General features: G+C 45.1%; 4 protein-coding genes across 10 annotated transcripts; 3 read left to right on the top strand and 1 right to left on the bottom strand.

Annotated features, from left to right (window-relative positions):
• The first annotated feature begins 28968 nt into the window (after positions 1–28968).
• On the top strand, positions 28969–34653 carry LOC130130666 (zinc finger protein ZFP2-like). Of its 7 annotated transcripts, none has more exons than XM_056300431.1 (5): positions 29052–30405; positions 30508–30590; positions 31033–31137; positions 31807–32565; positions 32898–34653. In XM_056300431.1, the coding sequence occupies exons 3-5, from the start codon at positions 31086–31088 to the stop codon at positions 34370–34372; spliced, it is 2286 nt and encodes a 761-aa protein (XP_056156406.1). In that variant the 5' UTR covers positions 29052–30405; positions 30508–30590; positions 31033–31085; the 3' UTR covers positions 34373–34653. The 7 variants fall into 7 exon arrangements, with proteins under 7 accessions (XP_056156404.1, XP_056156402.1, XP_056156406.1 ...); XM_056300430.1 differs by having other exon boundaries at positions 31029–31137; XM_056300429.1 differs by lacking the exon at positions 30508–30590 and having other exon boundaries at positions 28969–29139; positions 31029–31137.
• A 4063-nt stretch (positions 34654–38716) lies between these two features.
• Positions 38717–48109, top strand: fga (fibrinogen alpha chain). Its single transcript, XM_056300316.1, is given in 8 exon segments — positions 38717–38832; positions 40198–40302; positions 41962–42145; positions 43057–43202; positions 44361–44459; positions 44856–45020; positions 45445–46153; positions 46781–48109. Coding segments are annotated over 8 exon segments (2217 nt in total). The 5' UTR covers positions 38717–38775; the 3' UTR covers positions 47533–48109.
• A 2323-nt stretch (positions 48110–50432) lies between these two features.
• Positions 50433–59336, top strand: LOC130130887 (fibrinogen alpha chain). Its single transcript, XM_056300747.1, has 3 exons — positions 50433–50631; positions 56923–57068; positions 58164–59336. The coding sequence occupies exons 1-3, from the start codon at positions 50487–50489 to the stop codon at positions 58506–58508; spliced, it is 636 nt and encodes a 211-aa protein (XP_056156722.1). The 5' UTR covers positions 50433–50486; the 3' UTR covers positions 58509–59336.
• A 1590-nt stretch (positions 59337–60926) lies between these two features.
• Positions 60927–69790, bottom strand: fgb (fibrinogen beta chain). Its single transcript, XM_056300299.1, has 12 exons — positions 69582–69790; positions 68696–68808; positions 67713–67815; positions 66936–67004; positions 65947–66061; positions 65429–65535; positions 65108–65222; positions 64635–64754; positions 64021–64143; positions 63704–63798; positions 63117–63307; positions 60927–62836 (listed from the first exon to the last, which is right to left on the bottom strand). The coding sequence occupies exons 1-12, from the start codon at positions 69669–69671 to the stop codon at positions 62605–62607; spliced, it is 1473 nt and encodes a 490-aa protein (XP_056156274.1). The 5' UTR covers positions 69672–69790; the 3' UTR covers positions 60927–62604.
• Positions 69791–71274: the final 1484 nt, after the last annotated feature.

Below are 71274 nucleotides of genomic sequence, written 5' to 3'. Positions count from 1 at the left end.
TCGTTATTTTTGGTATTAAAGTGTCCATCGGGAACATGGATTGAGACAAGACGAGTACTCAAATTGAATTTCTATTACTGAAGACATGCGTACACACACACGCTCCAGTGCACGCACACTCACAGACGTGCGCACGTACACATTACACACGCACACGCTCGCAAACAAAGTGACACATGCACACGCACTTGCACAACCACTCGGCAGTTTGGGTGAGCGAGCGTTAAAGATGCATCAGCGGCCAATTAGCGCTCCGTTCTCGGCCTTGTGAAGGACGGAGAGAAGAACGGGGGAGTGGTGGAGAGGAAACGAGCCAGGGAAGAAGATGGTAGAAAACAAAAGGATGACTTGGAAGTGTTGACGGACAGCCCGGTTGAGTGACTGCACGACAACGGAAAAGAAAGAAAGAAAGAAACAAAGAGTTAGCCCAGTATAATAATAATAACTTTAACAGTAAACACCATCAATCTTGCTTGTGAAGGATGGTGGATGACATCAAATAGGAAACAATAACAGACACGGGAACAGGAAGTAATAACCCAAACTATTAATCTGATGGAAACGAAACAAAGCAAAACAAAACAAAGCAAAACAAAACAAAGCAAAGGAGGTATGGTTCTTTTTTCAGTGTGGTTGCCGCGTGTTGTGATGGCGAGAAAAATGGGTCAAATTAAAGTTGAGAAAACAGAGCTGTGATTGGAGGAGGCAGGAAAGAAAGATTGACTGTAGAGAGAAAGACAGGCGGGGGGAGAGAGAGAGAGAGAGAGAGAGAGAGAGAGAGAGAGAGAGAGAGAGAGAGAGAGAGAGAGAGAGAGAGAGGTTGGGGTTGAGTATTTTATGTTCAATCACTTGGTGCTCGCCTGCTCTTTTTACGTGACACGCACACACACGCGAGCACACACACACACACACACACACACACACACACACACACACACACACCTAGACATACTAAATGGAGCGGAGACTGCAACACGGTGCTTTGAGCATGCATATGGGGCGTATTCCTGCAGAGGAAAACACTCTGAACACCTGCAGATAAAGGAACTGAAACCTCACAAAGAACATAATGAATCTTGAGCTTAAATAGATCTCAATTGCCTTAATTAGTACCTCCGAGCAACAGACATACACAACCGACGTAAGCCACCTCTGTCTCTCACACGTGTTAAAGGGAAAAAAAGAGACTTGAAGATTCAAAGCATATTCGTGCAGAAATCCTCAGATGTAATTGGCACTATCTGAGCAATCGATTTCAGCTTTTCAGGATGCACCGATACCCCCCTTTTTTTCAGACCAGGTACAAGTACTTACATTTGGGTACTTGCCGATAGCGAGTACTACTGATATAAGTACTTAACAATACCGTTACAGTTCTAACAATGAATTTGAAAATATGTTTTATTTTCATCAGATGCTCCTCACTTTCTGACTGTAACAAATTAAACGTACAACATGATGCGGGCATTTTAACATTCAGCTTTGCGTTTTGCGGGCATTTTAACATTCAGCTTTGCGTTTCCCTGAACAAACATGGCACCGCCACACATTTCACTCAAATGTAGCCTATACCAGATTCAGAGGGTTTCACTACAACATACGGCTGTAGCGGGACAACTGGACTGAGCGCAAGGGATTCTGGGACTCAACGTTAGCGTTGAAATTGTCGTTTTTAGTGTTCATGTTTTGGTTATTGCGGTTGTTTGTTTGCAGTTGTTTGTTTGAATTGGTTCGACTCGGACTGGGTAGACGACCATTTTACTGACTGACTGACTTGAGGACCGTAAGACTGATGTTTTTAATAGTGACCTTTTGGGGGGGGGGGGGATTGTTTGGCAGCAATTTTGGGGGGCAAATAAAAGAAGACTTCCGGGAGATTCCATTAAAACGCGACCCCTTGCCTCCTTCCTTCATGCGAGCTGACCACAATATGTTTATATGTTAGTGCCGGGCGCGTCACGTGGGCGGGGCGGAGCTGGGGTCGTTTCACCTGCCACACCAACCGCGTCTGTGTTGCGTGTGGCCGCAACCCAGCCATGTTTTCTGCTTCACTGCGTGCATATTGAGTTTTGCCAAGTGATCATGCAGTTGATCTCGCAGGGTTTGGAAGCGTGGGCTATATCAGTTGGTACTGAATTAATTAACTCGATCGATTTAACTACAGGATCACTGATACACATTGACATGATTGATTTCTTTTAATGTGCGTCGCATTGCCTCTGGTAAAATGGAGCGTTTATTTTAATCATTTTTAAAAGATTGGGTTTTTTAGACAGTTCTATATAGTTTTTACCTATATAGTTTTTACAAAGCAAGAGAGGCAAGATTGAGGTGGTTTGGACATGTGTGGAGGAGAGATGCTGGGTATACTGGGAGAAGGATGCTGAATATGGAGCTGCCAGGGAAGAGGAGAAGAGGAAGGCCAAAGAGGAGGTTCATGGATGTGGTGAGGGAGGACATGCAGGTGGCTGGTGTGACAGAGGAAGTTGCGGAGGACAGGAAGAGATGGAAACGGGTGATCCGCTGTGGCGACCCCTAACGGGAGCAGCCGAAAGTAGTATTAGTAGTAGTAGTTTTACCTGTTGGCTCGGAACATAGCAGGTAAAAAAAAACACCCTGCTCCGCCCCGCCCACGTGACACGTCGCGTCCGTGCCTGGGCCGTGCCCACTCATCCAAGTTACACACGCGTGTAACTGTCATTTCTCGCCCCGTCTGAAGCACTGACACATCGACGTGTTCGTCTGCTTCTCGGCCGTCGCTCCACGTCATGTATATGTGGCTCCAAGATAGGATGTAAGTGACTGTAAGAGGGGAGGAGGAGTGTGAAGTGGGTTGTTGAAGTAAAGAAGCGCATGCTAACAGACGTGTGTCTTCGAGTGGTCCCTTAGCAACACAATACGGGTGCAGTTGTATCGGAGTAGTTTTACGGGTATGAGTACATGAGGACAGTAGCTGACCGATACCCGATACCCGATACTGGTATCGGCATCGGTGCACCCCTATATCCCCTCTTCTAATATTTTGAAAAGATATCAGACTGAAAGCGCGAATCGAGAGAATTCCTTCCATCAAGATCTAAACGATCTTCATTTACATTTCCAGCATGGGCTCATCTTCTTAAACCTGAGACCACTAGCATACAAGGAGTTCTGTGAGTGTGTTTGCACGTTGTTACTATTACAGAGTGTAATTTCCAAACAGGCACTGTGTATACAGTACAAGCTAATGATATGCACAAAGACATTGCTTATGATAAAACTTCCAATGCTTCCCCACCTTTCAGATCGCCAACACTGGAGGACAGCATCGCTCGGGAAATAGAGGAAATCCTTGAGCCTTTCTAGTTAGGGAATGGTGTACATGTAGGGTTTACCCTCGATGGGACTCTCAGTGATGTCAGGCAATAACGGTAGGACTCAGGCCACCTTAAGTATATCATATCCTCGTGTCATTTACATTCACTGCCATTCTCACAGACTAAACTTAATCTTATCAGCAGTTGTCCAATCCTCACCCGAGGCAGCAACGTTTTTTGATACGATAAACGGCTTCGTTTATTTATGGGTGACTTTGGCAGACGTCCCCTTTTTCTGCAGGCACAACAAGAGGCTTTACGCTGACATTTGAGACTTTATGGTGATATTTTGGAAGTGCTGCCGGAGTTTTGAGAGACTGTGAGGCAAACATGCATGCCGGTTTTGCTTGATGAGCTTTTCGGCTTTTCTTACTTTGCCACAAAGCTTTGAAGGTAGCCATCATGGACAGGGACGCTGTGCACTGGTTTGATTAAAGGCCTAAAGACCACCATTGCTGATACGAGCTTGAATGATAAAGGGATACTAAGGGATTCTGTTAGCTAATGATATGGAGGGGACAAAAACATCATTAGCGATGACACTCTGATGACCTCGAATATGAAAACGCCCAGAGAGATCAGAATATACTGCCGGTACCGTGACACCGGGTAAATCTGTCAAAGTAAAGCTTGATTTATTCTTCTGGGTAGAATCTAGGCAGAGCCTATGCCGTAGCGTACGCAGGTGTCCTACGCTGTTGTGATACCTGTGCGCTGCTGTGTCTGCGTCGCTCTACAATTTTACCGCCAAAAGGCTAGTTAGGTAGTGTAGCGGTCTATTCCGTTGCCTATCAATACGGGGATCGCCGGTTCGAATCCTCATGTTGCCTCCAGCTTGGTCAGCTTCGACGAAACGCCACCGTGATGCTGTGACCGAGCAGGTGAACATTTATGTTCCCAGCCCAAAGCCATCCGTGTTTATGCAACACACAGCTTGCAAATGCGACCGAAGAGAGCCGTTTCCGCCCCTGGTTGGCTCATTTGACCGTGATGTCTTGTTAACACGCGCCAGATTGAGCGAGCGCTCTGCTGATGCTCGCGACAGCTTGTACAATAGAGAAGGCGGTCTGCATTAACAGCTCTCTTCGGAGCACTGCGCTCACCACACGGCTGAATTGGCTCAGTTTATTGAGCTATGAATGTACCTTGGCAGTCACTAGACTATGATTAAGTTCTATCTAATATATAACCCAATGGGATTCTGTTGCGAGTCTGTGTCATCGGCTGGTAGCGGCGTAAGGTTTGAGATTGACTTTGGAGATTCGCTTGTTAGAAATCATATCACTGATTTAATATGACAGTGACATTATCTGACTGGCTCCTGGCGTTGCACATGATAGTCATGTAAATGCATATTCTGACTGCAGATACATATCTTGATGTCTTTCTACTATTATTTTATCATCTATCTATCATCTATCTTGCCTCACCGACATTTAATCCTAGATGTCCATAAATGTTCTTAAATTTAATGATGATAAGTCTGACGTCATTCTGTTCGGTCCTGAAAATTCCATCAGTCCGTTTGCTGCTAATCTTGGTGGTCTGTCAGGTAGTCTTAAACAGGCTGCTAGGGAATCTTTGCGTATTATTTGATGCTAACCTCAGTTCTGACAATCAAATTAAACATGTTTTTCAGTCATGCTTTCTCCAGCTCAAGCTACTCTCCAAAATTAGGTCATTTTTATCAATTGCCGATTTGCAAAAAGTTGTACACGCTTTTATCTTTTCTCGACTCGACTACTGTAATGCGCTTTATTCTGGTATCAGCAAGGGCTCCCTCTACCGTCTGCAGTTGGTACGAAACGCCGCTGCTCGACTTATTACAGGGACAAGGAGGCATGACCATATCACTCCTGTGCTTGCCTCCCTACACTGGCTCCCTGTTATACTATTTCGAATTGATTCTAAAATTGTACTGCTCACTTTTAAGGCTTTAAGTCAGTGTATCTCAACCTAGTCCTCAAGGAACCCCTATCCTGCATATTTTCTTTGCAACCCTGAATAGGTACCTGTCTGTAGTTATTCAACCAATCAGCAATGAATTTTGTCAGATGTTGCACACCTTGCACAATTAAGTGCTGCAAGATGATTGGTCGAGTAAGTACAAGCAGGGCTACCTATGCAGGGTTACAATGAAAATCTGCAGGATAGGGGTTCCTTGAGGACTAGGTTGAGAAACACTGCTTTAAATGGTATTGCTCCTTTATACATTTGTGATTTATTGACTTTGTATGTCCCCCCCCCCCCTCGACCATTAAGGTCTGCATATGGCGCCCTGCTGGTTATTCCCAGGTCTCGGTTGGTTACAAAGGGTGATGGGGCTTTTGCTGTTAGCGCCCCCTACACTGTGGACCCCTCTTCCTGCTGAGCTAAGACGAACCAAGTCTCTAGCTTCTTTTAAATCTGGTCTTAAAACTTTTCTTTTTATGAAAGCTTTTACAAATGTTTGATATTTGTTTTTACTTTTACTGTTTTTAATTTTACTCTTATTTGATCTTACTCTTATTCCTGCCTTGTCTGGTTTTATCTGTTTTTTTTGTGAAGCACTTTGTAACATTGTTTTAGAAAGGTGCTATATAAATAAAATTATTATTATTATTATGATCCCTATTGTGGATGCAACAGGGTTACCGATTCAGTTTCATAAATTTATTACCCATTAATTTTGGTGTTTACTATTTTATAAACTACTAAAATTGATAGAATAATCAATGTTGCACCGACTGGAGTGCTTGATTGGCAGGGGGAGGATTCAATAAATATTAATAATAATAATAATAATACATTTTGTTTGTATAGCACTTCTTTTTTGTGGATTTTTCTCTTTTTCTCCCCAATCGGACTTGGCCAACCACCCCACTCTTCCGAGCCGTCCCGGTCGCTGCTCCACCCCCTCTGCCAATCCGGGGAGGGCTGCAGACTACCACATGCCTCCTCCGACACATGTGGAGTCAGTCGCCAGCCGCTTCTTTTCACCTGACAGTGAGGAGTTTTACCAGGGAGATGTAGCTCATGGGAGGATCATGCTATTCCCCCCAGTTCCCCCTCCCCCCTGAACAGGCAGGAGAGGTGAGTTTTGATTAATGATGTAAACGTGATCAGATCGGTGCAGTCTCTGATGTGTTTGGGGAGAGTGCAACAATGGAGAAGGCTCTGTCGCCCCAGGTTCTGGTGCATGGTCCTGTGTGGTGGAGACAGGCAGTTGGCGTCGGAGAGGTGAAGGCTGCAGGGAGGAGTATGGTAGTGGAGCAGGTCGGTGAGGTAGGAGGGGACTTGGCTGTGAAGAGCTTTGTGAGTGAGGAGAAGGACTTTGAATTGGATCTGTTGTGGGACAGGGAGCCAGCGGAGGTTCAGGAGGACAGGGGTGATGTGGTCATGGGAGCAGAAGTGGGTGAGCAGGCAGGCTGCAGAGTTCTGGATGTACTGGAGTTTGTTTAGGATTTTGGATGACGGGCCATAAAGAATGCGGTTGCAGTAGTCAATTGTGGATGTGATGAAGGATGGCTCAAAGTTTCGGCAGCATAGCAGGAGAGTGATGGGCGGAGACGAGCTATGTTTATTGTCACAATATTGTCATAAAACAGGCAGGACAATGACTTCAATTAAAACTTTTTTTCCGAGCCGTCCCGGTCGCTGCTCCACCCCGTCTGCCGATCCGGGGAGGGCTGCAGACTACCACATGCCTCCTCCTCCGATACATGTGGAGTCGCCAGCCGCTTCTTTTCACCTGACAGTGAGGAGTTTCGCCAGGGGTACGTAGCATGTGAGAGGATCACACCATTCCCCCCAACCCCGAACAGGCACCTCGACCGGCCAGAGGCACTAGTGCAGCGACCAGGACAGATACCCACATCTGGCTTCCTACCCGCAGACACAGCCAATTGTGTCTGTAGGGATGACCAAGCCGGAGGCAACATGGGGATTCGAACCGGCGATCCCCGTGTTGGTAGGCAACGGAATAGACCACTACGCTTCCCGGACATCCCAAAGCAATTTATTGTAGCGAATTTGGGGGTCAGCCCGGGAGACTGCCGCCACAGCCGGGACCCGAATCCCTATCTCCTGCACCACAAGCGACAACGTTAACCAGTCGACTAAAGGGTCCGACCCGTTAGTCAAGGAACAACGTGTCTACTTATCCATGCATGTTACATTATTTAAACAAAGAAAATCGACTCAGTCACAATCAATAATTGAGCAACAGTGATCACAGCTCAAAGGGTGATATGAGGTAGCGAGGCTATGCAGATATGGAAAATATGTGTAGGAATGAATATTTGAAGAACGGGGTGTATGTTAAGGCGAGAGAGAAAGTGTGTGTGTGTGTGTGTGTGTGTACTAAAAAGGGGGGTGCACGTGAGAGTATGCATGTGTGCACACGCGTTTGCACATGGCGAGGAAATGGAACCAAGAGGACCAAGGGGGGTTGTGTGTGTGTGTGTGGGGGGGGGGGGTACATGTGTGTGGCGTGTGTGCGCTGTAAGTAGGAAGTGTTTGTGAGAGACGCTGCGCGAAATCGCTTGAGACAATAATAATAACTGTATTTATATATTATTTATATAATATATAAATATTATATATTATATAAATAATATATAAAATGGTGCTATTTATATTGCACTTTTCTATAACAATGTTACAAAGTGCTTTACAAAGATATAAAACCATCCATCCATCCATCCATTATCTGAACTGCTTATCCTGCTCTCAGGGTCGTGGGGATGCTGGAGCCTATCCCAGCAGTCATTGGGCGGCAGGCAGGAAGATAAGCTGGACAGGCCGCCAGGCCATCTCAAAGGGCCGACATACACACACATTCACACCTAGGGACAATTTAGTACGGCCGATTCACCTGACCTTCATGTCTTTGGACTGTGGGAGGAAACCAGAGCCCCCGGAGGAAACCCACACAGATACGGGGAGAACATGCAAACTCCACACAGAGGACGAACCGGGATGACCCCCAAGGTTGGACTACCCCGGGGCTCGAACCCAGGACCTTCTTGCTGTGAGGCGACCGTGCTAACCACTGCGCCACCGTGCCGCGAAATAAAACCAGACAAGGCAAGATAAGACCAAATAAGTAAGAGTAAAAATAAAAACAGTATAAATGAATAAATGGAATATCGAACATTTGTCAAAGCTTTCATAAAAAGAAGTTTAAAGACGAGATTTAAAAGAAGCTAGAGACAAGAGCTAGCGAGAGAAAGAGAGGGAAAAAGAGAGAATGAAAGGTGCGTGTGTGCAATCTATCTACCGAAGTGATTTCGCAAACAAATAAACAAAAATGAAAGTAGCGAATGAACACAAGAATAAAATAGAACAAAGTTGACGTCTGTCAACAAACTCTATGCGGATCACTTCTCTGTGGATTGTCACCTTGTCGTGGTGCAGAAGCTACTGCGTGGTCCTGAGATCCTGAGAGCAGTGCCGTTTGGAGATGTGCTCCTGGTAGGGTCACCCATTGGGGTAGGGTCAAGGAGGAGGTCCCTGACAAAGAGCAAGGCAACCAAGACCTCAACGTTCAAATGGGCAGAGGATGATGGCTGACTTCAGGGAAGCATCACAACGGCAGGAAGGTGGACGAAGGCCTGCAGCAGAAATCAGAATCATGTTTTTTGGCCAAGTAGGTTTTTGCACATACATGGAATTTGACTCCAGTTTCATGGCTGTCTGTGTACTTAATATAGAATAACAACACTACAACACAACACTCTTCAGATATATACACACAAGGATTGACTATATACAGACGAAATAAAAGGTGATGAGGTGCAATGGTGCAGAGAATATATCAGAGATGCTGAAATAGATGTTAGCAGGTTGCTAACATACATGCACGAGGTAGCTTGACATGACAAAGCATACCAGTATACGTACAATGTACAGTACAATATATACAAAATGGCTGGATTTATTGACAGTGTTAAGCTGCCACCATAAAAGTGGACAACAAAATTATTGAGAACGTTGATCACTTCCCCTACCTCGGCAGCATTCTCTCCGCAAAAGCTGACATCGATTCTGAGATCACCCATCATCGAGTTGTGCCAGTGGCGCTTGCGCCAGACTCAGGAAAAGAGTCTTTGAAGACCGAGACCTAAAGGCCCAAACAAAAGCCCTGGTCTACAGAGCTGTTGCTCTCTCCACCCTGCTGTATGGAGCAGAGTCATGGACCACCTACAGCAGGCACCTGAGAGCCCTGGAACAATGCTACCAAAGATCCTTACAGAAGATTCCGAGGATCAGCTGGATGGGCAGACACACCAACATCAGCGTTCTGGAAGAAGCCGATATTACTAGCATCACCACCACAATAATGCAGCACCACCTCCAACGGACAGGCCATGCCATCTGCATGTCCAACACACCTCTCCCCAAACAGATCCTGTACTCCCAGCTGAAGGAAGGTCAGTGGGCTCCCAGCGGGCAAAAGAAACGTTTCAAGGACAATATCAAGACCGGTCTGAAGAAATTCAACATCACATCGAGCAACTGGGAACACATTGCACTGGATAGGCGCTCCTGGAAGAAATCCATGCCGGAAGGAGCTGCACGTCCTGAAATGGAACTCCACTGTGCCGCCGAAGCAACGCAAGGAGAGAGAGAACAAGGCCCAACCACCACCGCCAATCACCACCATTTTCCCCTCTGTGCTGCACCAAAGTATGCCTCTACAGCCATCTGAAGACCCACAAGTAGACAACCCACCAGAGAGGACAGGCATACTCGCGTCGAGTGACTGCCCATGGTGTGTGTGTGTGTGTGTGTGTGTGTGTGAGTGGGTGAAGGGGGGGGGGCGAGAGAGAGAGAGCGCACACGTTGGGTTGAGGCTCACTGAAGAGCCACAGTAGACCCACCTGTTGAACCACGAACATCTCTGATCCACACTTTTCCACGTTAACCCATACATGCACAGACACAAGCACACAATCATAACACATACACACCACAAACACAAATGCCCATATATGCACCTGCACATACGCATGCACAGACACACACAGAAACATAGTACACAGACATACACACAAACATGCTAAAACATGCGCACGCACGCGCACACACACACACACACACACACACTTTTATTGCAAAACCACATGTGCATATAAGCAACATCTACTCACATCTTCTATTTACTGTTGAAATTTCAAACGCATAGAACTTTTGTTTTTCCTAAAGAAGCTGTATTGTGGTTTTTGAAGGCTTCCCGATGGACTCTGCCGAAGGCCAGCGAAACAATCCAGCAAGTTGTTGAGAATCTCGCTGCTGAGGTGAGACCGGGCTCGAGGCTCATTCAAGTTTTTATGTGAACGATTCCAGATCATGTCCAACGTTTAGATGACGGCTGGCTTCAAAAAATAGTGAATCCATCCTTTGCTGCCCAACGCTTTTCCGACATGCACGGCAGAATACCAATAAGGAGCGTTACAGCCCGCAGACAAGGACACTCACACACTCACCTCACTTTCTCCTGAATGTACAAAGGTTGAAAGAAACCAAAGCACTGCAAAATTGTGTTGTTAGCTCTTGATCCCCCCCCCCTTTTCTCCCCAATTGTATCCAGCCAATTACCCCACTCTTCCGAGCCGTCCCGGTCGCTGCACCACCCCCTCTGCCGATCCGGGGAGGGCTGCCGACTACCACATGCCTCCTCCGATACATGTGGAGTCGCCAGCCGCTTCTTTTCACCTGACAGTGAGGAGTTTTGCCAGGGGGACATAGCGCGTGGGAGGATCACACTATTCTCTCCAGTACCCCCCCCCCGAACAGGCGCCCCGACCGACCAGAGGAGGCGCTAGTGCAGTGACCAGCAGGACACATACCCACATCCGGCTTCCTACCTGCAGACACGGACAATTGTGTCTGTAGGGACGCCTGACCAAGCCGGTGGTAACACGGGGATTCGAACCGGCGATCCCCGTGTTGGTAGACAACGGAATAGACCACTATGCTACCCGGATGCTCAGTTAGTCCTTGATTCTATGCGGTCATACTGTATTCAAGAAGGAAATGCAGGTAAGGTACAAATGAAGAAGGAAGAAGGGATGGAAGAAGGGGAGAGGGAATAAACAGCGGACCACTGGCTACTGACCTGTCACTTAACACTGAGTCAGGGAGACGGGCGAAAGGCGAGTTCTTCGAGACTCATCCTTCTGGAACCACAGTAGCATCTCTGCTGAACTAACCACTGACCCGAACGCGTGTGTGTGTTTGTGTGTATCAGCGTACCTGAGGTATAAGACTGTAAATTGGCTCTGACTGGACTACAAATAAGTACACATCTGTAATTATTCTAGGCACTAGGGGACTCTGTACATTTGTGTGTGTGTGTGTATGTGTGTGTGTGTGGCTATATGTAGCTGTGCAGTTCAGCTCTTAGCTGAAATGAGGCAATAGCGGAGGTCGATGGCCCATAACATCAATAACATTAATGATAATAAAACCCATTGGAACAGCAAAGTTACTGGGAGTTCTTTACTTAAAGCTGCTGCATATAAAGGCAAGCAAGCTGCCAAAAATATCCTCATAATCCCAGAAAGCACAACGAGGGACTGCCACAACGGGCTGCTCCCGTTGTACTCAGTTATGCTAACTTTATAGTCACCATTGTGTTACAGCTTGTGTGCATAGCAGACTAGTTGTTTGCATGTTTGTTGTCTGTGCCTCATGTAGTTTGCATGTCTGTGATCCTACATGTCTTTAAGGCCAGTTGTGTGTGTTTGTTGTTGCTGCTGCTGCTGATGGTGTGCGTCTATGTGTGTGTATGTGTGCGTGCATGTTTGCATCTGCATTGGGAAGAAACGAGACGGAGGGAGCGATTGCATTGGCTAAATGCAAGCAGAGAACGAAAGAATCAAAGAAAAGGGATAAGAGGATGCCAGAAACTTGGGGGGTGGTGGTGAGGGTGGGGGGTTAAAGAAGGAGGAGCAGAAAGGGGGAAAGATCAGAGTGGAGTTAATTAATGATGGAGGGATCGGAGGGGGATTTGGTGGAAAGGAGGGGAGGCGGCCACGCGAGACACAGTAAGGAGGGGGGTCAGTGAGCTATGAAGGGATGAGGAGGAGAAGAGAGCAGCAAAAGAGAGGCAGATAAAAGGGGTCCAGTATGAGCGGAAGAGAGGAGGAGGAGGTAGATGGGAAAGAATATGAGGGGACAAACTGAAAGAAGATGGAGAGGCAAGGCAGAGGATGGGTGGAGGTACAGCAAAAGGGAGAAATAATGGCAGAGTGTGGGGGGGAGTAGTGGAGTGAAGAAGGAAAGCGTGAACAGAGGGAGAAAGACAGAATGGAGAAAAACAGGGGTGTGGGTGGGGGAGAGGTGGTGGAGGCAAGCTGGGAGAAAGAGAATGACAACGTGTTGACTGACTCCAACAGGTGGGGTGTGGGCACCTGCTGCAGCTGTGGGTGGATCTGGGTGGAGCAGCATGGACCTCAGTACGAGATATGGTCTCCATAACAACACACACACACACACACACACAGCAGGCTGGAGAAGAAAAAAAAACAAGTGGTCGGTTTGGTTGTTGATGCCGAGTCCCTCTCCAACCACAGTAGGGGGTCTCCCCCCAGGAGACCGGGAATGGGGCATGATGGAATGGGATGTGAAGGAAAGGGAGAAAATCCGTAAAAAAAAAAATATGAAGAAAGATGAGCACTTAAGATGGGAATAAGGAGGTTAAAGAAAATAAAGATTTGCAATGGAAGGCATGAGGGAGGAGAGAGTGAATGTGGACAAAGTAGAGAAAGGATAAAAAGAGTGAGAGAGAGAGAGCGAGGGAGAGAGAGAATAGCCTGCTGAGGCGGAATAAGCAGAGCATGGAAGAGAGGGAAGGATCTGAACACGATGGAGGAATCAAAGAGGAATGCAGGAATGGAGGAAGACAGTGGGCGTAATTAGGGGGGCAGTTGGAGGGGAGATGAAAGAAAGGGAGAAGATGAAAAGAGATGTCCAATAGAATGCAGGCGAGAGCAGGAAGCGAGGAAGATGAGAAAAGTCGATGATGAGGTTGGCACGTGGAAAAGAAGCAGAAAGCAGCAGATGAATGAAGAGGAAACTGGACGAAGGAGAGTGAGATGAGGTCTGTCACCTCACTGTTTACTCTGTGTGTGTGTGTGTGTGTGTGTGTTTGAATGTGGAGTAAATTCATTGATTAATCTCACATACATTTAAATAGCCCTCTGTGTGTGTGCATGTGCGTATGTATGCATGTGTGTGCATGCATACTTTTGTTTGTGTGTGTGTGTGTGTGTGTGCATTTGTGCTTGCTTGTGTATGTGTTTCATTCGTGCTTGCTTGTGTATGTGTTTCATTCGTGCTTGCTTGTGTATGTGCATGCATGCTTGTGTGTGTGTGTGTGTACATGTGCCTGTGTGTATGTACATGCGTACTTGTGTGTGTGTGTGTGTGTGTGTATTTGGTGAAGGCTTAGTGATTACATTTTCTTTTTTCCAAGTTCACCAACAGAAATAGTGCGGGCGACATATCATCAGCCCAGCAACGCGGAGGCAGAGCCGACAGACTTTGTTGACTGGTGGGACTTTCTTCCAGGGGATTAAACACCGGGTGGTGACCACGAGCACAGAGAGACCTGCAACGCCTGCTGTTCAGAGGAGGCAGTGCAGGGATTTGGGAAAGCCCAATAAGAGAACAAGAGAACTGTTCAATTAGAGAGAATGAGCGGAGATGAAGAGAGGGAAGTAGAGAGAGAGAGACATAGGATAGAGAACGATAGAGGGAAGGGCATGAAAGAGAGAGAGAGAGAGAGAGAGAGAGAGAGAGAGAGAGAGAGAGAGAGAGAGAGAGAGAGAGAGAGAGAGAGAGAGAGAGAGAAATAGGACAGCACTACCACCATTATCCTGGTAGGGTAATATCTGCGAATACGGCTGCAAGGCCCTGCAGGGAGTGGTACGAGAGGTTAAATGTGCTATCCGGGGCACGGGGCAACCTCCACAAGCCTCGGGATGGTTATGGAAGGCGATACCAAACGCGATAGCAGAGTAAAGTCAACCATCAAACATCACCTCCATCTCAGCAGCAGGCTGTTCCAACAGCTGCAGCCAGGCAAACGCCTCCCGCAACCATAGGGGAGGCTTAGGAGGGCTTTTATCCTGAGGCCGATAGGATTCTTGAAGATGCTACGAGGAGCTTTTCCACTTACTCACAGTCTCAGCCAAGTTTGACGCCTCTGTATGACTGACATGAGCAAAGGAGACTGTGGAGGGGCATCCAGGTAGTGTGGTGGTCTATTCCGTTACCTACCAACATGGGGATCGCTGGGTCGAATCCCCATGTTTCCTCCCGCTCGTTTGGGCGTCCCTACAGACACAATTGGCCATGTCTGCAGGTGGGAAGGCGGATGTGGGTATGTGTCCTGGTCGCTGCACTAGCGCCTCCTCTGGTCAGGTCAGGGCACCTGTTCGAGGGGGGGGGGGACTGGGGGATATAGTGTGATCCTCCCACGTGCTACATCCCCCTGGCGAAACTCCTCACTGTCATGTGAAAAGAAGCGGCTGGCGACTCCACATGTATCGGTAGTCTGCAGCCCTCCCCGGATCGGCAGAATGGGGTAGAGCAGTGACCGGGATGGCTCGGAAGAGTGGGGGTAATTAGCCAAGTACAACTGGGGGAGAAAAAAATCCACAAAACAAAAAGGAGACTGTGGAGGAGCTTGGACTATCTACCCTGAGTCAGTCTGGTTAAGCTGGGGCAGATGAAATAACCCCACACCTCAGACGGGGTCACACCACACGGGTCCACGGCACAGCTGCCTCCCCAACAAAAGACTTCAGTAGACATCGTGTGTCCAGTCTTTCAGAGTTTCACACCGGCGTTTACTAATCTTTGTGTCTCAGTGCCAGACATCTCCAGCTGTGGCGCCACAGAGAACATCAGACAGATACAGATATACAATCATTCCTGTGAAATCTGACATAGCCCCAACTAGAGGCGCCACATCACTGTGTACTTTACAAACAGCAAGGTACAGGGCTCTTCTCTTCAAAACCAACGCACAAGCTACCGGAGGCTGCAACAAGGAGCACTGCTCATGCGGAAATTAAGAGTTTCTTCTGTAAAACACTACGGCTTTTGTCCACAAGGGTGCACAAAGTCAGCGGGAAAAAAAATCCAAAACTTCTCATCGCAGCTTTGTGGCCTTCTCAAAACACCCTTGGACTTTTTTTTTTTACACTTGACCTGCACTACTACACCTACTTCAGCTCCTGACTGTATTGTATTGTATTGAGGTTTTGTCCTCCGTATTTCCCTGCACAGGCACTGGAGCATGCTACCACCTATTTCACTATGCGCTGCACGATGTACAAGGCTCAGCGTTTTGGGTTTTTATTTTTTAAAAGCCATCCAGCATGCCGAATTTCGCCACAAGAGGACACTGTTGCATAACCTCACACGAACAGGAACAACTTTTGGATCCGCGGAAACGTAAAATCCGGGTGAAAATCACATTACAAATCTGGGTATGTTTCGGTGGGAATCGGTAAAAACCGAAAAAGCTGAGTCTTGACGATGTACTACGATTATGTATGTGATGGATAAAACTCGAAACCTTACTTGAGAGAGAAGGAGAATTGAGGTGTGAAGAAAACCTACGTGCAACATGAAGAGGTATCCTTCAGCCACTGTGTATTTGTTTCTTTGTGCCTGTGTTGCTGTGTGGGTGGTGAACTGCATCTTAACGGAGCTTGCGTCATGAGACACATCGTGTGCCAGGAGGTGGACGTGTGCGGTCATACGACATATGCAGAGATCTTCGAGAGGCCCTGAGTCTTGTGTGTCCGTTTGCCTGTGTTTCTGAAGGACGCAGCACTTGTGGTGAACTAGTGTCGACTCTTGCTGGAATTAGTTCTCCCCACTGCATAAAGGAGTGTTTCTATTGGCTGACTTGTCTTTAAACATCGAGAGGCTAAACGTGTCAGACTTCTGTGTGGGCGTCCCGGTAGTGTAGCGGTCTATTCCGTGGCCTACCAACACAGGGATCGCCGGTTTGAATCCCTGTTTTACCTTCGGCTTGGTCGGGCGTCCCTAGAGACACTGCGGGTGGGAAGCCGGATGTGGGTATGTGTCTGGGTCACTGCACTAGCGCCTCCTCTGGTCAGTCGGGGCGCCTGTTCGGGGGGGGAGGGGAAACTAGGGGTAATAGTGTAATCCTCCCATACGGTACGTCCCCCTGGTGAAACTCCTCACTGTGAAAAGAAGCGGCTGGCGACTCCACGTGTGGAAGGAGACATGCGGTAGTCTGCAGCCCTCCCCGGATCAGCAGAGGGGGTGGAGCAGCGACCGGGAACGCTTGGAAGACTGGGGTAATTGGCCAAGTACAATTAGGGGGGGTAAAAAAGGGGGGGTAAAAAAAAAAGTTTTGCTGAACTATAGAGATGCTGAGTTCCTCTCTCTACTGTGTCGTTACCTATACGATATGTTTTCATCCTCAACCTGTCAATGTTTCGCGTCTTATTTCTTGAGTCTTGAGTGTTTGCAGGCAATTTCCATGATGGAGGTTATCATTTTCAATCAGTCGTTCAACACAAATGAATTTCTTGTAAAAAAAACTTTTTTTAAAAAACTTTCTTCAACGCTACGTACCTTCAGGGTCTTGTCTTGAGGTGCACCTTGTCATACTTTGTAACATAGTTTGTAGTTTGTTTGCTTGTTAGATAGTGGGTGACTTGTTGCCATGGGAACAACTCAACGCCTCATCGGTCCATCACTGCTCAATGTCTTCTCAACACTTTAATTCCAGCTGAGCGATGACGGGGCAAAACTAAACCTTTAGAGGAGAGACGAGAAGGAGAGACAAGTTGAGAGAGAGTGAGCAGGAGACAAAAGGAGGGAAAAGGAGGAGAAAGAGATGGATGGCGAAAGGAGGGGCGTTTAAGGAAAGAGAAGCCATTATGAACGTAGAGAGAGGGACAATAAGTGACAAAGGGAGGCTACATGGAAGCAACAAGAGAGGAAGGAGAGATGGAGGGAGCGATAAATGAGGAGAATAGGGGGAGAAGGTAGAGGAGGAAAAAGAGAGGAGGAGCAATGGTGGAAGAGAGAGGGAGATGAGGAGAAAAAAGAGGAGGAAAAATGATGGAAGAGAGGTGAGGAGGAAAAAGAGGATACAATGGTAGAAGAGAGACAGAGATGAGGAGGAAAAAGAAAGGAGGAACAATAGTAGAAGAGAAGGAGAGAGGAGGAAGAAAAAAGAGGAGGAGGAACAATGGTGGAAGAGAGAGGGATGAGTGGGAACGGGGAAAGTCGGTTCATTAAAAAACCCTTTCAACAGACAAGTTTGTCACTTAGTGCTTTGCTGAAAAGAAAGAAAATGATTAGGATTTAAAGAAAAGTAAAACGGGGTAAGTAAATGGACGTGAAGAGTTTTCCTGCCCAAGAAACACAAAGAAAAAGGGAAAAACAATAACACAGAACCACATGAAAGCAGGAGATGGAGAGGTGGCGTGCAAGAAAATAGCGGCTGAAAGAGAAGCTGGACTTAGCCCCATCACCAAATGGAGGTAATTAGATCAGTATGCCTGGCTATGTGGTGTGTGTGTGGGAGAGAGAGAGAGAGAGAGAGAGAGAGAGAGAGAGAGAGAGAGAGAGAGAGAGAGAGAGAGACTACTGCCTCCTCCCTCTGGGCACATTACATAATGAGGAGAACTAATGAGCATTGGCAGAGGGCTTCTGGGAGACACACATGCACACACAACCATAATAAATCCTACATCTACTGTACTTGAGCCTTGTTTTCACAGATGAGCCATCTTTTATTCATACTGTTACCACTGGCTATTCTCTTGCCTCAGCCTCTTATCTTCCATAACTCACAGACTGCAATGATATAAAGACCATTCGGTTGACACTTAGATTTTCAATCATTGCACGAACGTCACCATCGAAACCATTTCAAATGACCAGAGAATTCCCCTGGATAATCAATATGTATGTATGTAAATGCATATGTAAATGTCACGTCTGCTCAGCACTCAGTGAATAAGACTTGAAGATCGGGGACGGGGGCGGCATGGTGGTGCAGCGGTTAGCGTGGCCACCTCACAGCAAGAAGGTCCTGGGTTTGAGCCCCGGGGTACTCCAACCTTGGGGGTCGTCCCGAGTCTTCCTCTGTGTGGAGTTTGCATGTTCTCCCTGTGTCTGCATGAGTTTTCTCTGGATGCTCCGGTTTCCTCCCCCAGTCCAAAGACATGTAGGTCATGTGAATTGGCCATACTAAACTGTCCCTAGGTGTACACCATTTTCCTGCACTAATGGAAACTGTTATCCAAATTTGTACCTGCTGTTATCCGAGTCTCTCATCTTGTCACAAAGCTTGCTCATTTTGCCCATCCTCTATTTAATGCTGATACGGGCGGAGTTTCTCAGCAGTGAGCCTGGTGATGGTACGCATCACCCTGCCAGCAGATGGCACAGCGCCTCCTAGTGGCATCTGAGCAGTGATTTAAAAACACAAACAACGCTCAAAAATGGCCAAACATGCCAATATTACAAGCTACCAACCCATGCAGGTATTTACATTACGTTGAAGCCCAAAGCAGAAAACTGATTACAACTATGAATGACCGTATTATCAAATTTGGGAGTGTAGTGACAAACACCCCAGGGCCCTGCAATGTGTCAGTGCTAGCTAGCTAGCTAGCCATGGTGTTGTCATCAAATTTGAACTTGAGCCTTGGGTGGGATGTGAGTGAACTAAGCACAATGGCCGCTGAATTCACAGCTACTGATGATCTTGTTGCCGATCTACTTCGTGTTTTGTTTTTTGTTTTTTGCAAATCTGGTAGGATTGTCTGCATTTCTTACACGTTCTCTCAAACGGACTAAACTACTGAATGAATTTTGCGGGAGAAGGCTTCCATGAGTCTCTCAAGTAAGGTGGAACTTCAACTCTGGGTTGGTGTGCACAATTTTTTGTCATTTGCCTCATTGTGTGATGGAAATGCGACGGTTAAATACATCTGAAGGGGTGGTTTGTCGCCAAGCCTGAGCACCGAAGGGGATATAGGCTACACCTGGTGGAGATACTGCGTGCACTCTTCTAGTTGTTGTTGTTCCATGTGATGTGTGTGTGCAATCTGGTTGCTCAGTGACATAAACGAAGATCTGATGGTTATGCTGCAATTGTTGCTATAGTGCTTTATTCCTTCTTTTTCTTCTTCTTCTTCTTTTGATTTTATTGGCGGTTGGTAGACAGCTTTTAGATGCATTACTGCTACCCACTGATCTTAAGTGTGGACTAAAGCTCTACTCTCTCTCTAATACTTATTAATGTGATTACTCCCACTATTCAAAGCCCCTTTTTGCTGCTTTATCCACCTCCCACCTCCTCCTCCATGCTCAATCACCCTCTTCGTCCTCTTCTTTTTTCATTAAAATAATAAGTCCTTCACACACATTTCCGACTCTACTATAACTTCTCTATTTCTTAGGTTTCTGAGAGGGACTAAAAGCCTCTCTCAGCAGCTGCTTCACACTTTCTCCAAAAAACTCCCACAACACCCTGAAATGTCCTTGCTGCATCTACAATTATGTCAATTCTCCCAGATTTTCTTTCTACTCCAGCAGTACAGTTAATTACCATTGCCAAAAAGGACAAAAACATCCTCTGATCCTTATAAAAGCAAAACTCAGCATGCGTCGTGACTGACTTGTCCCCTTTCTTCTTGCTCACATTCTCGTTTCTCTCCATTCTCTTAGAAGCTTCAGGATACAACAGTCCCCTTTGTGCTCACATCTTATTCACTTTCTCTTCCTTAATTATTTTCGGACACTGTGCTGACACCGTATCATTATTGCCTTTGCAGTGTAACCACTTTATTTGCTCTTTATCGACTTTACAATCTTCCACACTGCAGTTGTCCTCCCCACATCTCCTACAGCTTCTGATTCCAATACATAGACATGTTCCCTTGTTTACATGCGCCAAATGTGCGTGCGCAGATTGTGAGGCAAAAAGGGGCCACGAGTCTTGTGTTAGTAAGCATGACTACGGATCATTTCGAACAGACCATCACGGAGAAATTGGTTCAAAACGAAACGGAATGACTGACACTTGTTGCGCTGTCGTTGTACAAATCGTGAAGATGGTAAAAACAAGCATCTGCATTTGTATCACATGCCGAAAGGGAAAAGTCCAATCGAAAAAGACAGACGTGGATTCAAGCGATCCGTCGGGAGGACTGGAAGACGTGGCCAGAAGAGCAAAAATGAAACGCGAAGATTTGCGGGGAACATTTCATATCTGATGCGCATCCGTTTCTTACACAAATAAGTATCGTGATTGAACATACGTAAGTAACCGCTCTAAATGTGATACTGTCCTAATAGAGCAACTGCCAAACCATAGTGTGAGTTGTTAATGCCCAGCCTGCCTCAAGTTTGACAACGATTCCATCAGCTTTCTTGTGTCATGAAGTTTGAGATCCTAGTTTGACTCCAGCCTCGATCTCATAACTGTACAAACAATTCAACTTTTGTTGATTACAAACAATTTAACCATAGAAACAATTAAACTACGAGGGCTTACCTTCGATTTGATAAAGCAAAACTTTTTTCCTTCGGTAACGGATGGTAAAAGCGGTCTTGGACATGTGCACCAACAAAGTAATCGTATGCTTCTCAAGACTTGCATGCCTTCATTGATTCTTTGGTAAATATACGTGGTGTGTCTATGAGGTGTCCAGTCACATCCCTCCAGCCGGTGTTTGGCAACTTCGTGATGTCACTTGTCCACTGAGTTTCAGCAAATGGGTCGGGAAGTTTTTCTCTAGTGCTTAGCGTAAGTTTCGACTCGTAATACTTTGTCTTCCTTGCTCAGACCTTCAACATATTCTGAGATTTCCATTTTCTCAAATTTCTAACTTTTTTCCGTTTAATTCTAAGTTTTATATGCTTTCGTCTGTGAGGTTTTTTTTTTAATATTGTAGCGAATTCGGGGGGCAGTCCGGAAGACCGACGCCACAGCCGGGACGCGAACCTATGTCTCCCACTCCGCAAGCGACAACGTTAACCAGTCGACTAAAGGGTCCAGCCCGTTAGCCAAGGGCTAACGTGTCTACTTATCCATGCACGTTACAATGAATATAAATTCATTTTTTTATTTTTCTCTTTTTCTCCAAATTCAGTGGCCAATCGATCCCTATTTTAATTAAAACACCCACCCTCGTACTGCATGCGTTCGCCAACTGCGTCTCTCCGGCCGGCAGTCTCGAAGGAGACTGCCTCGCCGCGACCAGGCGAATCCAGGCCGAACCACTGCTTCCCACACCACACACACGCGCACACACGCACACGCACACAGAGAGACACACATTTATGTGACGAACACAAGCCGACTCCGCCCCCCTCCCGAAGACAGCGTTGCCAATTATTGCCGCTTAATCGGGTCCGGCCATAGTCGGATCTGACGAGACCGGGGCGCGAACCCCGGTCCCCAGTGGACAACTGCATCGACACAAAGCCGATGCTTAGACCGCTACACCACCGTGGACCGTCAATGAGTTTTTTAGGTACGCACGTTGTTTCTCGGCCATGTTTTGTCATACGTTCTGCGCGCACATCTTGTTTACAACGCAGCTTTTACGTCACGCGATAAGGGGTCTACAGCAACATGTCTCATACACTTGACAACAACATCAATCTAATCTGAGAGGAGCTCTCTCATATGGCCTCACCCTGCACATAATCAAGGTACACTATCTTTCCAGCACATCCCCTTCAAAAGTCAAAACACAAACTTTACTGTCCTCCTTCTCCCCTTCTAGGAAATCTAGTCATTCTTCTTGCCTCACACACACCTGCAACATCCTGAAACGATTCTGCCCTTACCGACAGTGGCGCGCCACTTACCACTCCCCTCTCCCTTATTTTTGATCCGAGCGGGAAGCAAGTCACCCAGTGACTTCTAACTGTATCGATCTCAAGGGCTCTATCTCTCTGACGCTTTGAGATACAATCAATGATAACCATTCCACTTCTAATTATCCTGATCGACCGTACATCTAAGTTTTTTCCCCTACAAATTTGCCGACCTCACGTGAGTCATTGAACATCCTATCTTCTCTTGTCACGGCTTTCCTCCCTGCGAGATACGTCTCCTCTCTTCTCGATGACTGACTGGAATCGCTTTAGCAATTTCATGTATTCTTCTTCCTTTTCTCATTTTCAAACCCTCTTGGGGCCTCATTCTTATTTCCAGTTTCACTCTCCGACGCCAACGCCATTTCTGCCATCTTCCTCCCACTCCCGCAAGTTCTCCTTCTTAACCCCACCCCCCTTTTCCTCCGCAATTGTATCTGGCCAATTACCCCGAGCCGTCCCGGTCGCTGCTCCACCCCCTCTCTGCCGATCCGGGGAGCGCCCCGACCAACCAGAGGAGGCGCTAGTGCGGCCACCAGGACAAATACCCACGTCCGACTTCCCAGCCGCAGACACGGACAATTGTGTCTGTAGAGACGACCGACCAAGCCGGAGGTAACACGGGGATTCAACCCGGCGATTCCGTGTTGGTAGGCAACAGAATAGACCGCTACGCTACCCGGACGTCCAAGTTCTTCTTCTGCTTTTCCTCTTTTGGCAAACTTGACGCATTTCCTGCGCATGCGCCATTATACTCAGTTTCATTTACCTCCGAAGTCGAAGTTCATAGAGGAGCAATTCTGAACGCTTATACCTTGAATGGCTGTTGCTACGAAAAGGTTTCAAATATAGATTTTTGATCTATAAAAAGTAATAGATTACTTCTATAAAGTATGAGTGGCCCCAGTGAGATACAAGTACATAACCCTGGCAGTGTCACGCCTTACCAATTAAAGTACAGTTAGCAAGCCTCCACCTCTCCAGCTACTCTGGGAAGACTTTCTTGTATAGTAGGCCCCAGCAGAGCCACTAGTTGGCTCTGCGAATGTGTAATTTTGCTCTAAGTAATTAGAGTCAGCTATAATTTAAAAGGGAAGGGAATGGGGCCTTTTTTGTGCTGGAGACGCAACTTACTATTATGGACTTAAATGAGGTACATGAGACCTTGTCTCAGGGTTTCTTGTCAGCCCCAAGATAATTCTACTGAAAAGGGGGCTTTTCAATTTAAATTATTCATCAACCTGTTTATCCAAAAAATGTTGAGTGGGCATGAAGGCTGTTTTATAGTAGTCTACCCGCAGTTACTGAGCAGTTCTAGCGAAGAAGTTTGCAAGTGGCATGCCTTACTCAAGGCCACTTCAAGGGTAGTTAATGAGAGTGTACGCCGATTTTCCCTGGCCAGATTTTCCCAGCTGGTCCAAGCAATATACATGTACAGGAAACATCACCCAGGCTACACCCCCCCCCCACCCAACCAACCACCCCCGCATGCTCTGCATCTGGTCAGTAGCAATGCTTCACAATTGGTATTAATGGGCCTAATGTGTGCCAAGAAAAGATTTCCCACTCATTCCTCTGCATTGTATAGACCATCCCCTCAAAGCTGCATTCAGAGATACCAAGATACCATTCTGCACACCACTGTTATATGGACCTGTTATTTGTTGATCTGTGACCCTCTTGTTAGCATGGACAAGGCTTGCCCTCCACTGACCTTTATCACTGATTAACATTTATTTTACTTTATTTATTTATTTATTGTTCATTGCACCTTTCTCAGTAGACTTATTGTTCATTGCACCTTTCTCAGCCACCCTCCGGGGATCTTCCTTCACCTTGTAATTAAATAAAATAAAATAAATGATGTTTTGTGTCACCGTGTTGTTCTGTCTGAAGACCTTTTGTTCCTGTAAGGTACATGTGTCACTTTGAACTCCACTGAATTATCATCAATATTATCAGTAAGAGTTTGAAATGAAGTGGCCTCATGTCTATAGTGCTTCTCTGGTCTGAGAACACAAAGCACTTGACAATGAAACAACTGCATTACAATATGGGTTTGGTCAACCAACTCTGGGATCTGTTTCTAAAGGAGGAGGAGGTGAGGGATATGGAAGCGTGCTGTGCCGACAACAACCTATCCATCAACACCAGCAAAACGAAAGAGTTAATTGTTGTCCTCAGAAAACAGAGGAGAGAGCGTCCCACATCCATCATGGAGAGAAGGAACAGCTTCGATATTCCTGGTACATCACCGAGAGCCTAAACTGGCCCCACGACATCTCTGCTTTGATCAAAACAGCACTTCAACATCTGTATTTCCTGAGAAGACAGAGCAAGTTTAGCATACCCCCTCCCCCAGATTCTCTCTAATTTGGACAGGTATACAATTGAGACTGACAGGCTGCATCGCCACCTGGTACGGCAGCTGCACGGCCCAGGACCACAAAGCACTACAGCAGGAGGTAAAGACAGCACAATCCATCACCAGCCTCGCTCTCCCACCCAACAAGGACATTTGTTACAAACAGCGACTGAAAAAGGTCTGTAAAATCATCAGTTGACTGCCGCTGTAAATATAAGAGCCTGTAGGATCAGAGCCCGAGCAACGAGACATAAAGATGGTTTCTACCCATCTATGGTTCCATTGAACTCGCACTATTTAAATGTGAAGTTATGCAGTAACTGCATATCTGCACATCTGTGTAGACGTATTATTATTATCATTATTACTATTATCATCATTGTTGAATGTACATTTAGACAGCTTCTCTTCTGTTCGTCTATATTCTCTCTCTCACACATACACACAAACCTTCCTTCTTCTCGTTAAGTACATGAGGAAATTAATTATGTAATTAGTAAGTACCATGGATTACTGTTGTATAAAAGATAAATAAGCTGGGAAACTCCAAGACAAAGTTTCCTATTTCTTTTATAGCTGGTATTTAAAGCGTTTGATTCTAAATTTCCCAAGCAGCTCATTTCCCTTATACTCTTTCTGATGTGTCCATTCCACCTTATAGAAAATGTTCTATTTGCTTTTCAATTTTTCATGACAATTTGGTTGTAAATGTTAGGCTGTAGGAGTCCCCAAAGAGTGGTCAGATCCTGTCCTCTAGTGGTTGCATATGAAACAACCACATGGTCAATGTCATGTATGCAACCTTAAGAGGTTGTACTGAACAGCTTGAAAATAATGGAAGTCCAAGTCCTGCTATGTAAGGACATTGATCTTTTATCTAGATTTTCTACATGGCTGAATGAATGACTACGAGTTGGCGGAAACATGCATAAATATAATGACACACGTGATGCCAAAGGATATTTTTTTTAAAAAAAGTATTATGATGGAGCATCTCTGTAGTGCCCAAAATGAAACTGACTCTACGAATCGTGACCTTTAAGAGACATTTGTGCATTGATACTGGACAAAAACATAACTGTTGCAATGAGCATAGCAGTAATCCTGGTTAGTTGATGAATCGGTGAGAAAGTCTTCAACTGTAGCCAATGAAAGGAAAGGTTTAGTTTGTAGGGAAACTTTAAAGTCACGGCCGTGCATGCACAGGTGTGCTGAGATATATATGGGAAGAACTTCGGCCATTTTCGAGGTCAACAGGTGATTGGCAATGGACGTCTCGTCTTTGATGCTAGCAAAAATATTAGCTTTTTCAGCTGTGCACTGTTGTATTTACGTGATATTTCTCTATAGTTTCTCTCTGGCTTTCTGTTTCTTCTCCGGCATCATTGAATTATTTCAGGATGACGGGAATATCTGTTTTAGCCATCTTTGGTCCTAGCATTGTGGATCTGACCGACCCCCTTAATCTCGGTTGCTTTCAAGTTTTGATATTCGCTATGGTTAAGAGTAACACACAATATGACTTCAATTTCTGTAAGAACTGGAATATATTTCAGTTGGCCATGATGGTTAATAGTTATTCTTTTTTTTTCGATGCTGGAAACCTTTTCAGGGTGTTTCACTGCTCTCTTCCCAAAGCACCTTCTGAAAACGCCCGGCTGAGAGTGACGAGATGAGGAGGAGCCGCGTTTTTTCAGTTTAGATGCTCTGGTTGCTATGATATGGAATATCCGCGGAAGAAACGGATTTCGCAGACATGTTATCAACTAATAGGGCTGAATGTAAAAACGTCGACATATGGTAGAGTGTCTGATAGGCCCATGGCGAACGAAATGTTCCTCCAAGCATGATTTTTCACCCTGATACTGTGGTAGTCCGGGGACAGCAGTGTTACGTTGTTGTTCAGCGCTGTACAAGTAGCAAGTAGCAAGAATGTGCCGGTTGGTTTTTGTGGTATTTGTCCCGCCCCTCCTCCGCTGTGATTGGACGGCTGTGTAAAAAAAAGAAAGAAGTGACAGTGACGAGCGCAGCGTTCGAACCAAGGTTGAACGTGCACATACTAGATGCTCGAAACGCTGCTGGCCTTTGTAGCATAGTGTAAATACACGGCGGTCCCATTGCAAACAATTAAGAAGAATATATGCTGGCCTCAGGAAAAAAAAAACCCTTTGGTTGGACGCAGTAGGGCCTAAAGGAGTAAGAGGGTGAAAAAATTATAATTTTGAGCTGTTTAAGATAGAAGTTTATGCAACCTTAACTGAGATGAGCAAACTTGCCTGGACCTCCGTGACCTGATTATTTTCTGATATGCAAGTAATGTTTCCAGGTTCTCCGGCAAACTGTCTACACAGCAGCATCAAAAGCAGCCCAGGAGGATGATTAGGGGTGTGCACGTTTTCACTCTAACTACCCGTTTGAACAGCTTATATGTTTTGCCACCTTCACTAATAAATTTAATCTTGAAATTCAAAAGCGTGTCAAATTTATTGTTCCTCAATAAATAACAAAGGTGGTTTGCTGTCTTTTGTTCTGCCTGTCCTCTGCATCTTCCTCTGTCACACCAGCCACCTGCATGTCCTCCCACAAAACAGCCATAAACCTCCTCTTTGGCCTTCCTCTTTCCCTCTTCCCTGGCAGCTCCATATTCAGCATCCTTCTCCCAATATACCCAGCATCTCTCCTCCACACATGTCCAAACCATCTCAACCTTGCATCGCTTTGTCTCCAAACTGTGTAGCTTGAGCTGTCCCTCTAATATAATCATTCCTAATCCTGTTCTTCTTCATCACTCCTAATGAAAATCTTAACATCTTCAACTCTGCCACCTCCAGCTCCTCCTCCTGTCTTTTCATCAGTGCCACTGTCTCCAAACCATATAACATAGCTGGTCTCACAACCATCTTGTAAACCTTCCCTTTAACTCTTGCTGGTACCCTTCTGTCGCAAATCACTCCTGACACTCTTCTCCACCCACTCCACCCTGCCTGCACTCTCTTCTTCACCTCTCTCCTGCACTCCCCGTTACTTTGGACAGTTGACCCCAAGTATTTAAACTAATACGCCTTCTTCACCTCCACTCCTTGCATCCTCACCATTCCACTGTCCTCCCTCTCATTCACGCATAGGTATTCCGTCTTGCTCCTACTGACTTTCATTCCTCTTCTCGCCAGTGCATACCGCCACCTCTCCAGGCTCTCCTCCACCTGCACCCTACTCTCGCTACAGATCACAATGTCATCTGCGAACATCATCGTCCGTGGAGACTCCTGCCTGATCTCGTCCATCAACCTGACCATCACCACTGCAAACAAGAAAGGGCTCAGAGCCGATCCTTGATGTAATCCCACCTCCACCTGGAACCCATCTGTCATTCCAACCGCACACCTCACCACTGTCACAATTCCCTCATACATATCTGCACCACTCCTACATACTTCTCTGCAACTCCTGACTTCCTCATACAATACCACACCTCTCTCGGCACCCTGTCGTATGCTTTCTCTAAATCTACAAAGACACAATGCAACTCTTTCTGGCCTTCTCTATACTTCTCAATCAACATTCTCAAAGCAAACATCGCATCTGTGGTGCTCTTTCGTGGCATGAAACCATACTGCTGCTTGCTGATCGTCACCTCTCCTCTTAACCTAGCTTCTATTACTCTTTCCCACATCTTCATGCTGTGGCTGATCAACTTTATACCTCTGTAGTTGCTACAGTTCTGCACATCGCCCTTGTTCTTGAAAATCGGTACCAGTATGCTTCTTCTCCACTCCTCAGGTATCCTCTCACTTTCCAAGATTGTGTTAAACAATCTAGTTAAAAACCCCACTGCCATATCTCCTAAACATCTCCATGCCTCCACAGGTATATGTCATCAGGACCAACTGCCTTTCCACTCTTCATCCTCTTCATAGCTGCCCTCCTCACTTCCTCCTTGATAATCCACCGCACTTCCTGGTTCCCTATCCCCACATCATCCAACCTTCTCTCTCTCTCATTTTAAGAGTGGGCTCAGCCGTCCAGATCGGATGTATTGTAAATACACATAAGATGGCACCAAGAACGCTACCCGCATCTTCAAATATGTCAAGTTTTTATAATCTTTTTTTTTTTTTTTACTTTTGACTTTTCATATCAAATTTGTAAATTTATTTATCTGGACGCTGTCTCCACCCCAACCCCCCCCCCCAATATTCTCTCTCTCTCTCTCGCGCATACACACGCACGCCCCACCATACAAGAAAAATGGGATTGGTGCAAATTTGGTAAAAATTACCCTCTTAGAGCTCATTGGGCGAAATGAATTGTCAATCAACTCACCCGGAAGACAACAATTCGAGCTTGTTTACGTACGGGCGGGACTTGATTGTTTGCGTAGCGTCCGTCGGAAATGTCCCCTTTAAATGTAAAACGCCACGGCTCGTCTACCCAGTCCGGCTGCGATGTTGTGAAAGCTGCGTGCGTGTATGTATGGGCGTTTTCTGTCGGCAAAACGTAAAAAAAGTGGAGTTGCGTCGAGCGGTCCCCGCCGTGGTGAGGGCCTGTCAGACAACCTGCGTTCTTCCTTTGTTATTAAGCCATGTGAGGATTTGTAAGGTTTGTTTTTGTGCTACGCTTTTCGGCGACCAGATAGCGCTGGTGGCAGCTGTGTGTATTGCCTGGTCGACCACACAAACATAACGTGGTTTGCTGGATAACCAACCTCCTTTAGGCTAAACGTTATCAAGTGTTGCTGGGTTTAAAGTGTTGACCAAACAGGAAGTAGCTGCTCTGACATGATCGCTGCTGACTGGTGAAACCCAGCTCTCCTCGTCAGCAGTGACTGAATTGATAACACCGAGGTCTTCTGATGCTCGTGCTGTCTGGGTCATAAAATGCTCTTCATCAGATCTGCTGCTCCCTCCCTCTCTCGTCTCCCTAGAGTTGCCTGCAGATGCGGATAGAGGCCACGTGAATGTGGAGGACACGAGTAAAGGGACGGTAATAAAAGTTTACTCCATGGTCAAAGACTAACGTCGCCCCCCAGTATCGGCGCGTTCACTGTCCTTCGTTTTCTAAGAAGAAAAGCTCAGAAATAGGGACGTTTTAGAGGTCTGTGGTGTTGTCGCATCACTCTTGGTTGGGATCAGACTGTTCCTCTGATCAGTGGGGGGCGATAACATTTATACTCTGTTTGTGCACGTGTCTGAAAAGTACTTGGATACGAATGCATTTAGAAACTACATATCTGAGAAATCACCCAGAAGGGATGTTTTTCCATTGAAACAATCAGTCAGTCAGTCAGGCTGCATTTTATATAGCGCTTTTCTAGCTGCAACAGCCACTCAAAGCGCTTTACAGACAATACAAATACAAAACTTCAAATCACAATTACTGAAGGTTAGGTGTCCAAAGAAGGATTACAATTCTGGACTAATTGACCTACCTATGATAAAAAACTAAATTGTGTTTAAAACACAAATCTAAAATATTCTTTAGGAACAGTTCTTGTTTAGAAAAAACGAGCATATCTGCCTTCTCAGCCTGTATATGCGACCGTTCAGTGTCGTGTCCTGCAATGGTTTATATTGTAACGCCGCTAGGAGGCACTGTTGGGTAATAAAATGCGTATTCTGCGTTAATAGAGTAAGAAGAAGAGAATATAAAATGGTGGCTACGCGTGTAAAGTTGAATGCTTAGAGCTCAGTAAACCTTTTCTTAATATTACCCGCTGTCGTTATTGAAATCTACTACGATACCACACATTGGCGACGAGGATCCCCAGCGTTTTATTGCTGACTGGCCGACAAAATGTCATATGTAGGTATTTGCATACAGCTTATAGCAATTCGCTCATGTATACATTGTTTGCTGTCTCGCTGTTACGAATAAGGCAAACGTTATTAATTGTCACTTACCCAGTTGCGACGAGGTGCTGCTTGCTCGGGGTTGGCTGAAGAGGACGCCGGGCAGGAGACGGAGACCGGGGCAACGTGTCAAACACGGTACACTGGTTAATTTGTACACCGTGTAGGCGAAGGTGTTTGGCCACATTTGTTGTGCATCCTCCCTTGCACGAAATACTTTTGCCACAGGCGTTGCACTGTGCCAACCCTTCATTTTTCAAGGCAAAATTAAGCCACACTTTCGCTCTGGTCCATGATGGCGCGCATTTAACTTGCGCAGGGGGAAACGGGAAGCTGCGTGCCGCCACCACGGAAACGGAAACTAACTTGAGCGCGTGTGAATTTTATTTAGGAACCGATAGGCAGAATCGAAATTTAACTTTCTTAATGAATCGGAATCGGAATTTTTGGAACCGATTCTCGACGCCCACCCCTGTTCGTTGGTATGGTATTTGCCTTGTTTTGTTTTTTTAATCGTAGCTGGGGCTTTCCAGTGCTCTCACTGTTGTGTGTTTTTTTTTTCGTGTTGTGGTGAAGCTAGCATCACCCTTGGTGCTGGGTCGGAGGGAGCCGTCCATCTGCCTGGTGGACTGCATGAAGACCTCTGCGGGGCCGAGGGCAGCCATGCCAGAGGAAGCAGAAAAAGGTAAAGAGGGAAGCAGAAAAGAAAGTCTCTTAAAACAAAATTTGCGTTCGATATCTTACGAGGAAATTTAAAATGGGTGTCTTCATCTGCTTGCCCTACCCAGTCATTGTAAGCAAACAAGAAACTTGGACTAGAAGCCATCTGGTCACACTATTACTTCCTGACTCCATTGTTCAAGTCCGCCCTGTCTTACTTCATCCTTGTAAATCTGTCTTGGCATAAAAAAAAAGAAAAAACACACTCTCACATTCATTTTTATTAACTATACTTAAACCTGCATTTCATCTGTTCTGCTGCTAGCTAATTCTCAATCCAATTCTGGCTTCATACAGGGAAGGGGGGGGACTGTTTCAGTGCTTCTGCAAAGTTGGTCTTCCTTTCAGTGTTCATGGCCCCACTTCCCTTAAAGTGTTCCCTTTAGAAGATTCACTCTTGCTTCTGCCTTAGAGTATAACATGTTCCACCTCCATCCATCCACAAATGTAGATTTCTTCTTCTTATTCGGCTTTCAGCTGTCCCCTTTAGGAGTCGCCACAGCAGATCATCCATTGATGGTCCAGAATTACTACATAAATAATATGTATTCTGTATCCAGGGATTAGGATCTGATTTTCAGTGCTTACTTCACTGTTGGGATAAATTTGATATTAATTGAGATTCTGTCTTCAGTTTTACCAGGGCCTCCTCAGACAAGGGCTCACCCTTGTGGCCCCTTGGCTTTGGGTCTGAGAGAACTGTCCATTTGCCTGGTGGATTGTGTGAAAATACTGGGGCTGGATCAACAAAAGAGTAATCTAGATTATATTGCGGTCCATCTGCAGGAAGGCGCCACCATCAAGGCTGAGTTAGAAAAGGATGATGAGTCAGACAAAGACGACTGCATGGGGAAGACACCAGGGACTCAAGGGCAGATAAAGATCCTGTCTGTCTGCACGCTAAAACTGGGGCCAGACCACTTTAAATGGTGCCGTGCCACCAGCATCAAAGCAGAGTCAGACACATATCTCGAGGACACCTACCTCCAGGATGGCTCTGAAGCCCTGGAGCAAGGGGGGGAGAGGACCACTGATTTGAAGGGGATTGGTCCTCTGGACATGGCAGAGTTGAGCTATGCAGGTGTGGAAGTTAAACTTGACACCTGGGATGAGGGCACTGAATGCAAGGACGTAATGGCGGGTTTAGGCCAAGACAATACACTATCTGACTCCCTTGGTATGACTCAACTCGATGATACAGATGGTGAAGTCAATTCAGGTGTAGACGATAAGGAGCAGAAAGGCAGCTTTGATGTGACACCAGGACAAGGCAAGTTCTGTTCAAATGGCATCAAAAAACCAGAGCTGAGTGAAGTAGATGCTCCGCTGGAAGTGGATGCAGATGAGGAGGCAGCAGATGATGACATTGCAGCACCGCAACTGGATATCAGAGGTAAGTGGTAAACATTGAGTTTGCAGTGGCAGACAGGACCTTAGCAAAAAATTGTGTTTTGGTCTGATGCACATACTGAACATTTGATATTATCTCTGAAATAATTATTTTTATCAAAACACTCAACTGACTGAAGCTATTCTTTTGCTCTCCCCATTCCCTCCTCTCTCACTCCCTATCACCCATCTTTCATATTTCTTTCCAACTCATGTTTTCAATATCTTTTCTCTAATTTCTTCTGCCTCTTTTTTGTCCTTTCGGTCTCTATTTCTTTGCCCTTTTCTTGTTATCTGTTCTCCTCCGTTCTCTCTCCCTGCCCTTTCATTCCCCAGTTATCAGTCCAGCCCCACCACCACCCATCAAAAACACAACAGAGAAGAAGAAGAGGCGATGGAGAGGTGATTCTAAAGCCAAATCCCACAGCTGCCAGCAGTGTGGCAAAGCTTTTTCCAAGAGGAGCAACCTCATCAGGCACCAGCGTATCCACAGTGTGGGAAAACCATGTCATTGTGACACTTGTGGAAATAGCTTTGTCCATCTGCAGCAGCTGAAGTCACACACATGCCATCAGGCTGAGCAAGAAGATGATGTCAGTGACACATGCGAGAAAGACTTTGTTGAAAAAGAGAAGCTCACTAAGCACAAGTCTGGAAAAATGGGAAAAAGGTCCAAATCGTGCAAGAAAAGCAGCCGGAATTCTCAAAGGGAGCACAGCCCGAACCAGAACACATGTAGTGAGTTAACACGTGATCAGAGGATACTGGTGCACAAACCCACCCCAGAACGTGCACCACGGGAGAGGCGGTACACCTGCAAGCACTGCGGAAAGGGCTTCTTCTCTCCAAGCCACCTCAAACAACACCTCCACACTCACTTGCCTGAGAAGCTGTACAGCTGCGAGGAGTGTGGGAAGCAGTTCACGCGAGAGAGCAGTGTACGGGAGCACCAGCTGATCCACACAGGGGAAAAACCGTTCCAGTGCGAACTGTGCGGCAAGAGCTGTGCCAGAAAAGGTGACCTTCGGGTTCACCAGCTCAGTCACTCAGATGTGAAACCGCACCGGTGCACACACTGTGGAAAATGTTTCAAGCAGCTCGGGAAACTCACACAGCACATGAGGGTGCACACAGGGGAGAGACCATATAAGTGTGACCGCTGTCAAAAGCAATTTAGCCAGCTGAAAACCCTTCAGACACATTTGTTCAGTCACACAGGAGAGAAACCATTTCAGTGCATTCAGTGCCCCAAGTGCTTTGCTGACAAAGCCAATTTAAGGAAACACCAGAGAATTCACTCGGGTGAGAGGCCCTATCAGTGCGCACACTGTGGTAAAAGCTTCCGGCTTCTGCAACACCTGACAGTCCACAAGCAAAGCCACACGGGAGATAAACCGTTCCAGTGTGACCAGTGTGGGAAATGTTTTTTACATTCATACACTTTGAAAGTACACCATTATAAACACAAACAGAAGATGCCTCTGAGTTGCTCTCTCTGTGGTCAGCAATTTAGCGTACTCACAGACCTGAACAGTCACACGTGTGGTCAAACTATGGAGAAACCACACCGCTGCCTCGAGTGCGGCAAATGCTTCGCTCATACAGTCAGCTTGAAGAAACACCAGTTTATCCACTCAGGGGAGAAACCATATGGCTGTAAGGTGTGCAGGAAGAGGTTCAATGACCGAAGTAATATGGTAAAGCATGAGCGCATACACTCTGGTGAAAGGCCCTATGAGTGTGAACGTTGTCAGAAGCGGTTTAGGCTCCTCCAGCACCTAGTGAGCCATCAGCGAACACACCAGAAATAAATGTTCCAAGTGACACTTTCAACATTATTTCTGGGTCAGTGACGTGCCATGGGAATTTTTGTGTCCACAAGCAGTATATTAATTTGAATTACCATTAATTTGTAAATTTGACATGAATTCATGGAGGAGGGTTTGCTTTATAGAATTAGATAAGTGCTTATATTAACAAGCCATGTTCTTACATAATGTTATTGTGTTGAAGTGCCAAAATGTCTTTCAGAAACACTAAAACTTTAACTAGAGAAACTTATAAAATGTATACAATCATCACACACACTAAAAAAAAACCTCCTTGCATAATTGAATAAATGTCATTTTCAAAATATAAAAGAATATTCAAGATTTTCTTTCTGAAATATGAAAAAATGAAAGGAACTTTTGTCCACAAACCTGGAGTTTCATCAAATATCATACAGCAACATGAAATTCCCAGGCCATTTTTAGTCATATCACATGACTGGGGTCATGTGACAACTGGTTACATTAGGCAAGGCAAGTATTTATATAGCACATTTATACAAAAGGTAGACTCAATGTACTTCACATAAAAAGGATTTAAAAATTAATTCATAAAAAGACATTTAAATTAAAGAATAAAATCAAAATGAAATGTAAGTTTTACAGCTTTGCAAAAGTCAAATTAAAAAGAGGACCCCTGAAGGTCACCACAAGGGGACACAATAATAATAATGGATTACATTTATATTGCACTTTCTCTTGATACCCCAAAGCACTTCAAATTGAAGGGGGGAAACTCACCTCCACCACCACCAGTGTGTAGCACCCTCTGGTGATACACGGCAGCCATTTTGTGCCAGAACATTCGCCACACACCAGCTTGAGGTGGAGAGGGGGGGGGGGCATTGAGCCAATTACACACGGGGGTGATTAAGTATGATTAGGTTACTATGTACACAGCCCACTCATGACATGACTGTGTCCACAAAAACCCATGACTCCGCTAGCCTGCTGCACAGCTATTGGCCCATGTCCTCGAGTTATCTGAAGGTTTTCAATCAAAATGTGGGTGAGCTGGTGAATTGGATTACTCACACAAGGTGAGTAATTCACTTTTCCATATTAGATAATTTCCCCCGTTTGCTCTCTGGTACGAATGTATTGTAACGTGCATGGATTAGTAGACACGCTGGGCGCTGGCTGGCGGATCTGATCCTTTAGTCGAGCGGTTAGCGATGTCTCCTGCGGTGCGGGCGACACGGGTTCGCTTCCCGGCCGCGGCAGTTCCTGTGGTTGCGTTGTCCTCCGAATTCGCTACAGTATATTTGTCATCAAGTTATGCAGTCTTGGAGGTCAACAGCTCAGGCTGTGATATATATATTTGAGGTACCCCTAAATATTGTTTGTGTCTGAGAGTCAAGTCGATTTTATTGTATAGCCCAATATCACAAATTGGCCTCAGAGGGCTATACAGCAACACAACGCCCTGTCTTTAGACCCTCGCATCAGGTAAAGAACGACTCCCTGTTACAAGGAAAAAAACCTTGTAACAGGGAGAAAAAATAGGAAAAACTTCAGGGAGAGCAACAGAGGAGGGACCTCTCTCCCCCAAGGACAACGTGCAATGGATGTTGTGTTTACACAATTTACAGAATACAACATTGAAAGAGGATAACAGAATTATAAAATATATGAAGAATATGATGAGGAGGCTCCCAAGCGGCGTCCAGACGCCACCGGAACAGCCCAGTGGCAAGAGAGAGGGGAATTAATTCAACTGTACTTGAATGGCAGAGGTGTAAAAACCAGGTCCAGGTCCAGAAGGTAAAAATCCAAACCGTGTACTACACCAGCAGATTCTAGTCCCCACCCTCCTCACCTGGCTTAAGAACTCCGCTGGTTTAGTAACGTGGGCGGAGCAAATACACGGTTTGAACTTTTACTTTCTGGATCGAGTTTCTACACTTCTATCCAGTGGGTTTTGGTAGGGCACCGAATGACATTTCTTTTTCAGTAAAATGTGACAAAACGCTTAAAAAGTACCTAATTTGCAAAACTCCAGCATCAAAAAACACAAAAATCTTAAAAATAACCTCTTACTTTATGTTTCTGAACCCCAGCTAGCTCATCGCTGAGCCCTCTTGTGGCGACGTCAGGGAACAAACAAGTCGCGGAGAGGCTGGGGTCGAGCCGGTAGCTCGTCTGTCGCGCTTAACAAAAAGAAATTCACCGAGATACGAAAAATACGGTTTGAGCTTTTAATAATAACAAGGCGATCAACTCAGACAGTCAGAGTGGTCAAAGAAAACAGCGATCAATACGGCGAGCCGGCAGCTCGCCCGCTCTATCTCAGGACCGAACCCAGAGGCGGGCAACCTGGGGGAGCCAATCAGGGTGAGCGGGGCGGGGCCAGAACGCCAGTCAGGGAAACGGGGAACATCCCTGCCCGTATCAATATGACCACACAAGGATATCGTAAACAAAAAACACCAAACTATAAACCATCCCACACCTTCACCTGATTACTGCAAAAAGTATACGTCTCAATTCATTCATGGCCCCTACACCTCTACATTTTGCTCGCTGGTGTAACACTCAATTAGTAGGCATACACAAAGCAGTAATTTCAACCCTGCTCCCTTGTTGTGAGCGGTTTCTGAAGGGTTATTTTTTTAGTTACTTATCATATATATATATATATATATAATATATATATATATATATATATATATATATATATATATATATATATTGTAACGTGCATAGATAAGTAGACACGTTGGTCCTCGACTAACGGGTTGGAGACTTTAGTCGACTGGTTAATGTTGTCGCTTGCGGAGCGGGAGACACGGGTTCGCGTCCCGGCTGTGGCGACGGTCTCCCGGACTGCCCCCCGAATTCGCTACATTGGTATCAGAAGTGGGACGATGAGACCGTGAGGTCATCGGAAGCGCGTGCGCCCAGAGGCGTGAGGGAGGTGATATGCAGTACCGCCCGAAGGAGGGGAGTAGTGTAGCGTGCATGTACAAGTAGATACGTTGGTCCATGGCTAACGGGTCGGACCCTTTAGTCGACTGGTTAACGTTGTCGCTTGCGGAACGGGAGACATGGGTTCGCGTTCCGGCTGGCGGTTCCCGGACTGCCCCCGAATTCACTACAATATATATATACACGGACTTGCAGAAAGTATGGAAGCCTATTTCCGCCAGTAAAAAATAATAAATAAATATTATTGTTATTATTATGACATAATCCATCCATCCATCCATTATCCAAACCGCGGTTGGAGCCTATCCCAGCAGTCATTATATAACATATATAATATAATTTACAATATAATGATGATAAAATAATGAATTGAAAAAGTAAAAAAGAAAAAGAAACCTGGGCCCCGGCAGAAACACAGGCTGGCACCCAGCAAGCCACATGATCAGGCAAGTCATGTCGCACGTTATATTTACTGAGCGAGATGACAGGTTGCTGGTTTCCACAGCAGGGGGCACTGTTGAAGCACCTTTCACTACAGCGGGCTTTTTCACTGGCCCGCAGCTCGTCCATTCAGTGTTTGTGAGTCAATGACTTTTCTTCATTTTTTTTTTTGTGTTTTTTTGGGAAAAGCACCCACACAGTGTACTTTGACCACATTTGAGGGACACGGTGTAATCGTTATTTGCGCATCTGCGTTAACATGCACAAACACGGGAACACACGTGTCTGCAGTTATGATAGTGTATTTGGTTGGATTGTTGGGAACTTTGTGTTTTTAGGGAGGGTGAGCTGGTATACAAAAAAAAGATGTAAGCGAGGGTTTAGGTAAAGTGAAAGATAGGGAATGAATGTCTCTGAAATGTCTTCACAATACACGCACGATGCAAGTGCGTGTGTGCGTGTGTGTTGCTAAGCATGAAATGCATGTCATCACCATTTCTCAGATTTGACCTCTTAATTGACTTTATTATTTATTATCAAGTCACTGACACAAATTGTAAGTATGTGATAAGCCTATTTTCATTACTTCCAATGGAGTTTACATGCATTTGCTGTACGAACACTGAAAGTATGTTGTGTCAATAAAGACCATACGACGCTGAACTTGACAATGCTTGTGTCTATGTGTTCAAGCAACGTGTGTGTGTGTGTGTCCTCTGGACATGTAGGTGTTGCAAGTTGACCGAATCGCAAAACAGCGAATATGGCCTTCTTTGGGAGAACTAACCTTTCACCCCGATCAATATTATTCAGTCAAATACGACCAAGTCGTTCGAATGTGGGGAAGGTATAGAGAAAGGTTGCCCAATACCAATTACTCATAGAGATTATTTGCCAAAATCTAATGACTCACTGAAAATGACTCAACCCCCCGGGGCTTCAAATGAACACACACCGGCCGGGGCCCCAGCATTCACCGAACCAATCCCCGCAGAGAGAAGACGCAAGAAAGAAACATGCAACGACAGGCTGTAGTCTCCTGTCTGGGCTTGGTTTTCCTGGCTTCAGCATTGGTGAGTAGTAAATATGCAGAACAGCCATTTGCAGTAGAATATTCCAGTCCAAAATAAGATGTGAACCATCTAGTAAATGTCACAGTTGGGTCCACGGTTGACAAAAGGAGAACAAAAAAACATTTAAGACCTGATTCTAATAAATGTGATGTTCAACCCTTAAAAAAAATCATTCTTTGTGCCTTTTAACCTAAGTACAGATATATGCACCTTAACCCTGGCATTATTTGTACCATTATTGCCAGGTTACATTAAATTAATTAAGAAATGTCAAATCATCCAGTATTTTTTTTTTTGTTTTTTTGTTGTTGTCTGATTTCTCCAGGTAACAAATCAATACTTACATCCCTCATTTGTTGTGCTAATTTGTAGGTTTAGAAGACACTTTACGGTGCTATCTTTGAGCCGAGACTCACTAATATTGCACTCTAAAATGTCAAACATAGATGAGTAAGTTCTATGGGTTGATCTTCATCCAACAAAAAACTCCTCTAAATAAATTACTGCCTGAAATTGATGAGTAAATATCTTAAAATGTCTCCTTTAAAACCACAGATTGACTTTAAGAAACGCTGATGTGCTTTTTTTTATGCATCTTGCACAAATTCTTCGGTTGGAACAACACCATTAATCTACGAGAGGATGGTTTTTTTGTTCATTTATTGTTTTGCCCAATGGATTTTTACGAGCATTAACGGACGACGATCACGATTTTCAACATTATCTCCAATTGCTTTCGTGTTGAACTGGAATTTCGTCCATGCTGATATCACTGTCGGACAGTCCGCTGGTGTGAAAACCTAGCCACTTCTTTGTTTCCCCAATAAGCTGCATTGCTGCAATGCTATACAGTGGTATAACATGCTGTTGTGTGAAAACCTAGCCACCTCCTGCTTTCCTGGTAGGGAGCCTTGCTGCAATGCTATACAGCGGTATAATATGGCGCTGTTATTTGCATTCTCTTATAAAGCTGTATGTAGGGTTGAAATTCATGATTCCCTTTAATACTTTTAAAAAATATCAATTACACATTACATTATACAAAAGTGTTTGCATTGACAGGTATTGATCGTTGCTGTTGCCAGGGCCATTGTGAACCTTACTTCTGGCTCAGCTGTGTGCTTTTCGGTGTGCGGTGATTATACGGATGACAAATGCAGATCATGTGCAGTACAGACACCTTTTACAGTAGAGTGTGCAAGATGGGCCTTTTTTTTCCAAGAGTTAATTTTATCTGCATCTCTCTCTCTCTCTCTCTCTCTCTCTCTCTCTCTCTCTCTCTCTCTCTCTCTCTCTCTCTCTCTCTCTCTCTCTCTCTCTCTCTCTCTCTCTCTCTCTCTCTCTCTCTGTCCTCGCTGCCCACAGGACGCCGTTCTTGACCCCAGAGGAGCTCGCCCCGTCGAGAATGGCTACAAGCCGGAAAATTGTGAAACCCAGAAGTCTTGGCCTTTCTGCACCGATCTCGACTGGGTAACATTTCTCTCCTCCCCTCCGACTCCTCTCAGCACTTTCTTGTTTCTCCTTCACTTCTACTTCCTCTCTATCCCTCCTCCTCTCCCTCCTCCCTCTGTCCACCTCTCTAACTTCTTTCCGTTTTTCCTCTCCCTCTCTTTTTCCATTCATTTCCGCCCTTCCCTTTCTTTCTTTCACATCCTTGTCCTCTTCCTCTTCCTTCCTGAACCCACTTCTTTTTCTTCCCAGGTGCCTTCCTTTTGCTGTCTCCGCTCTCATTCTGCCTTATTTCCTTCATTTTTGTTTCCCTACCCTCCCTTTTCTTTCCCCTCCTCTCTCCCACTCAAGAAATTTACCAGGATATGTTTTACTTATTTCTAATGTGGCATTTATATTCAATGTTAACTTTTCACGACACTTGTAATACTTATATGCTACATAATCACATACGTACTGGATATAACTGATGGACATCGGTTATATCCAGTGATTATTGTGACTAGCATCTTAATTCAGATTGTTGTGCTTTGACGTTTGGTTATTCCACCAAGAGGACCAATAACAAAAGACAATTTAACAAAAGACAATTTCCCATCTCGTGGTTTACTTTGAGATACTTATTCAGAGACATGTTATATTCTATAATACGTGGCCCGAACAGGGCAAGGGGCCGTTGAAAGACACGTGGCGGTCGGCAGTTGGTGTGTATGACACTACATCTGCAGTGGACTGCACATAGTATATATCTCTCTCTATATAGACACAATCCTTCACATTTCACCCCGGAGGCGGCAGACTACACAAGTCACTCCACAAGGCAGTATGCATGGGGTATGGCGTGCATCCAGCAGTGCACAGATCCAGAATACCAAGAAAGATATATGCTAAATATGATTCATGAAACTGTAAGCTATGAGTATTACGGATCAAGGATATGAATCCTCCTTAGAGTATCTCGCTAGCTGTTTATGACGCTCCAGGATCAGCTGCAAGTACTATCTAGTGGAGCGGTCTATTCCACTGCCTACCAACCTGGGAATCTCCGGTTCAAAACTCCATGTTACCTCCAGCTTGGTCGGGCATCGGAGTTGGCCGTGTCTGCGGGTGGGAAGCTGGATGTGGAGATGTGTCCTGGTCGCTGCACTAGCGCCTCCTCTGGTCGGTCGGGGAGCCTGTTTGGGGGGGGGGGCTGGGGGGAATAGCGTGATCCTCCCACGTGCTACGTCCCCCTGGTGAAACTCCTCATTGTCAGGTGAAAAGAAGTGGCTGGCGACCCCACATGTATCGGAGGAGGCATGTGGCAGTCTGCAGCCCTCCCTGGATCGGCAGAGGGGGTGGAGCAGCGATCGGAACAGCTCGGAAGAGTGGGGTGATTGGCCGGATGCAATTGGGGAGAAAATGGGGGGGGGGTAACAAGATCTAATAAAATAGAATAAACAGCACCTTATTCTATTGGTTTGAAACAGCAGTCGACTAAAGGTTGACGCAGCTGGGAAAACGAAGACGTGTGAGTCCTAGGAGAAAAGTTCTCCAGAAAACACGTGACCACGACTCTTCACATGGCGGAGAGCAACACAGTGAAGAGTAATGATATGAAATTCTTGTCTTTGATGATCAGCTTCTCTGTCTTGCTATCTCTCTCCATCCTTCCTGTCCCCCCCCCCCTTTCTCCACAAGGGTCCTAAATGCCCTTCTGGCTGCAGAATCCTGGGTGTGATGAATAAATTTGACCAAGATGTGACGAAGAGGATTGAAAAACTGCAGAACCAGCTGAGCCAAAACAAGGCCAAACACGTCTCAGCTGACCAGGTGTCCAAACAGACCTACGACATCCTGAGAGACAAACTAGTTATCGACGCAGGTGAGCGTTGGTGTGTGCGTGTGCATGTGCGCATGCATGCGTGCATGTGTGTGTGCGTATAAGCATGCAGATATGACCCCGTGTAGCTGAACAGATGATTTCAGGAGGTTTTGAGTTCATTAATGGGAGGTGAAAAACAATATTCCTAATAAAGACACACAAAGACTTTTTTTTTAAATTTTGTAATAAATACCTACATCTTATTTAATCCTGCTTTTAATCCTCAAAGTTCCCTACCTCATCATGAAAATGGGAGATAAAAGTTATTTGGTGTGTCAGTTTACCATTTTATACATGCATGTCTGTGTCAGGGAGGCTGTCAGTAAAACACTTGACGGGGGATTTGTAGGATATTACAAGCCAGAAAGGTCGAGACACACCACAGGCAGATCAGGAGACAACGGGACCCTGGGCACAGACATGTAAAAATAACTAAATCCAACTGCAACTCAACAGGATTTACAGCGCACATACACGCAATTAACGCCAATAGCTAAGAACTAAGAAATACATTCACCTGCAGTTTCCTTCAGTTTTTCAGCAGGACTCTTGGGGCTCTATTGACATGAATGGCTAAACCATTTCACTATGTGACAAGAAATGCAAAGTTAATAACAGCGACTTCATGCAGAAGCTCTGGCTTAGGGGCTGTCTGAGCCCTTGGGCCCCTGGGCCTGGACCCGGTAGGCCCGATCAGTAATCCACCAATGAGAAACACTGGTGTAAAGCATGACATTAAGATTGCAACTGATTACAAGTTCGGTCCTCTGTGTAGTTCAGAGGGTTAGACTGCCACAGCAAGGAGATGTCTCTGTGAAGCAAGGTTTCGATGCATGATCTGTCAGTTTCTTTTGTTCAGTTTATCTATTTATCAGTTGATTCATCCATCCACTCCTTTCTCTTCTACCCAGGAAATAACAACAACTACGTTGAACTGGCCCACAACCTGCGGCAGCGCATTGTGGACTTGAAGATTAAGATTGACAGGCAGCTGAGGATCCTGGCGGCCCTGAAGGACCGGGTCAAAGACCAGGTCATTGAGATGCAGAGGCTAGAGGTATGCAGACACAGTTTGAACAAAAAGCCCAGAGCATGTGCTTTTAAGTTTGGGTCTAGTAAAATTCAGGGCAGGACCAAGAGCAAAACCAGTGTTGAGGCTACCAGTCTTTCATTGTTTGTGTCACAACTAAAAATTGTTGGCTTAGATCATTCATTCTCCACCATCCGCATTACAGTCTGTTTGCCATTAGAGAAGTGCTGGCTACCAACTTTTGTTTCTGGACAGGTACATGACATATAGTTAGCACAATAAGACGGTGAGCTAAGGTGTCCGGGTAGCGTAGCAGTCTATTTTGTTGCCTACCAACACGGGGCTCGCCAGTTCGAATCCCCATGTTACCTCTGGCTTGGTCGGGCATCCCTACAGACACAATTGGCTGTGTCTGCAGGTGGAAAGCCATATGTGGGTATGTGTCCCGGCCGCTGCACTAGTGCCTCCTCTGGTTGGCTGGGGTGCCTGTTCAGGGGGGAGGGGGAACTGGGGGAAATAGCGAGATCCTCCCACGCGCTACTTCCCTATGGCAAAATTCCTCACTGTCAGGTGAAAAGAAGCAGCTGGCGACTCCACATGTATCGGCAGAAGCATGTGGTAGTCTGCAGCCGTCCCCGGATCGGCAGAGGGGGTGGAGCAGTGATGGCACGGAAGACTGGGGTAAATGGCCCGATACAATTGGGGAGAAAAAGGGGGGAAATTCCAAAAAAGAAGAAGATGGTGCGCTGTGTGAAATCTGACAGCTAAGGAGCAGACATTTTAGTTAAAGGTTAAAATTCAATTTTTCACAAGGACTTGTACCTCTTTTTTATCAATTCAGTTGTATTCAATGGCAAACAAACATTTGTGGAGAACCATTTTGCTGAGGGGCTGTACAGTGTAGTAAAGTCTGACAGTGCACCCTTAAAGAGAAGCTTCTGACCACAGCAAAATATTTTCGGCAAAATATTTCCAGTTTTTGACTCTTCCTGAATCTTATGCAGATGAACGTGGATTGACATCAGCCGCCCTGCATGTGATCAAACCTAACTTCTAGAGAGTGAGCCTACCCTCTAATTCTCTCTCTCTCTCTCTCTCTCTCTCTCTCTCTCTCTCTCTCTCTCTCTCTCTCTCTCTCTCTCTCTCTCTCTCTCTCTCTCTCTCCTCTCCCCCCCTCTGTGACAGACGGATATCGATATAAAGCTGCGTTCCTGCAAGGGATCCTGCAAGGGCCACACAGAGTACTCTGTTGATAAGGAGAGCAACGTGGAACTGAGCAAACAGGTAAGACGGGTCAATTTCAGAAAACACAATGTAATGACTGCTGGGATAGGCTCCAGCATCCCCGTGACCCTGAGAGCAGAATAAGCAGTTTGGATAATGGATGGACAATGTAACGTGCTAGGGCAATGGTGAGCACTCTGTGGCACCGGACAAGAACAACCCCCTATAACTCTAAAGATAGACTCACTGAGAGTACATATCCATGGATGCAACTACCCCATCCCATGTAAAGACTACCCCAGACTGTTGCTGTAACTGTGGTTTTAGTCAACATATTATTAAGCCTTAATTCATTCATCTATCAGGTCATCCACCTGCCCGTCCATCCCTCTAACCACCCAATCATCCATCCATCCATTCATCCACTCTACTTTTTATTGTTTATCCATCTTTCAGGTAGACCAGCTGGAGGCCTCATCAGTCCGAAACACTGATGTGGGCGCTCTCTACGTGATGAAGAGCAGGCCGCTAAAGGATGCTGTGGTGGCAACCCACTTCAAGTCCGGCCTGGCTGTTGAAACCAAAGGACCAGAGGCGCAGAGAGTGGACATGTTCAATGATGTGAGGAAACACGGATATGGTGTACTTTTATTCAAAGTAGTATAATTATTACATGTAGCAATGGCAAAAGTAGCAATAGTGTTTGTCATGAATCTGTTGCGGACTGCAAATGATGGTAGTAATTGGAGTTGCAGTAGCCAGGATCATTATGGTAAAAGAACTGGAAATATAGGTGTTAGCAGTAGTTGTAGTATAGCCTGAGTTGCAGTAGCAAGATAGCAGTGGTAATGGAAGTGATATTTCAAGTAAGGGTGTGTAGCAGTAGCAGTGGTAATGAAAGTAAAAACCAAATTCATTTCAGCAGCATCTAGCTTGTAGTTAGTGTAATATTCCTACCCTTTAATCTGTATGTTAAGTGTAAAACACATACACACACACACACACACACACACAATATGAACCTCTTCACTTTCCTCATCTTTAGGTGAAGACCATGGAGTTGGTCCTTGAGAAGGAAGGTTCCAGTGCCTTGTCACCAGCAACCATCTCCAAGGTCCCAGGTACTTCTTTCACTTCCTCATCTTCATCTTCATCTACATCTTCCACCTCATCAGGCCCCAGTGCCCCTCTGCCCAGCTCCAGGGTCGAGCCTGCCAAGCCCATCACTGAGTTTGGGGGACATCTGGGTGATGGTTTCTTTGGTTTCAGTGGAGGTTTTGAAAACCTCCACCAGCCAAGCACAAGCCATGTGTCAAGCAAATCAGTCATCTGCACCAGAAATATCCGAAGGTTCACTGAGTACACAAAAGATGGCCCTGTGGAGAGGACAGAAGTGTTGTATGAGGGAGGTCCTGAGTGCCAGCAAATGGCAGACAACACGAAGACCACAGCAGATTTCCATTTGCCCCACCTCAGCGACACCCCCTCCTTCCCTTCCTCCTCCTCCTCCTCCACCTCCTCCAGCTCATCATCATCCTCTTCTTTCACCTCCAAGACCAGCCACAGTGGTGGCACCAAGGGAAGCTTCCCTGAAAGCTCAAAGACCAGATTTGTAAATCCATTGTTCCCAGATACTGGGCTAGACCTTCACGCGTTTTTGACAGACGACGCTGAAGAGGATGTTCCTGATTTCCACGCCCGCAGTTTCAAGTTTACGCACCGCAGAGAGTGAGAAGCCGATTATGTAGGAAAAGGTACACCAACATCAGACATCGAGTAAATGGGAAAATACAAAGCTCAGCTTAGCAGTCATTCAGCTAGCTAATCTGTTTTAGCGTCAGCTAGCTAGTCCCATGTACCAAAATAAGAAGTGAACAGAGTAGTCGTTATTTTTGTTTCTAGCTCGAGATTATGGTCATGTTAAAATCTACATTTTACAAACATTTGGACTACATGTGAACAAATGTAAATTTAAGGAATGTTTTATCATGAATACATGTTATTGCCAGAAACTTTGTTGAAACCAAAGAATTTAAGATTATTTTTTGCGCTGGTTTTGGATTATTTTAACATCTGAGGATAATTGCATCTACAAAAACATTTTATTTGGGGATCAGAAGGAGACTTGATGAAATAATAAGATCATACTTGCAGATATAAATATTTGCAAGGCAAAATTACAACTGAGGACAGATACTGCTTCGAGTCCTGTAATAAGTACATAGATAATCAAATTATAATTTTTTTTCCTGTCATCTTAAAGGGTAGGTCTTTTTGCCCTTTGCACCCTTAACACCACATTTCACTTCAGCTCAACAAGCTACAGAACAACCTTCTCCAAGCTAACTCACAGTACTCGGTGTGCCCCTCTTTGTTTGCAGATTGCGTTGACATCCAGCGGAAACACCTGAATGGGGAAACAAGTGGCTTGTTTAAGGTCAAACCCGGGGGCCTGGACTATAAAGAGGTAGTGGAGGTTTACTGCGAGCAGGAAGGATTAATGGGTGGGTGGCTGTTAGTCCAGCAAAGAAAGAGCGGGTAGCTGAGCTTCAACCGAACATGGGCCGAATACCGTGCTGGGTTTGGGTCAGTCGATGAACAGGGCCAGGGAGAGCTGTGGCTAGGCAACCAGAACCTCCACCTGTTAACCAATCAGGGTGAGACCATGCTGAGGGTGGACCTGGAGGATTGGGAAGGGGGTGTTGCTAGAGCAGAATATATGATTAAAGTTGGTTCGGAGGCTGAGGGGTTCCCCCTGCATGTTTCACAGTACATGGGGGATGCTGGCGACCCTCTGATAAATGCAGGAGCTGGGTTAGGGTCTTCCATGTCTCACAGCGGTATGAAATTCAGCACTTATGACAAAGACAATGATAAATGGGGGGACAACTGCGCAGAAATGTACGGCGGTGGATGGTGGTATAATAACTGTCAATCAGCTAACTTAAACGGGGTTTACTACAAGGGCCAGTATGACCCAAGCAGCAAAACTCCCTATGAGATCGAAAATGGAGTCGTGTGGTTGACATACAAACCAGCCACTTACAGCCTCAAAACAGTTAGGGTGCTCATCGATCCATGGCTTTTTGACAGGAAAGAGATGCAAGGATGGAAAGGGAGAGAAGAGAGATAGAATAAATGGGTCAAGACGAAATTACAATGGCGGCCGATCTCATCCAAGCACCTCCCAATATTATAAGAGCAGACACTTTTAATATATGCGGCTCCATTAGGAAACCAATCCCCAAACCTTGCTTAAGTGTTGTGTTGTGCTAAAACATATATGGTGCAAAATGAGCAACGTGGAAAAGGTAGAGAAATAGAATCCGGAAAAGGAGGGAAAACCAACCACAGATGATGACAACACAAAAAAAAAGAAAGAATAAAGGAAGAAAGAGGGTGATACCTTTGAAATGCAATGAGAGATACAACGGGGTGTTGGTTCACCGCCCTGGCATTCCCTGACCTGTTCGTAAATCATTACAGGATTTCAAAACTTGGTCAAACAATATCAGTGTAATGCCATGTTTGTTTATTTGTCGATGCTGTCTTTAAAATTCAGTGACCCGGTCGATGCTCTAGAACTGTTATCAGAGGGACCTGAACGTTCCAGGACGATCTCCCTGTTACTCAACCAGACAAACAACCACAGTGACCTCTGTTAAAACCATGCAGCTGTTCAGTAAATAAAGATTAAATGTTCACTTCAACTGTTGTGCATTTTGGTTTTATTTCACCCCAGTGTAAAATCTCCAAAAAAAAAAAAAATCAAAGTGCTTAAATGCACATGGGCTTAAATGTACTTTTGAGAGGTTTCCCTCGAAAATGAAACCCCGCCCATGTGACTGAAGATGGGGACACTTGTTCTAAATAAGTAATTTGCTGCACCATTGTAACCCATAGACAGTATGTATTTGGCAGTATAAACGATATAACTCGTCTCAAGGCATTAACCTACTGATCTGTTTCTTCTCTGAGGATTTAATCACCTGTGATTAAATTAGGTTTGCAAACCCGATGTTATTCAAGTTGTTGTTCTTCTCCCTAAGATGAGTTAGTGTTTGTTTTAACCAAACTTGGACATACGTTAAACAGTACGCCTATTGCTGATACTACAACAATTACTACTACCACAACTATTATAACTACTGCTTTACATCTAGATCTACTACATTTACATTTATTTATCTTAGCAGACACTTTTAGCTAAAGGGTCCTGATGCATGCACAATAATCCCGGTTAAGGAAATCACAGACAGTTGAATCAGTTCATCTGGACTCAACATTTACTGAGGGAAACGCTTCATCACTTCATCTAAGGGACCTCTTCAGTCTCAGCTACTGCAGGTATCCCCACCGTTATAAACAATAACGACCGGGACCAACGACCAGTTTCATATGAATTTGCTTATGAAGCGCATATGCAAAAGGGTCAATGTAATTTCATATGTGACAAATAAATAATGTTAAAAATATTTAATAATTAATTAATTAATGATGACAAATCAATAATGACAATGTGTTTCTGATTCTGATATATATATATATATATATATATATATATATATGTTAGAGCAAGTTATATTAGAGCACTGTTATCAACACCATTGACAGTTTCCAAAAAGAAAAAAACCCACTATCTACATATATATATATATATATATATATATATATATATATATATATATATATATATATAAATGTGTGTGTATACATATTAAAAAAGCTATTTACATATACATATATATATACATATATTCACTTTTATGTAGTCATATTATTGTCTGTATGTTAATTTTGTGTTTTTTACAACATTGTGAAATTTTAACATTATTTAGGTGGAGGCTTCAAATAAGCCCACTGGGTTTCCTTCCTCTCTCTGCACTGTATATTATTTGTTATCCTTGTCATTTTGTGTGTATGTTTTAAACTATGCAAAAATAAAATCCTCTCCATTCCTACTTCTTGTTTTAATTGCCAATATCCTCTTTTAGCAATACCAAGAGTGGTTTGACTAAAACATCATATTAAAGTGTTTCAAAAACAACTTCCTGCCCAGATGACAAAAGCATGCTCTTGTTACCAGCAAACTGCCATCTCTGACGGCTGAGTGATTATGGTTAAAATTTGAAGGGAGATTAAGTCCAATCCTGGTGTTTTACTATTCCAGTGTGTGTAAAGCTGAAGCAGCAGATTCAGGATGCCCGCCGTCCCCCCAACCGCATACACAGGAGCAGACAGTGTCCTGCCAGCAGAGACTACCCTCTGTGCACAGATGATGACTGGGTAACAAGTTCACACACACACACACACACACACACACACACACACACACACACACACACACACACACACACACACACACACACACACACTGGAAACACACACATGCACTGCCATGCTCACACAGAAAATGACCCTCCTCACATATACACATACGTACACATCTAAAGGACATGCACACATATGCACACACTCACTCACAGATGCATACTCAAAAGGTGCACACTCAAACAGCCATGGGCTAACTGCACAAATACACACTGATGCAGAGGCTATTGCACATGGGATGCATATGCAAACCTTTATCTTGGATCTTGAGGGGACCGCCACTCATTTTAAGACCTAACATGAGATAAAGGCATGTAACTGAGCAGACCGAAAGACTTGTCATTTTCCCTGAGCCAAAAGCTGCGAACTTCACTTGCCCATTCCTTCTTCTGGCAAAATAGTGTTACGTTCATAAGTATAATGAGGATGATAAAATGTAAACAATAATGTCTATACCCGTCAGTAATTGGGAGCACAATCAACTCTCCCCCAAAAATGAAACTCCAAAGAATTTGCTCAAAAGTATGACACTGCCCTTTAGACAACATATTTACTGTGCTTAAGACTGGTAAACAGAGAGAGAGAGAGAGACTGAGACAGGGAGAGAGAGAGAGAGAGAGAGAGAGAGAGAGAGAGAGAGAGAGAGAGAGAGAGAGAGAGAGAGAGAGAGAGAGAAAGAAGAGAGCCTGTTAAACTTCTCTGTTCTCTGCCCCCAAGGTGTCTACATGCCCTTCGGGCTGCAGGCTCCAGGGTTTGATGTTGCAGAAGGAGCAAGAGGTGGAGAGCAGAACGAGGATGGTGTGTGAGAGGGCACAGAGGTACAAGAGTATGGCTGAGAAGACCATGACCACCATCATTCCCATCTACAATGCCAACCGTCGAGTCATAGTCAACAAATATGGTGAGACACACTGACAACACTTGGATAAATAGATAGCGATAAATAGATAGATTATCATAGATAGCAAAATATGAGTACACAGGCGAGTTACAGATGTAGAATATGCAATTTACATGGGAAGTGAGCAGTGGAAAGTGTGCAAATGTTAGTAACCACTATGTATGAGGTATCTTTGAGAAAGGCACTTGGATTCAAACTGCTTGAAGGTGATCATTGGCCAACAGCGGAAGACTGTTTTTTGTTTTGTTTTTTTGCTGGGTGGTCCAAAGTGCAATCATCACATTCATACAGGGTTAGTAGTATACTGTGTTTGTGTGTGTGTGTGTGTGTGTGTGTGTGTGTGTGTGTGTGTGTGTGTGTGTGTGTGTGTATATGTATATATAAAAGTTTGTTAAAAGAAACACTCAATGGTAGGGAAAGTGCTCAACAAATAAGGAGCAAAATAATCCAGTGAGTCAAGTAAATTCTTTATGAGACAGTACAAGCCTGTTTCATGTCATAAGCAATCATCAGCTGTCAATAAAGCCACTCGAGGACGATTTACTGCCTCATCATGCACATGACGTGCACAATGTCCAATGGGGAAGGGAGAGGTACAACATACAAACATTTCAAAAACACGTGATCGCTAACGGAGGTGCGACATTCAAAACTCAAAAACACGTGATCGCTAACGGTCCAATGGGGGCGGGGGGGGGGGGGTATTTGTCTATTGTCATGATTTATTTATAATTACAAAATATGTGCTTATATCTATGTCTGCAACTGCTGGCAAATTCATTCCTGTTATTCAGTGTGGACATTTCTGGTTTGCAAATGATAAAATATTTTTCAGTGAGACATAGGTTGCACATTTTACTACTGGTGGAATATGCTTTGTTCTTTGAGAGGATTTTCCAGGTGGTTGAATAATTAATGTTTCTGTCCGCCAATGACCAAATATAACGGCTTAGACTGACATATGTCTCTATTTTGCCGTTGTCATTTCTCGTCTCCGTAGCTTGGCGGATAACTCCCTTCGTCTGGCATTTTCTTTCGAGGGGGCATGAGTCGTTCACACGGCAGTTGCAGTTGGGGGAGTCCGGTGTGATGAAGGTGGCACTGATTTGTTCATGATCCTTGTGCTGTGGGACGATATTATTTGTTGAATGTTAGGCATGCGGCTGTAACTAATTTTGATGGTGTTCCTATTGAATATCGTCCTCAGTTGATGGTCCGGGGTAAAGCGCTTGTCCAAAAGTTCAAAAAACTGCCTACCAATGTTTGTGGCCAGGGTATCACTGTAGGGTGGGTTGTACCAGGTGATGTTTCGTTTTCTGGATTGCTGGCAGTCAGTATTTATTGGTGGGTTGTATTTGAGCTTAAAATTGTCGCCGCTCTTTTGTAATGCATCTTGGTATGGGGGTGCAGCTTCATTGAAGATGGACTCATTAGATGATAATTTTGAGTCTTCTATTAATGCTTTCTGGGATGTTCTTCAAGATGGAGGATGGGTGGTTGCTCTCTCTATGGACATACAGCAGCGTGTTGTTGGGCTTAATGTACGGCTTGTATGTGCCGTTCCTAAGGTCAATTGAGATGTCCAGAAAGTCAATTTGTTTTTTGTTTGCTTCAATAGTGATTTTTACCCATTGTTTGAGAATGTTTTGCATATTGTTTTCTTAATTTGCTCGACCCCTCTTGGTGTTTTGCTACTAATTGCTAGCCCATCATCCCTATAGAGTCCAACATTGATGTCCAGGTCCTGTAGTTGAGACAACAAATACATTCCAACTAGTTCACAAGTTTCCGCCCCGTCGAGGCTGCCCATGGTTACATCAAATTTACTACTACCTTTTTTCTGCCATGGGTTTCCATTGTGGTACAAGTGATTCCTTCGCCTGGTATATAATGTCTCCATCTTGCTCGGATATCACCGTGTGTCGACGGCTTTGGATAGTAACTCTTTGCTTATGGAGGGGTAGAACCGGCAGATATCAGAACATATGAATCTGCAGTTCTTCTTGTCACCTATGTTCCTAAACCATTCTAATATTTGCTCCGTGTTTTTCCATTGGTTTACGGGGACTTTTATCAAGATTTGATCGTTTTGTTTTGTTTCGGGGTTTTTTTGTGTTTTTTACTTATCTTTCCCATTACCGGTTTGGTGGGGTTGATCAGTCTACATGTTGGCTTGTTTAAAAAGTTCGGTTTGTGGTCCCTCAGAGTGATGAAGGCTTGGTTCCGGGCAGTGACGTCAATGCCGTTGTCTAATTTTAGGTCCGAGGCGATTTTTATTTTTTTTTGTCTTTCGTCAGTACCTCTCTCTCGGCAGTACGTCTCTCTCGGCAGTACCTCTCTCTCGGTAGTACCTCTCTCTCTCGGCAGTACCTCTCTCTCTCGGCAGTACCTCTCTCTCGGCAGTACGTCTCTCTCGGCAGTACCTCTCTCTCGGTAGTACCTCTCTCTCGGCAGTACCTCTCTCTCGGCAGTACCTCTCTCTCGGCAGTACGTCTCTCTCGGCAGTACCTCTCTCTCGGCAGTACCTCTCTCTCGGCAGTACCTCTCTCTCTCGGCAGTACGTCTCTCTCGGTAGTACCTCTCTCTCGGCAGTACCTCTCTCTCGGCAGTACGTCTCTCTCGGTAGTACCTCTCTCTCTCGGCAGTACGTCTCTCTCGGTAGTACCTCTCTCTCGGCAGTACGTCTCTCTCGGTAGTACCGCTCTCTCGGCAGTACCTCTCTCTCGGTAATACCTCTCTCTCGGCAGTACCTCACTCTCGGTAGTACCTCTCTCTCGGCAGTACCTCTCTCTCGGCAGTACGTCTCTCTCGGCAGTACCTCTCTCTCGGCAGTACGTCTCTCTCGGTAGTACCTCTCTCTCTCGGCAGTACGTCTCTCTCGGTAGTACCTCTCTCTCTCGGCAGTACCTCTCTCTCTCGGCAGTACCTCTCTCTCGGTAGTACCTCTCTCTCGGTAGTACCTCTCTCTCGGCAGTACCTCTCTCTCGGCAGTACCTCTCTCTCGGCAGTACGTCTCTCTCGGTAGTACCGCTCTCTCGGCAGTACCTCTCTCTCGGTAGTACCTCTCTCTCGGCAGTACCTCACTCTCGGTAGTACCTCTCTCTCGGCAGTACGAGTACCTCTCTCTCGGCAGTACCTCTCTCTCGGCAGTACCTCTCTCTCGGTAGTACCTCTCTCTCGGCAGTACCTCTCTCTCGGCAGTACCTCTCTCTCGGCAGTACCTCTCTCTCGGCAGTACGAGTACCTCTCTCTCGGCAGTACCTCTCTCTCGGTAGTACCTCTCTCTCGGCAGTACCTCTCTCTCGGCAGTACCTCTCTCTCGGTAGTACCTCTCTCTCGGCAGTACCTCTCTCTCGGCAGTACGAGTACCTCTCTCTCGGCAGTACCTCTCTCTCGGTAGTACCTCTCTCTCGGCAGTACCTCTCTCTCGGCAGTACCTCTCTCTCGGTAGTACGTCTCTCTCGGTAGTACCTCTCTCTCGGCAGTACCTCTCTCTCGGCAGTACCTCTCTCTCGGCAGTACCTCTCTCTCTCTCTCGGCAGTACCTCTCTCTCGGCAGTACCTCTCTCTCTCTCTCGGTAGTACCTCTCTCGGCAGTACCTCTCTCTCGGCAGTACCTCTCTCTCTCTCTCTCGGTAGTACCTCTCTCGGCAGTACCTCTCTCTCGGCAGTACCTCTCTCTCAGTGATCCCCGCGGCCCTCTTGTATGACGTTGTAACGTCATTTTCTAGGAGGTCGCCGTATTGCGCGGGTTTTAATTTATAAAAGTTAGTGGTTTTGTCGGCAGCAATGAGCAGCATATCATCTTCTTTTATCTTTTTTGAATCATTACGCAATTTCTTCTGGAATGTTTTAGTTAGTGGTTTCAATTTGACGTTTTTAATCAGTTCGAGCATAGAGTTTCAATTCAGGGATGGACGGCGGTGATTTTGTAGATTTGAATCCATACTTCTGCTTGTCAGTTGGCTTATCGCCCGGGTTTAGAAAGAAAACAAGCTCTCCATCTTACCGCTCTTATGAACTTCTGGGTTTTTGAGACAAGGCCCTTCAAGTAGTCTCTCTGCGTCGGTGCTGGCATGTGCTTTGTCGAGTAGCCGACATTTACTTGTTCCATCTCGGTTTCAGAAGGGCTCAACAAGATGAGGAGCGAAAATAACTTCGTTAAAAGAAACACTCAACGGTAGGGAAAGTGCTCAACAAATAAGGAGCAAAATAATCCGGTGAGTCAAGTAAATTCTTTATGAGACAGTACAAGCCTGTTTCATGCAATCAGCTGTCAATAAAGCCGTCCGAGGAAAGGACGCGCCATTTACTGCCTCGTCATGCACATCACGTGCACAATGTCCAATGGGGAAGAGAGAGGTGCAACATACAAAAAAATTTCAAAAGCATGTGATCGCTAACGGTCCAATGGCGGGGGCGGCGGGGGGGGGGTGTATTTGTCTATTGGCATGATTTATTTATAATGGCAAAATATGTGTTTATAGCTGTCTTCAACTGCTGGCCAATTCATTCCTGTTATTCAGTGTGGACATTTGTGGGTTGTATGATAAATATTTTTCAGTGAGACATAGATTGCACATTTTACTACTGCTTGAATGTGCTTTGTTCTTTCAGAGGATTTTCCAGATTGTTGAATAATTAATGTTTCTGTCCGCCAATGACCAAATATAACGGTTTAAAGATGTGACATTCTTCAAACGGTGGTTTCTAAAGCTACACATGTGTGCATTAAACCTATTTTTGAATGTTCCCTCTGTTAGACTCACGTATGTCTCTATTTTGCCATTGTCCTCTCTCGTCACCGTAGCTTGGTAGAAAACTCCTTTCGTCTGGCATTTTCTTTCGAGGGGGCACGAGTCGTTCACACGGCAGTTGCAGCTGGGGGAGCTGGGTTACAGAAAACAACCCAGAATGAGTTAAAATAACCCAAAATATGGTCAAGCAGCCTCAACCCACCGTTTGGGTTGAGAAAACAACCCAGCATTTTTTAGAGTGTGTATAGTGGTTACCGCAGTCACCTTACAGCAAGAAGGTCCTGGGTTCGAGCCCCGGGGTAGTCCAACCTTGGGGGTCATTCCGGGTCGTCCTCTGTGTGGAGTTTGCATGTTCTCCCCGTGTCTGCGTGGGTTTCCTCCGGGTGCTCTGGTTTCCTCCCATAGTCCAAAGACATGCAGGTTAGGTGAATCGGCCATGCTAATAATAATAATACGTTTTATTTGTGGGCGCTTTTCAGAGCACTCAAGGACACCTTACAGAACACAGTTAAAACAAACAAAACAAAACAAAAAAACAAGCTGCACTGTATCAGACAGCATAAAATCAAAACAAAGCAGGGTTGACAATAAAAAGTTAACACAACAGATAAGTAAAAATCATCATTTGCACCAAACTCAATGAAGCGTGGATCAGACTGAATATGCCAGATTGAAAAGGTGCGTTTTGAGATGGGATTTGAAGGTTGAAAGAGAGTCAATGTTGTGAGTGTCTTGTGGGAGAGAGGTCCATAGGCGGGGGGCAGAATGACTGAAGGCTCTAGACCCCATGGTAGTCAAGTGGGCCGATGGTGTAGTGAGTTGGACAGCAGAAGAGGATCTGAGAGTGCGGGAGGGCGTGTGGATATGAAGGAGTTCAGAAAGATATGAAGGAGCTAGGTTATTAAGGGCCTTATGGGGGAGGAGCAGAATCTTGAAGTCAATACGGTATTTAACAGGGAGCCAATGGAGTTGCTGAAGAACAGGAGTGATATGATCTATGGAAGGAGTTCTGGTAATGATACGGGTAGCTGAATTCTGAACCAACTGAAGTTTATGAAGAGGGGAAGACCAAAGAGGATAGAATTACAGTAGCCAATATGGGATGTAACCAGGGTGTGAGTGAGTAGTATACATGCTAAATTGTATATTGAATGTGTGTGTGTGTGTGGGGGGGCTGTGATGGACTGGCGGCCTGTTCAAGGTGTCTCCCTGCCTGCCGCCCAATGACTGGCAGGATAGGCTCCAGCATCCCCGCGACCCTGAGAGCAGGACAGGATAAGCAGTTTGGATATGGGTGGGTGGATGGATGGGTTCAAAGTGACCAACAGCTGCATGGCTGTGGTTATGCTGGGCACCTACCAGGAGCGAACGTGTTGGCCTTTATAAATGGGGAGCAGAGTGGTGTCCGGAAACCCTTCACCATGTAATAAAGAAAGGAAAACCGACCTGCTGCTGTGAATGACTGTCTTTACGTGTTTAGTGTGGCCTTGATGGCGCTCTGTACCTAACCTCCGTGTCTGCCTTTCTTCTTCAGTGTCAGAACTGAAGTACGTGGAGCACGCCGACCAGCTGGCGAGGAAGCTAAGGTCATTACGGAAACGCTCGGCCGCATTGTCCCAAAAACTCAAGGATCTGCAAGGGAAAGTCCAGAGACAGATAAAGGACTTGTACCAGACTGAGGTGAGGAGAGGTGGAGGGACAGGTTGGTTGGAGAAGAGGATGAGAGTAGGGGTGCAGAGATGACATCTTTTACAAAACCACAACATATTTTTCTCCAAAGCATGTACTTAAAAGGACAGGTTTTGAACAGGGGTGGGTGTTAGTTTGGCTAATTGATTTGTTTGGAAGTTACAACATAATGCCAGTAATTTCAACTAGCTAACAAAGAATCAGTCATCGTCCTATGTACCCTCTGGCTTATTCTGCTCCACAAAAAACAAATAGAACAGGAATTGCATAACTGTTGAAACTGGAATTGGTTTAAAAAAAAGACAGCAAACCTGACAAAAGTGCGTTGCGGTGCAGAAGTGGAGTGTTCCCCATCTAAAAGCCCCAATTGTGAGTTAGTTCTAAACCTGCATCATGACCTTTGCCCTTAAAAACATACAAAAACAACGTTATTAGCTGCTTACCTTTGTTGGACAGAATGACCTTTGTCCAAATAAATATTTGCTGTTTGTGCATCCAGTGTTGAAATATCCCAAATGGACTGCACTGACCAGCATTTTCTCCACCTCCTCCTGCTGATTTCTTTTTTTTTAAACTTCCATACCAACTGAACTCTTCTAGGGGGCAGCATCCGGGTAGTGTAGTGGTCTATTCTTTTATTCCATTGCCTACCAACATGGGGATCGCCAGTCCGAATCCCCATGTTACCTCCGGCTTAGTTGGGCATCCCTACAGACACAATTGGCCGTGTATGCGGGTGGGAAGCTGGATGTGGGTGTGTGTCCTGGTCGCTGTACTAGCGCCTCCTCTGGTCAGTCGGGGTGCCTGTTCAAGGGGGGGGGAACTGGGGGGAATAGCGTGATCCTTCCACGTGTTACATCCCCCTGGCAAAACTCCTCACTGTCAGGTGAAAAGAAGCGGCTGGCGACTCCACATGTATCGGTGGAGGCATGTGGTAGTCTGCAGCCATCCCCGGATCGGCAGAGGGGGGTAATTGGCCGGATACAACTGGGGAGAAAAAGGGAGAGAAAAATCCAACAAGAAAAAAAAAAAGAAGAAGAAAGTTTTCACAATCGGTGACGTCGTTATCTTCTTTTACCCCATTAGGTGGACATCGACATCAAGTTACGAGCCTGCAGTGGCTCCTGCCACTCAGCCTTACCTTTCCACACCGACCATCCCGGCTACAAGGCACTTGAAACAGACTTGAAGCAGTTGGCTAAGGCTTTGACACAAAGAGAGAAGGTGGCTCCGCTGGTACACATCCCACATATAAAGCTGCAGCCCGTGGACCTCGGCCTGGCACCATCCAGAGAATACAAGACCATTGCTGCAGTTCAGAGAGAACTGCTGACCCAGTTTGAGGACATTGAACAGAACCAAGTGGTTCTGGAGGAGGTACTGGACGACTCTTCAGACCTGGAAGGTCAAAATCTTTTAGAACTGGAATAAAGAACGTTTGACTAGGAAGGTTGAATGACTGCAACATGAATGAATGAATAAATGAACGAATGAACAAACGAACGAGTGACTTGTGATTTCCTCAGCAGTTTTTCATGTGTTTTTCAGAGGACCTCACAAAAGAAAAAAAACACACCGCTGTTGTTCATGATGATTTAAGAAGTTTTCAACAATGACTAGATTTAGAAAATCCTCAGAAGGTTTTGACTCTGGTGCTCTACAGTGGTAATAAACACAACAGTTTACGGCGATATTCAGTTGATGTGTCTTTTGAAGCTACCTCTTAAATCGTTTGAGAGTAATTCTGTGCCAAGTAATAGTGGTCCTCCAAGCCGCCACCACCGTCTAAATACAACCCCAAGCACATTTTGTACAGCAGTGTTTAAAGGCCCTTATTTTTGAAGCAGTTGTGGATATATGAAGATAATGGTAGCATTTTACCAAAAGTGTTTGCATGTATGTCCTTCACTACTATCATGTTGGCTTAAATGATGCCAGATGATTCCCTGTACCCAGTGACATTATACTAGTCGTCAATGATGCTCAGCCTGGATGTCATGAAGAACACACTCCTTCCTGTTTAAATAAGCGTCTTTCTTTAACACCGTATGGAAATAAATGTCATATGGAAATAAATCCAATGTTCTGAATGTAATGTTCATTACTACTTTCCAACAGGTTAAGAATAGATGCAAGAAACTTATTAAGAGATGTTATAGGTCAATGAGTTAATCATATAAACGGTAGGCCATAGTGGCACATCCTGTTTATGTATCTTAGGTAAACCATACAGACTAGGTGTAGCTTCCCCTGGGTATAAACTGGTACAACATTCTGTCAGTAGCATTGTCCTGTTCTTTCAGCTTCTATCACCTTTTTCTTACAACCACTGGCTGGAGCTCGTTTCAGGGGCTCGTAAGTATACATGTTGCTAAGTAACGTCATAACTTTCTCATGATAGTCTGTCTCGTTTAATATAACAGTGCATCTGCCTTTGTGTGCCGGAAGGATGATGATGTTATTGTCTTTACTGAGAATCGTGAGACCTTTCCTCTTGTTTGTTTGTTTATTTTGTTTATGTCAATGATGTTCATCAAAATAAACAAACTGTGATATGTCTCTGTTGATGTTGGACGGCAGCACGTTTGCATTGCTGAGACAGGCTGAAACTTTCGTCTGCAGTTGTTCCGCTTCCGGGTTCGCGATGTGACCTCTTCAGTTTCAACTGACTGCAGGTATCCCCACCCTTATAAACAATACAGTGGCATAATGACCAAAAACAACAACCAGTTTCATAAGCAAATTGCTGTGACTTTTCAATGGCAATGTGTACTATTCACAAAGGATTTGGGAATGGTTGCAATCACACCATTGTAAGATGGCGACAGAATGCTGTTCAATGCCAGGAGGATTCCTGTGACTTGTACATCAGAGAAACTAAACAGCCACTGGCCAAGGGGATGGTGCAACACAGGATAGCTAAAGCGTCAGGCCAGGACGAAGAGCAGCGATGCAATTCTGAGGTTCCCAGAATGGACACACTCTTCACCTTGGCTGCGCTTTGACATCCTGTCCAAGAATATCACAAACAGAATCGGAGACAAGGGACAACCGTGGCGGAGTCCAACACCCACCAAAAATGTGTTCGACTTTGTGCCGAGAATACTGACACAGCTCTCTTTGATTATACGAGGACTGGGTGGCTTGTAGCAACTGCCCCATTACCCCATACCCCCACAGTAGCCCCCACAGAGTGCACACTGTCATCAGCCTTCTCCACGTCCACAAAACACATGTAGACTGGCTGGTCAAACTCCCATGCCTCCCTCAGCACTTTCGCAAGAGTAAAGAGTTGGTCTGTTGTTCCACGATCAGGACGGTATCAGCCTTGTTCGTCCTGGGTCCGAAGTTCGACTATCGGTCGGAGCTTTTCCAGTACCCTAGAGTAGACTTTCCCAGGGAGGCTGAGGAGTGTGATGCCCTGATAATAGGAGCACACCCTCCGGTGTGCATAGTCATTGGAAGTTAATACTCGTGCTAATTTGCATATGAAACTGATCATTGTTTTTGGTTGTTATGCCACTGTATTATTTATAAGGGTGAGGATACCTGCAGTCAGTTTAGACTGAAAATGTCCCTTAGATGAGCAATGAAACTTTTCTCTCAATAAACATGTCCAAATGAACTAATTCAACCTTATGTGACAGCACAAGAATAATTAAAAAAAAGATGAATTCAACCAGTAAAACCTCAAAGAGTAACTAGAAATGAAATCTTTCACTCTCACTTCCCACCAGCAGAACAGACCACCAGCAGCAGACATCCGGATAAGAAAAGCTTCAGAAAACATCTGTAAATGGGACATGGGGCAGAAATAAAGGGTGAAACAGAAAGACCAGACTGACAGGGTTTGTTCTTCGGCTTGTTTATTGAGTAGCGGAGGTCAGCAAGGACCGTCTGCCGGCAGTACAGAATATAACACATCACACATGAAAACAGGGAGCAAATCGAAGCACACTCATAACTACAGGGTGTCTTTTCTTCATTTGTGGTGGTGTAAACTGCCATTACAACATTTCTCCAACGCTGCCTTTTATCTTTTTTTCCTTATATGGTGTATTCGTCCATGTATCTGCATAACTGTTAAACTTGGGTGAACAAAACAACTGTAACAAAAAGCTCAAGACCATGTGTGGATGATTTGCCAAAAACAGCAGGAAGAAAAGTGGTGTTGCAAAATGTCAGCATAACCATTAGTGTTGACATGACCATTAGAACGTCAGGAAAAGGAATGACTGATGAGACTCCTCTTTGCACAGGGAAGCACCTGCTCCACCTATATGGTTGATCAATGGGGCATCTGATTATGGGCGGGAGATTGATTAATAAATAAATTGTATTGCATACTGGAAAAACCTGGTTTATATCTAATGTGGTATCATAAAAATGAAGATTACACACATCCTTGCGCAACAAGAAACCACCTCAAATAAAAGGAGTTAGAATGACCCAAAAAGTACCGAGATTCCACAAGGATGTTAAAATTTTGAAGCGACACAGAAGCAGAACACAAACATCCTGGGGAGTGTTTCTCCCCATTGTGAGGGGAAAACCATGGCCACATAGTGAAAGGTTAAAGGTGAGAACATAATATTGGCATAAATATCAGTGGGTGGAAACCGGCTGCACAAGGAAAGGCGTGTACTTGATACAGGTGTTCAAATTAGGATGCTCATCTTAAGTTAGGTAGTTGTTCTGCAGACCAATTCAGGCTTTGTTGTGCGAACAACAAAAGTCTTTAAACAGGAAACTCTTGTTGTCTCAACAACCACTTCATTTTGACTGATTCGCTGGTCACCAGCCATGACACTTATCAACAGGTTTTAGTATGCTTTCTGAACACTTTGATTGAAGACAAAAAGCCACATTTTCAATGGATTTTTTTTTCCAACCACAACTAAAGTTTACATGGTTTGACAAAAATTCAAAACCCTTCGGCCCACTACAGCCATTTGAAATCCAGGATAACTAATCATCATCATCATCATCATCATCATCCGTTCCGTAACCTATGGAGGTCGTACGAGCACAGCTGATGCCTCAACAGGTTGAGTCATCATTGTGTTTCAGTAGGGGGAGTACCTGGTGGTCCCCATCTCCTCTCCAGGTATGGATGGCCGTTGTTTCACAGAGTAACTCATCCGCCCTTTGACAGGTTTTGTTTTTAGTCCTGCTGGGTGTCCACACACCCTCCTCATAACAGCCAAAGGGTTGAAGTGGGTATGTCGGTTTAGCCGCTGCCAACCCGACGGTTGCAGTTTAACGTCATACCCAGGACGTAGGATAACTAAACCCGTTCAATAAAGTCCAATGTAGTTGACTTAAATTTTGGTTTGTTACTCTTAATTTGTTAAATGCTGATAGGAACTTTTTCAGAAATACAAGTTTGTTGTAAGTGCATGTGTCTGACATGCATTTTATGTTGACATTTTATGTTGGCGTTTGTTTCATTTTGGGAGCTACCTGTATGCACTGTGTAGGTGTGCCTTCGACTACCCCACCCCCTCCACCACCTCTGCAAACCCACCTATCGAGAGGCAAAGTAGGGTCTGATCTTCATGCTGATGGCCTTGAGGGAGTACCAGCTGCCCTTCCAGTTCATCCAGACAATGCCATCGTCTGTGCCGTGCTTGGCCATGTGGGCCGTGTAGCTCCCGCCCATGTAGTATCGGCCGTTGGGATTGGCTGCGTGGCAGCGGTTGTACCACCAGCCACCCCCGTCTTCCCTGGAGCACTGCTTGGTGGGGTCTCCTGACGTCCTGGCAGAGCAAAAGAGAAGAGCAGGTGCAAGGCATTAGGTCTGTTCAGTCACTTCCCTGAAAGATATTTCTGCTGATTAGAAAGTCTGACGCTGTGTGAAAGGAAAACACACCATGGGTTGCTGTACTTGCTAACTTAAATAAATGTAATGGTTTTTGTTTTACACCTTATGTCACTTGTTTTTTTTTCCCAAGATAATGTAACTGGTTATAATTCAGTTGCTTAAACAAAATAAAAGCTGTACACACACAAACGCGTGTGCTCGCAGAGTAAACCTACCATTTGTCATTGTCTCTGTCGTAGGTGCTGAACATCATGCCATTGTGAATGGTCATAGTGCGGTTTTCGCCAAACAGCTCCGTGGCTCCATCCATCAACGAGTTACCACCATTTCCACTATAAGTTCCCACTGACAGGATGTAGTTGGACACCTCTGGCTGGATCGAGAACTGTTTGTACTGGGCGTGGACCTATAATATGTTACCAATATCTTTATATGGAGTTTTAATCAAAATGCAGTGTGTAACATTACACAAGACAGGAAGCCTGCTCTGACTGTATGGTCCCAAAAAAGACAACACCTGAGTGTCTGACAGATACAAAGGACATTGAAGACAGGTGCTTATGCACAGGTGTGGTCCCTAAGCTAATGAAGCAATGGACACCCCGATCTCTCCAGTTTACCATTTTAAGGGGTTTAATAAGACATTTTATACAAGTATTTCCTCTATTTTCATTCTTACCCTTGATTTTAACAATTCTTCCAGATTTAACATCATTTTATAAAATAGCACTTTCAATGACAAACCTCCCTGCAGTGATAATTACTTACGAAAGGAGGGACAACAGAAATCTTAATGGCTCACCTTGCCTCCTGCCCAGTCCTCCATCTCAATAAGGACCTCATTGGGATTTGTTCTGGTCAGTTTACTGATGCGGTCATTGCCTAGCCAGTATTCCCCTGTAACATGATGAGGGAACAAGACAAGTTAGCCACAAGCCACTGCACCCCTGGCGGCCTAAAGCCCCGGTCCTGAACCTTGTGGTGTTCAGGCAAGAAAGAGTGCAGTTTTTATTTTTCTATGAAATGAGAAGTGACTCTTGAAGGGAACCACTTATCTACTATAGGCTACTGTACACCAGTCTTGTCAGTAAGGATGGACTACTTGCTGGATTGACATACCAGGTGTCTCACAGTGACCCTTGCCAACGTCAAAGGCAATATTGCCAAAGCCAAGCCGATAGTCATCCCAACGACGGCCAAAGTCTACACTTCCATCCTGCCTGTTCTGGATTAGCAGCCATCCTAGAGAGAGAGAGAGAGAGAGAGAGAGAGAGAGAGAGAGAGAGAGAGAGAGAGAGAGAGAGAGAGAGAGAGAGAGACAGACAGACAGACAGACAGACAGACAGACAGACAGACAGACAGACAGACAGACAGACAGACAGACAGACAGAGAGGAGACAGAGAGGGAGAGATGGTGTATATAAGAATAAGCAGTTATTAGAAGAAAAAACATTTACATTTGATTTGAGGAAATCCGTTTTTGTTTGCTCAGTTCAACTTTAACACATTTTGGCTATTTAACTGATACTGTCATCCAGAGCAGCTCATCCCTACAGTAGGATAAGTTTCAATTCATATACCACCAAACATGCAATCAATGAGTAGTGAGAAGATTATCATTCCTGTGACCCTGAGATCACGTATGAGAGAGAGAGACACATGGCGTAAAAGAAAAAAAAGGGGGGGTCCCCCTGAAGAGACGAAGACAACTGGAGCGGTCTACTAGCGCTCACCTCCATTCTGGGTGGTCTGATCACAGAAGACCTTGTATGGCGGGTAAAGGGGGTCAGGCTGGATTAGGTACATCTGGGAGTCTCGGCCTCCGCGACGGTAGATATCCTCACACTCCTTACCTGGACGGAGAGAGAGACAGAGAGAGAGAGACAGAGAGAGAGAGACAGAGACAGAGAGGGAGTAGACCACATCAAACATACATTCCTTCATCACAGAAGGATAGAAATATAATAGAAGCTTGATAGACGGAAAGAACTAAGAGCAGATAGCCACACATTCAGGCAGGCAGGTGAACAAACAGACAGACAGTAGAAAGACACACAAACAGAAAAGCAGGTAGACAGGCAGTCATGCAGGCAGAAATATAGGGAGACAGGCAGAGACAAGCATACAGTATGTAATGTAAAGATAAACCATAGACACACACACACACACACACAAACGCACACACGCATCCATCTCTCATACTAACCAGAGACCACTGGTATGGGGCAGGTGGTCTTGCATGGCTCTTCGCACTGTTCACTCTGGACCAGGACGGCCCTCTCCAGTTTCTGGATCTTCTTCCTGATCTTGTCCAGAATGCCCTGCTCAAGCCACAACACAAGTTTTCATTCCTCGCTATCCTTGTTTGTGTGCATCCAATACCATACTGCTAGCTGCGAAACTGTCAGCGAAACTAAAATGGAGGACAGCAAAAGCCTGTTTCTCCCAGTTTGTGTTTATTTTGTTTGTTGGTTTTCTATCCCTGTCTGCTGCGGGTTTTTCTAGGAGGTCATAGACTCTTACGTACCTGTAGGATTCTGATGTTGGAGGGGAAGACCGTGTCCACCGTCTCCTTGATAAAGACGTGTTGTTCCTCAATGCTGTCTGTGTACTGATTTACCAACTTGTTGTTGCCTTTGCAGAGAGCAGAATGAGAGAGCGAAGATCAGAAAGTGCCGAGAGCTGTATTGTTTCAGGGTTTAAAGCAAGCGTGTAAATGGTTGTGCAATGGCACTGTTCTCGCCCTTCATGAAGGCCTCATGTGTGAATGTGTGTTGCAGTTACAAGGCGGTAACGCGGTTGTATTTTTTACACATGCTGGGTGGGACAGATGGAGCCTACTGCCCCCAGCAGGCATGACACGGCCTACTGCAACGTTAATAAATCCCAACTGACCACCAGGTGGATGAAACAGTTGACCCTGCTGAAGTTTTTACCCTCCCCTTTTTTGCGTCCCTTTGTGTGGTGAATCCCTTGGGTTTTTCTTTTCATCACAAGTACGACAATTCACATAGCGCTTCCTCGGCACGAATATAAGGTTCTCACCATTAACAACTTGCTGCCTCTCTCTCAGGGAGCCAGACATGCTCACGACATAGTTGTAGATGTTGTTGGAGGATCCTGACAAAGCGTCCACCTGATTCCTGAGACTGCTTAAGCCCTGCGTGACACGGGGGGGAGATCGGTCAATCGAACATGTTTTTCCAAGGGCTGATGATTATTTAAGCTACTTCTGGGAATTATCACCAGCCCTCAGTCAAATGCTGGTAAATATTCTCTGCTGAATATTTGAATCAGCCACGCTGGAAAGGCAACCGACCAGGAGGTTCCTGAAGGCTTGTGTTTTTCATTAGAAGAAATATGTTGGAAATAACATATTTGAATATTCACCAGCACCTGCTTTTGGTACATAAAGTCAATCCCCAGACCCGCCGATGATCCCCGATTAATGTCTCAACTTTTGTGTATTGTCTGAAGTTGGTTTGTTTGAGAGCTTTACTGAATGAAAGCAGTCTAAAATGAGTAAGAACCACGTAGGGGGGAGATAAGAATATCACCCCAATGTATGGCAACTCAGTTAGTATGTCATTATTTATTTCCTGATTTGCTTATATAAAACGGTAAAAGGACTGCATTTATATGCTGCTTTTCTACTCTACTGACCTCTCAAAGTCCTTTACTATGGATGTCTCACATTCACCCATTCACACACACATTCATACACTGATGGTGGAGGCTGCCATGCAAGGCGCCAACCTGCTCATCAGAAGCAGTTAGGGGTTCAGTGTCTTGCTCAAGGACACTTTGACACACTCTCTGGAGGAGCCGGGTATCGAACCAGTGACCTTCTGATTACTAAACGACACACTCTACCTCCTGAGCCATGCCACCTCACACACATACACACACTATATATATATATATATATATATATATATATATATATATATATATAAGAATGAAAAAAAGACGTGGTCACAAAAACAAAAATGCAAATGTGAGGGAATATTATAAGTGATTATTGATGGGTTTACCTGCATGACGTTCCTCTCTTGTTTAACAATTGTGGACTTCAGCTCACAGCCGTTGGGGCACAGAACACCCTGGGGAGTGGGAGAGCTCTTGGTTATTGGCTTATATTTCCTTTAGTTTTACAAATGCTTACTTACACGGCATTCAAAACATGTTCACAAATCTCTTTGCTCGCCTTGAATAGTATTTACAGTACTTTTAAAATCTCTGCTAAATTTTGTTTTTCATTCTCCTCTTCCTTTGTCTTAATCTTACGCAGAAAACATGTTGGTTTTTACGAGTTTATCTGGTTTTTCCTTCAACGGGTAGCCACGTTTACAGAAAAACAGCCGTTCTGTATGGGAGAAGAAAGTAGCAGCACGATGGACCGACATGCCTCGATAAACAGACTATAAAACATTATCAAAGAGACACAAAAGGTGACTGCAAAAGCAGCTGTAGTCCCAAAGTACAGCGACCCTCAGCCAGGTCGCTGGGTACCACCAGTAGCGCTGGTTTGCTATTTTGCCAGGTTTAATTACGTTCCTCTGTAATTCTAATGTCTAAAGAAGCCTGATCGGTGGCTGGAATAACTGAAACAACAGGCGGATATAATGAGCAACTCAGCAGAATAGAAAATCAGCAGTACTGGTGGTGCCAGAGGACCTGATTGAGAACCACTGCCATAGTATACAGGCTACAGGCCCCTCCTCATTGCGATAATACATTCACCAAGACATAGCCTGTGCGTCATTTGCGAATGTCTAAAAACAAAGAGGGCCGTAGTCGGGTTTGCTCACCATCTGCGCGGAGATGTGCAAACAACCTCCGGCTTCTGGCTGCTCAAGCTCCTCGGGCTGCTTAAGTTCTGCGGTCGGGGCCGACGTGGGTCGTCCTCGGTACCTAGAGGCAGATTTGTGTTATTTGGTTGTTATCTCATCATCGTTTTGCTAGGTTAATACTTTGTTGGCTGTTTTCCTGTAGGAGGCCATCACTAGCCACAGGAAGAAGAGGAGGTCTAATCCCCGTAACTGGTAATCTAAGAGTTTCTCACTGACTGGAACAGGTTTGTGGATAAGGATTTTGATTTTTTTTTTTTCCCCATTCGTCCAGCCATCTGTCTATTGGCCCATCTATTCATCCATCCATCTGTATGTATATGCATCCACCCATCCATTTATCAGGTCTATTCCTCCATTTGCTTACCTTTACTTTTTTCTTTATTCTTTGTTTTTCGTCTACCCCCCCCCCCTTTTCTCTCCAATTGTATCCGGCCAATTTCCCCACTCATCCAAGTCGTCCTGGTCGCTGCTCCACCCCCTCTGCTGATCCGGGGAGGGCTGCAGACTACCACATGCCTCCTCCAATACATGAGGAGTCACCAGCCACTTCTTTTCACCTGACAGTGAGGAGTTTTGCCAGGGGGTCGTGGTGCATGGGAGGTTCGCATTATTCCCCCCCAGTTCCCCCTACCCCCCAAACAAGTGCCCCGACCGACCAGAGGAGGCACTAGTGCAGCAACCGGGACAAATACCTACATCCAGCCTCCCACCCGAAGACACAGCCAATTGTGTCTGTAGGGACGCCCAACCAAGCCTCTGGTAACACAGGGATTCGAACCACCTTCCCCATGTTGGTAGGCAACGGAATAGACCACTACACTACCCGGATGCCCTCACTGCACCTTCCTTTGGTTGGTTGTGTTTTTCTGTCTGTTACCCAGTCACCCATGTGTCTGTTAGCTCTACTAATACTGGAAATTAGCTCCAATGTGTCCACCTACCTCGTGGATACACTAACAGGTGGTGGTACGTAGCGAACTGGGTTGTAGGTTTCGCGGCCTCTGTTAACGGGCCGGTGACCGCGAGCGTCCACAGAATGTGTCCCTGATCTGACCTGGGGGGGTAGAATGGAAATAAAGAAGTATGAAAAGGATGTATAGAGTGTGATGAAATAAAATGCATGCTGAAATAAGCTTAATATATTGATAATAATTGATAATAATTGAAATAATTGAAATAATTGAAATTATAATTGATAATAACTGAAATAAGTTGAGATAAGCTTAAACGGTAGGTAGAATGTCTACATATGGAGACATTCTACTTACCGTTTAAGCCTACCGTTGAAGTGTTATCAACTTGTAAAGGGAAAATCAAAGAGAAACTATCGCTGATAAATGAACACTGGAATTAAAGGTTGTCATATGGTTGCAGTTTCTGTGCTACACCGATTGTCTTTAATATCATTGTACAGCAACACTACGACTACTGATATCGATCATGAAAAATGGTTGTGTTGGGTCTAATAGTACTAAGAATCATGATGCTAAGTTTGGAAAAGCACTTTAAAAAAAGATGTTAAAAAAATTAAACACAATGCAATGTCTCAAATTGAGAATCCTAACTTTATAATCAACAACCAACCAACAACAAATTGCTTATAACTACAATCATTTATTTCTCTGCAAGGCTGGAGTTCTTAATGTGGACCTTACCCCTGGGGCCTTCTAATAAAGATAAAAAAGGAAAACATTGTTAATAAAATGGTACAGTCAGAATCCTAATTAGCTTTCAGCATCTAGATACCCATCTTAGCTCAGTAACATGCACGTTAACATTCACTTGTAGATTTGGGCGAAGACGGACACAATTAATCGACACACTTACCGGCTCGTAGTCATCATCATATTCGAAGTTGCCTTGGGCCCAGGCGGCACACACACAGACACACAGAAACAGCAGCGTCCGTGTCCTCATCTTGTTGACTCAAAAGATGCCCTCTCTGAAGCCTGGTTACTGACTTTCTCTTCTTCACAAGTGCTTAGGCAAGACCCCTTTTTCTGGTCCCTGAGCGATCCTCTGACTGCTGAGCGGTGGTGCTCAGATATTTATCCCCTATCCAGCCGTCTGGAAGACGTCCCCCTTTTATTGATCTGCTGACTAACAAGTCAATAACTGTGTGGACAGTTTACCCAAACCTGAATCATTGCCTTACAGGGTCAGTCCAGCATCTAATAGCTGGAAGTGAAGGGAGGCCTTTCTGAATGAACAGGTAAAGCATAATAAATATCAAGATAGATAGACGAATAAATAAACTTGAAACAGACAGCCAGAAAGACAGACACAAAGACACATAAATAGATAGATAGATAGATAGATAGTAGTAGTAGTAGTCGTACAATTATAAGTTACCAAAGATAAATGTCTCTAGAATGACATGTTAAATATGAAGGTAATTAATAACATTAATAATAATTTTATTATTATTATAATGATACAAGGAGTTTTCCCTGTTTAACAATAGCGTGTTGGATAATGTAGTGAGTGGTTTCTGTCGGGCAACTAGGACGATGGAGCAACCGGTGTCTATTTGTTAGAGTCCAGAAAGGGTACAAGGTGCGACATTATGAAATCACAGACCATGCATGTACACACTCCCACACTGAAACACACACGACAAGCAGTGACTCACAAGCCGAATATCTGTGTGTGTACACAAAAGGCATACTATGTGTCCCCCCCCCCCGCCCAACACACACACACACATATATATATACATACACACATGCACATATGTACCCATCAGTATGAAGAGACACAGGCAAATTTAAACATGAGTTTGTGCGTTTGCTGTTGTGCTCTTCCAAAAGTGGGATTGCGTGAAGTCTTGGGAAGAAATGAAACGTTTCACTTGTCAGTGACACCGCTTCATGATTCATGGCAGAGACTGTCACCCCATTAATCCTCCCAAAAACTAACGTGCTGTTTGTTCCCTGTTGCTCTTTGTCCATTTACTCACTTGCCTGAAGGCAAACGAACACACACGCACGCACGCACGCAAGCGCATGCACGCAAGCGCGCGCGCACACACACACACACACACACACACACACACACACACACACACACACACACACACACACACACCAAGCACTTGCTTTCTTGATTTGGACAGCGAAGATATTCACCACAGGTGCAAGTGATGTGCAAATACAACACGTCTATATTAAACCGGGATCAGACTACACAATATTTTTGTCTTCAAGATAGTCACCATGTCAGATTAGGCCAGATTAGGTGATCATAGTACCATACTTTTTGCCGTGTTTTGGCCGGGAGACTGGCAATACTACAAGCATGACCCAGACCAATCATCATATGCTGCCTTTCAGAAATTGGGTTAACGAGTTGGGTTAAGGACCAGGAAATTGTCAATCATGGCTACAGAACCACTATGTGTGATGCTGGTGGTCGTGTTCCGAAACGAGAAAGAAAAGAAAGAAAAAACGACTGTGGACGCTGTTGCGGCTAGTGCTACAGGAGATAGCCTAGCATAGTTTAACCAGCTACTCACCGGGTT

Source organism: Lampris incognitus, chromosome 20, assembly GCF_029633865.1.
Source record: "Lampris incognitus isolate fLamInc1 chromosome 20, fLamInc1.hap2, whole genome shotgun sequence".
Lineage (NCBI taxonomy): Eukaryota > Metazoa > Chordata > Actinopteri > Lampriformes > Lampridae > Lampris > Lampris incognitus.
This window is presented reverse-complemented; position numbering and strand designations above follow the sequence as displayed.

Bases quoted from the DNA above. Each gene is read 5' to 3' on its own strand.
- LOC130130666 (XM_056300427.1), top strand. From the start codon at position 29,073: ATGTATGGGCGTTTTCTGTCGGCAAAACGTAAAAAAAGTGGAGTTGCG. The intron at 31,138-31,806 runs GTAAAGAGGGAA...TTCTGTCTTCAG, and splicing joins GCCAGAGGAAGCAGAAAAAG to TTTTACCAGGGCCTCCTCAG. The intron at 32,566-32,897 runs GTAAGTGGTAAA...TTCATTCCCCAG, and splicing joins ACCGCAACTGGATATCAGAG to TTATCAGTCCAGCCCCACCA.
- LOC130130887 (XM_056300747.1), top strand. From the start codon at position 50,487: ATGTTGCAGAAGGAGCAAGAGGTGGAGAGCAGAACGAGGATGGTGTGT. The intron at 50,632-56,922 runs GTGAGACACACT...TTTCTTCTTCAG, and splicing joins AGTCATAGTCAACAAATATG to TGTCAGAACTGAAGTACGTG. The intron at 57,069-58,163 runs GTGAGGAGAGGT...TTACCCCATTAG, and splicing joins AGGACTTGTACCAGACTGAG to GTGGACATCGACATCAAGTT.
- fgb (XM_056300299.1), bottom strand. From the start codon at position 69,671: ATGAGGACACGGACGCTGCTGTTTCTGTGTGTCTGTGTGTGTGCCGCC. The intron at 68,809-69,581 runs GTAAGTGTGTCG...CTACCCCCCCAG, and splicing joins ATGATGATGACTACGAGCCG to GTCAGATCAGGGACACATTC. The intron at 66,062-66,935 runs GTAAACCCATCA...CGTGTCACGCAG, and splicing joins AAGAGAGGAACGTCATGCAG to GGCTTAAGCAGTCTCAGGAA.